Source organism: Lissotriton vulgaris, chromosome 2_1, assembly GCF_964263255.1.
Source record: "Lissotriton vulgaris chromosome 2_1, aLisVul1.2, whole genome shotgun sequence".
Classification (NCBI taxonomy): Eukaryota; Metazoa; Chordata; class Amphibia; order Caudata; family Salamandridae; genus Lissotriton; species Lissotriton vulgaris.
Window position 1 is genome coordinate 826249053 of NC_141687.1, and position 72089 is coordinate 826321141.

A 72089-nucleotide genomic window follows, 5' to 3' on the forward strand; every position below is an offset into this window, starting at 1 on the left:
GAAAATGACCTTACCACCTCTCTTAACCAATCATAAGTTTGGACCTTGTCACTTGCAACATTTGTGGGTGGTCTAGGGGTCCCAAAACAGTATAACTAGTCTAGTTTAGCTTAGAGAATTTGTCCGACTTGTCCGAGTAGCTGACCTGTCACTGACCCTACGAACTCTATAGGTGATTGATACAGAGCGCTGCGGAGCACTCTGTCCGTATTTTCCACAAACTCCAAGGGGTGGAAATAGTCTTAAGTGCTGGCGAAGCACTTTGCTGGGAGATTCGAAAAACCCAATCGGGGTTACTGGCGGATTCCGTGCAGAGAGGGGGTAACGCAGGCGTTGCATCCGAAGCTGCAGGTGTTGGTCGTGCCCTTTGATGAGCCCAGTCTTGACCCAAAACCTGAGGGGTATCCTGTCCTGACTGTCCTGAGCTGTACCTGCTCGCCTACTGGCATTTCCGAATCCTTGAAGGTCCTTGTCCTCGCCTATTCCCAAACTGACCCGTGGCCAGGGTTAGTCCTCATTCTGTCCTAGGTAAATATAAAAGTGGGTGTCTGTCAAACTATACTCTTACTTTTCCTTTTCTTAATAAAGCACTCTTGCCTGTGATATTCTCCTATTACCCTTTCGAAAGTAACTTTATGCAAATTGTTTATTAGTAATGTTCCATTTTTCCCCCTACCTATAGGATTATTAAATTGATTGCATATTTAGCTTGTTCCACTTTCCCTTCCCTTTAGTATGGTTGCTGTGATTTTAGTAAGAATAGCATAAGGTTTAGGACTTAGTTTTAGAATAAGTACACATATTAGGTCTGTCTCACGCCCCCTGCCTTAGATTAAATTCGTACTGAATAGCATGTTCCCAAATACACACCCATTAGTATTCCCTCAGTAATCTATGGTGCTTGCCTTAATCCATAGCTACATTTTTGTTATGATCTTTATTATTGATGTTCTAATTTGTATCTGCCTGTTACTTATGGCATACGCATTCTGAAACTATCTTTATATAAACCTTTAAAACTCCATCAGGTGTCTGTGGTCATTACATATTACCCAGTGTCATTAAATATACTGTTTGTATAAGATATTTTACTCCTTTTAGGAATCTTGCTACCTGTCCACTGCTAGCTCCTGATCCATCAGGAGTAATGTGCCTGGGGTAAGTCAGGTACATGAATAGTAAGTGGTGAGAGTGTCACCCCCCCCCCCCCGAATTACTCATAGTAGCGTGTGGGAAAAATCACCCGGTTCACGCAAAACACTGTCATTCGTATGCACGCCAGGGCCCAGTGCGTGAAAAAGGTGACCCGGGTGAACTGCGCGCTCTATCAGTAATTTTCTGGTAGCAGAGTTATGGTTAGGACTAGTTAAGATAGGTAGACAAGATAGTTAAAATAAATAAACCGTGAAAATAAAAATGTGCTGCTAAAGAATTTTATATTGATTGCATTGCTTTGAATATTGCGCAAATGTTTTAAGGATTTTATTTATATATGTGAATGATTTTGCATTGCTGCTATAAGTATTATATGTAATATTAACAACATTGTCTGCGAACGTTTAGTGTAGTCCGAATCCCCGGGGAAGTCTATAGCTAACGGTGAGCAGAATCCGGTTAGCTGATGAGGTCGCTTGTTGTGAGTTATTAGTGCATGGTTAGGAAGAACTGGAAGCGCTAATTAGGGTTCTTTTTCTGGACATTGAATAAATGATAGTGACGAGACTGCTAATAGAAACTTTAGTCTGATATCACCTAGAAAGGGTCACACTAAAGGAGTAATAGGGTCTCAGAAGCTTAAATGGTAAGCAAGGTAGTCCGCTGGTGAAAGCCTGACTTAGTATATATCCCGGAAAGAAGTGGATAAGTCAGGGAAGTAGCAGGTTCTATATTGCGTGTGTGGGAGGTTAGACAGAGAAGTCTACCCGAAGTGAATGAAAAGTAGACAGAAGTGGTTTACTTGTAGCGAAAGAAAAACTTTCTCTCTTTTTAGAACACTCAGACACAGCGGCGAACGTTACGTGTTGTTGATTAAATTTAACACTTGCACTTTAAGAAAAATTCAAAGTTACCGTTACCTTGTGAAGGAGGGAGTCAGTCGGAAGGCTGCTCTGACGTCACTCCGTGCCGCGCTGGTATTGGTCAAAACAGCGGGCGTGTAGTGAAGCTGAAATTGTAAGGGAGGGGTGAGTGCCGGAGCGTGAGACCGCGTCTCGCGAAAGGCCGCGCACCCATTGGACAAGGGCTTTTGTAATCACTGTGTTGATTGGTTGTCGCGAAATAAAAGTCGCGCTAGCATTGGAAGCACAAAGGTAAACAAAATTAATCAAGCCGAGTTAGAAGCGAGTCTGGAAAGGTGTATGTGGTATCCTGAATTCTTGCCTAATCCTCAGAATCTAGGTTTTTATAAGGAGCAGATGCTAAGAGGTAGACCTTACAATATGTACGGAGGAAAGAGAAAATTGTCATTTGCCGAAAAGATTAAAAACTATTTCAAGAAAGACAAGCCCATACGAACTAGGGAGGGTGTGATCATTCCCCCGCCAAATACCCCTGCCTCCTTCATGATGTTTGATAAAGGGTACCATACCTGTGTATGGTTGGAGAACTGGGTAAGGTACACAGAAGACGATGGAGTCTTAGCATTTCCCCTTAATGGTACCTTTAATGGTAGGATCCTGTTTAACTTAAGAACCCGAATGAATGAATTGCATCCCCGACCTAGATTAACTCAATATGAAGCCTTAGAGGAGTGGGAAATTGAAGCTCTAGAACGAGACAGACCCCGAATGGATAAGGGAGTAAGTAAGTGGTATCCAAAGGTCCAAAAAGAAACTAAAGAGAAAAAGATGCAACAGTGGAGGCAGAACATGATGGTTGAGGGACTGTTTCCCATGTTTGGGGTACCCGAAGAGGGGAAAGGAAAGTGTACGGAAAAAAGCCGACACCTCATGGCTATGGGGGACTCAGAAGATGAGCACCTAGAGGATTTATTGATGAAAAACCCACCTCCCTATGTTGCGGAATCCGAATCTTTAAATTCACAAAACCCGTTTTCTAAATATCCAAGATGTAGGAGGGCCAGTGAGACAGATGTAACGGGTACGGAAAGTAAAGCCAGTGATAGTGATGGGTTTTGCAGACCTAGTTCCGCAGTCCCGAATTACCGACCTTTTGGGGAAGACCGACCAAGTTTGGTCCTTCCGACTGCCCCAAATATTTACCCTACATTGGTACCCCAAGTAATGCATGACAATTCTTCAGAACGGGTTTTGCATGAGCGAGAAAAGGAAGCCCTGAACCGACAGCGGATTGAGTTAATTCAGACCATAGCTCAAATAAATCCCAGTCCAGATTCATTGACTATCCCGGTAACTATTGGTCCTGCTATACCTCTTTATGGGGATAGACTGACTAGTCCAAGAACTCCTATTATAACTCCAATTGTACCCACTCCTATCATTCCGCCCCCAAGAAAAGAGCCGCTCATAGTCGATGATCAAGAAAGTGAATGTGAATCTGTGATCTCCTTAATGGATCTGCCTATAAGGGAACTTGGAACCAGTGTACCAAGGGCAAGACATCAGGCTAGGACAAAAGAGGTCCTGATTGAAACCACTTCAGGGGTCAGGAGTGCCACTGTGGTAACTCCAGAAGAGTTGGATAGGTGGACCAAAGAGTTAGAAAAGGACACTCCCCAACCGAAACCCTTAGAAATCTATAAACTAAGGATAGAATAGAGGAATTAATGGCCGGTAATGTAGGGTTAGACAGGTTAAACTCCTTTAGTGAAGACGAGTTACTGTTTATCAGCAAAAACCTTACCAGGAACACTAGATTGCTCCATGAGAGATTAATGGACACTGCCGCTGACATGGGAATTGATGTTAGTCGCTCCAAAGTTCTCCAGAAACCTTACAGAGCAGACTTTTCTGACAGGGACTTAGAGAACATGAATGTGTCAGGAAAACAAACCCAAATAAAGGAATTACTGAAAATCCTACAGAAATGGGGAGACGTGGAGAAATGGAAAACCCGGTGGGCAAAGAAAAGGGAGGATAATAAGGCTAAAACCCCGACCTCAGAATATGTACTAAAAGAAGTAGGTCCAGCAGAAAAATTGTGTCCCATGAGAGAGGTACCTGGGGGGAAATATGTCCACGTCCCTTGGTCCCGACAAGACATTGTGTCATTCACAAATGACTTTCCAAAACTGCGGGAGAAACCAGTCGACTGGTACAGACAGGTTGAGTGTTTCATAAAGGTTCAGAAATGTCTTCTGAAAGACCTGGATGGGTTTTTCGACATTGTGGTGCCTGTAGATTTGTGGACCGAATGCAAAATTGAAATCAATTGGCCCAATGATGAATATGAGAGAGACCCCAAAACCGGAGCTCCCTCACCCGAGGTAATGAGAAAGTATGATCAAGTCATACAATACCTAAAGAAAAAGGTGCCCGCAAAAGAAACTGACTGGACCCGGATAGACAGAACTACCCAAGAGCGCGATGAAACCGTCCACTCCTTTTATGAGAGGTTACTACAGGTGTTCAAAACTTACAGTGGAATCGATAACGTAGACATGAAGGATATGACCCATTTCAGTTATCGATTTGTGCTAGGATTGAGACCCGAAATATCCCAGTGGATACGAGATAATAAGATCAGTTGGCAAGGGAAACCCATAGATGATGTCCTAAAATATGCCAAGTATTGCAAAGATGAAATAGAGAACAAAAAGAAAGCCCTTAAAGAAAAGGTCATGTGGGCACAAGTGAAATTGGCAGAACAGCAAGAAAAACAGTTAAGTAAATGGAATAGTAATAATGCGCAAAGTCCCACTGCTGGGGGAGGAGGAAAACCCCGGGTAAAAATGAGTCGGGAAGAGGCTATGAAGAAGTTCCCCTGTCACGGGTGCGGTCAGATAGGGCATTGGAGAGACGAATGTCCAAATTTGCTGGCTGGTAATGCCCCCGTAAATGGTTTAAATCCACAGGTGCAGAAAGAGGGGACACGGAAGAACCAACCACAGGTAAAGCAGCCTCCGTTGCCTCGCGCTCCTAGACAGAATTATAAAAATCAGGCTCAGCAGAATGAAAGGGCCGAGGTGTGGGAAGGAGAGAATGAAAGGAGTGCAGCAGCTTCACAGTTTTTGTTAAACGATTCCTTCCTTTGTAATGATCAATATTGACGGGGCCTGAGGGGGGAGGACAAGGAGTGCGTACTTGGCGCCTCCTTACCGGTAGACCAGACAGGACCATACATTGAAGGAAAGGTTGAAGGTAAAGACGTCACCTTTCTGTTGGACACTGGTGCTACCCGTTCCACTGTTAGAACAGTGGATGTTCCTAACCTACCCCTCTCGGGAGAAGCCATCCAAGTAGTGGGCGTTTCAAATCAAATAATCAGTACTCCCGTAACCGAACCCATGGAGATTTCCATTGGAAATTTCAAGGAAATGCACAGATTTGTGGTCTGTGACTCCAGTCCTGTGAACCTGCTAGGACGAGATTTGTTGTGCAAAATGAACTGCACCATCTTTTGCACACCAAATGGCGTCGAAATTCAGACCCCAGATGAAGATAGCCTGTACAAATTGATGTTACTAAAACCAGACACAGAAGTTAACCTCCTGTCCATTAAAGACTTACCTGAAGAACTACAGCTAAAAGTGGTTCCTGAAGTGTGGGATTTCACTGGGAAAGATGTAGGCTTAATGGCAAATGTAGACCCAGTTAAAATAGCAATAAAAACAAATGCTGTTTACCCCAGAACTAGACAGTACAAAATGAGTGCAGACGTAAAAGCTGGAGTTGCGATTGAAATAAACAGGCTGCTTGAAGCAAACATCATACAGGAAGTAATGAGCAGTCCCTGTAATTCGCCCATAATTGGAATCAAAAAGCCTAGCGGAAAGTACCGGGTAGTGCAGGGCCTGCGCAAGGTAAACCAAATTGTTGTACCTTGCCGTCCCATTGTGCCCAACCCCGCAGTGATACTGTATCAGATTCCTTGGGATGCGGAATGGTTCACTGTCATTGACCTGTGCCATGCATTCTTTTCCATCCCATTGCATCCCGAAAGCAAGTTCCTTTTTAGTTTTGAATTTGACAGCCATATCTATGTCTGGAATCGTGTCCCCCAGGGGTACACTGAAAGTCCTTCGATTTTCAACCAGATCCTAAAGAAATGCCTTGAATCTCTAGTACTGCCAAAGGAGTCTGTTTTGGTACAGTACATAGATGACCTTCTGGTAGCATCCAAAAGCCAAACCGACTGTGTCATTGATACCATTGCCCTATTGAATCACCTAGGCAAGGGAGGACATAAAGTGTCACCAGACAAATTGCAGTTCTGTAAAAATTCCGTGAAATATCTGGGGCACCAGATAGAAAAATGGATCCGGAAAGTTACTACAGAGAGGATCAAAATAATTCGAGCAATGGATCTACCCAGAACCCAGAAAGAAGTAAGAATGTTCCTAGGAGTTGTAGGGTACTGCAGGCAATGGATTGTGGGATTCGCAGCTCTAGCCAAGCCCTTGATAAAAATGGCCAAGAAGGGGGTGGAAGATCCAGTTAGCTGGGATGATGAAAGCATGAACGCCTGGGTAAAATTGCGAAATTGCCTGTGCTCCGCCCCTGCCTTGGGAATGCCTGACTATTCCAAAAACTTCGAACTGTTCTGTGATACAAGAGACAATTGTGCACTCTCAGTCCTAACACAGGAACATGGACTGAATAGGCGTCCAGTGGCCTACTTTTCGGCCACTCTGGATCCAGTGGCTGCTGGATTACCCGGATGCCTAAAAGCAGTAGCTGCTACTTGTGCCAGTCTAGAACAGAGTGAGAACATTGTTATGGGACATCCGGTCACTGTATATGTTCCACATTCTGTTGTAATCTTACTGACCCGAACCAAGACCCAGTATCTCACCCCTAGTCGGCTGACTAAGTACGAGAGAATTCTTATAGGTGCTGAGAATGTGATCATCTCCAGGTGTAATATATTGAACCCCGCAACTCTGTTGCCGCTTCCCATAGATATTGAAGAAGATGAGGTTGAGCATAATTGCATGGACCTAACTGAATTCAGCACCAAGCCTCGTCCTGATATCAAAGAAATAGCCTCACTTGAGGAAGATCTAATGGTGTTTGTAGATGGCTCATGTTTAAGACATGAGGATGGGGGTCTGAGTGCTGCCTATGCTGTAGTTACGTTGGAGACAATCTTGGAAGCATCTTACCTATGCAATGTAAAGTCTGCCCAAGTAGCCGAATTGATCGCATTAACAAGAGCTTGTAAACTAGGAAAAGGCAAAAGGATAACTGTTTATACTGGCAGTCAGTACTGTTATGGGGTTGTTCATGACTTCGGCCAACTATGGTTACAAAGAAAATTCATGACTTCCGCAGGTACCCCTATCAGAAATGGAAAGGTGGTACAGAACTTACTGGAAGCGATCCAATTACCCCAAGAATTGGCTGTGGTCAAGTGTGCGGCTCACAGGTCTGGAAATGATGATGTGACAGCCGGAAACCGATATGCTGACCAAATTGCCCAATACTGTTCCCGATACAAAATGTCCCTAAAAATTAAATTGTGGGGAGGTGGAAACAGCTGCCAACTTATGATGTTTGAAGGTGTGTCTACCTGGGAGGAATTGAGAGACATGCAACAGGCAACAGACCAAAAGGAAAAAGACAGGTGGGAGAAGGATGAATGTACCCCGAGAGATGAGGATGGTGTCATTATTTACAAAACAGGGGTGCCTGTATTACCAGACAGTTTGGTAGCCCCAATGGCTAGGATCATACATGAGGACACACACATTGGGAGAGATGCAACGTGCCGTATGTTTGACAAGGTATTCCGTAACACAAAGTTCAGGGGCACTGCGGAAAAGCTTTGCCAGAGGTGCTTAGTGTGTCAGCAGTTCAACGCAGGAAAGAGGACAGTAGTGGAGCAAAGTACGATTGGGAAGGCAGAAGGTCCCTTTATCAGGATGCAGGCGGACTTTATCCAATTGCCCATGTGCAAAGGGTACAGATACGTCCTGGTCATAGTTTGCCTATTTTTTAGATGGGTGGAGGCCTACCCAGCAAAGAAAAATGATGCCATAACTGTAGCCAAGCTACTACTCAGAGAATTGATACCTAGATTTGGAATTCCAGAGACCATCGAAACAGACCAAGGTGGGCATTTTTCTAACGATATCCTCAAAGAACTCTGTACAGCGTTTAAAATGAAGCAAAGGTTGCACTGTGCATGCCATCCAGAGGCTTCTGGAATAGTTGAACAAGTGAATGGCACCATCAAGTCCAGACTGGCGAAAGTGTGTGACTCCACCAAAATGAACTGGATAGAAGCTTTGCCCCTTGTGCTGATGAGTTTGAGAAGTATTCCAAACCGAAAAACAGGCCTAAGTCCCCATGAGGTGCTAATGGGAAGAGTAATGCGACAGGCATGGGTACCTGGACACAAACTGCTAAGTATTTCTGATGATTTAGTGCTAGAATACTGCAGGCAGCTGGGTGACCAAGTGCGTTCTATCTCTCACCAGATTGGAGAGACTGCTGTCGAATGGCCTACATCTCCAGCACATAACTTGAAACCTGGTGATTGGGTGGTGTTAAAGAAACACACCCGGAAGAGTTGCCTTGGACCAAAGTGGGGAAAGCCGAGGCAGGTGATCCTTGTAACCACAACTGCTGTGAAGTGTGCGGGTGTGCCGAAGTGGATCCATGCCAGCCATACGAAGCCAGTGACAGGAGAAAACGCGACTGAAGCTGAAGGTAGCGCGGCTGAGGAGACTCCAGAAGAGAGTCCAGATCTCGCTGACATCGAACTACCGAGCTCAAGTCAAGACGTTGAGTGGTTCTCTGCCGACGACCAAGTTCTTGACCCAATAAGAACCCAAAAATATTCTTACCTAGATAGTGAGTGGGATAGTGAAGGTGAGACAGAATTAGAGGACGAAGGTCAGGTCATCGAAACTCACAACAAACCTGATCAGGAAATAGGCCAAGGAGGGATAGACCAAGTTATCAACACACCTCCTGAAATTTCAGAAACTGGAAAGGGACAGATAGTGGTTAAAGCTGAAGTTCATGCGGAAGAAAATCAAGAGATCGAAGTGCATGAACAGGAACAGATAGAAATAGACGAACGTGTTCAGGAAGCAGAGTCCAGATCACCTGAAAATAAAGATCAAATACAAAGTAGACCTGAACAAGGCCAGTTTAGAGACCAGGCAGAAGAAGCTTATGAAAGACCTGGGACTAGTCAGACAGGAAGGGAAATAGACACTGCCAAAACGAGAGTGCCACAACGAAGCGAAAACAAGAGAGTTCACGAGGAAGGACAAGTTTCCTCGACCACTAAAAGGCTCAAGAAAAAGAATGAACCCCGATACATAAAAAGACTGAGACTGAGAATCAAAACAGTTGAAGAAAAACTAGAAGACCGAAAAAGGGCTGCCAGTGAAAGAAAAGAAGCCCGAGTCCAGTCTAACCGACGAAGCTCACGAGTAAAGAAACAAAACAAACTGTATCGGAGCCCTGAATGAACTTACTTGGTATTGGAAGAAATTGATGAGCCAAACCACAGTGGCAACAGTGACGAAGAGTCCATTACTGATCGGAGTTCTGACGAAGACCCTCCTTGAGAAAACCTAAGAGAGCCTTTGGTAAAGAGAAACAAAGAGGGGTTGGAAAACCACCTGTAAGCAAATATGTCTGATTCGAGTGTAAATGGAAGATCCAAATTTAGCTGTTGTAAAACCTGCTGTAAAATCTGTTTTTGTAGTATAGCCGTACTGATAATAATATGGATAGGACTAACAGTTTTTATACCTTTTATGATAAGTAAAGACCCTAACTTGTATCCCACTAACCCGGAGACTCTAGACTAAGCATGGGCGAATTTTGCGAATCTCGCGTTCGCGAATTTTGCGGATTTGCGAACTCGCAATCCGCAAAATCCGCGAATTCTCGCGAATTTGCGGATTTTTTTTGTGTTTGCGCCAGTTCGCGAGGGTTTTGTACACTTTCGCAAATTGCGAACTTACCTGTCGGGTCGCAAGTTTCGCGAACTTGTTGTTTCTACGTGTCCAGCCTGTTTGGGACACTCTTCTTCATCACTGCCACTCTCTGTCACCACTGCCACTCTCTGACTACTCATGCCACCCTCTGGCCCACCCATGCCACCCTCTGTTTCATCACAGCACCCGCTGGTTGTCCAGTCAGTGTACATTATTGTGGCAATGCAAGCACACCTTCCCTGCCTCAAGTGACCTGAATTAATTTGGGGCTGATTAATGTGTCACAGAATATTTTTTTAGCTGGCACCTGCTTCCTTAGTGCTTCCTGATTAGTGATCTTTCGCACTTGCTAAGTGCTTTCATTGTTGCAAAATTAGTTACAATACCTGCCCTGCCCCAACTGACAATAATGAATTAGGGGCTGATTAATGGATTTTAACTTCCAGCCTGGCTCCTGCTTGTCTCCCTTAGCTGTAATTCAGGACCTTTGTGGCATATGTGTAACTATTCTGAGGTTCAGAGCAGGGTCACATAATAGTTGCAACTGGCAACTGAACTCTGGAGGGGCCCCTCAGGAAGCACTACAGGAAATGGCTACTAATGATGAGCCTGAACTTTTGAACCTGGTAAGTAGTTTCAGTTTTGCTAAGATCGTATTTCTGCAATTTTGCACTTATTCGCGGGGCGCGAAGTTGTACTGGGAAGCCGCGAACTCACGCGAACAGTGCGAGCAGTGCGAGCAAAATCCGCTGCTCGCGGATTTGCGGATTTTGCGGGAGATTCGCGAATCTCGCGGATTGCGAATTTACCGAAAATCCGCAAAATCCGCGAGCGAAACGGATTTTCCGCCCATGCTTACTCTAGACACAGAAACTGTACAGACTGAAGAAACACCACGAAGTGTAGAAAGACGTGACAACACTGCTGTACTGACACAAAAACGAACCGACTTAGATGCATCAGATGAGGGTGGACTACATTTTCACAAAATGAAAAACAGAACTCAGTTAAATGTCTTCGCAAATCTTTTAGTGCACTATGTAGAAGCTATGGAAATAGAAGATTGCTATGTCTGCATGAAGCTACCCACTTCAGTAGCTGAAAGCGTGACATATCACCATTTACCCCTGACCTATGGAATTTCCTGTAGTATATTAGCAAGCTTATTCTATAGAAGCACTTTACAGTGCTACTACTCAAACACTGACGTAATCTTTTCAGAACTTCCTGTTCGAGGAAATCTAAACATTGTACATATTAGAAGCGAGGTAACCAGTTATATGGGAGAATATTTCCTGACCATAGGTGACATAGACTTAAATGAAGCTAGAGAAAATAATCTGACCTGTTCCCTACAGGAGCAGGAAAAGATGTTTTTGAAAATGGCAGAAAGGAGGAGAGAAAAGTTTCAGAAAAAGGCCACTGACGAGAAGGATAGAATCCCTAGATGGGCAGAGAATATGGAGAGCACCTCAGACGGCGAAGCTAGTCCTGCATTGTTGCTGGATTTTGAACGGAAGGGGAAACTCTGTCTTCATAGAGAAAAGACTAGTTATTATAACAATGTATTCCTCGGTTCCAGCGAGTGTGAACATAATTACAAGGTAATTGGAGGTTGGGGTTTCAAAAATGGGTCAGAACCTGTGTTTCCCGGAATTTATTATATATGTGGAAACAAGGCTTATTTCAAATTGCCGGATCACTGGTATGGAAGCTGCTATTTTGGCATTGTTTTCCCGAAAATATACCATGTGAACAACGCTGCTGGAAGCAATGAAGATACTAATGGCTTAGTGCGTAGTAAACGTGAAAGTGTAGGAGAAATTATAGGTGATATATTTAGTGCACTGATACCTGGAATGGGGGTAGTTCTGAATACTCACCGTATCTGCAAATTGTCTACAGTAGTGGATCGGTTATCAACTGACACTGCTGCTGGATTCCTGCTGGTCAATACTGAAATGGTTGCGATCAGATCAATGGTTTTACAGAATCGCCTTGCTCTTGACACCCTATTGGCAAAAGAGGGCGGAGTCTGCAGGATGCTGAAGGCGCAACATTGTTGCACTTACATTCCTGATAAAAGCATTGAAATAAAGAAATATGTAAGAAACATAACTAGTTTGGAAAAAGAACTCAAACCATTGGAGGTTGATAGTGCCTGGACGAGACTGACTGATGGTCTCTCCTCTGTAGGTAGTTGGTTTTCTAACTTGGGTAAGAATCTTTTATGGAAAATACTGATGCCAATAGCTGGAATAGGTGTGGTCGTACTGATTATATTTATCTGCTGCAAATGTCAAAAGTGCAGAAAACGATATTCTGTGAACAAGAGAGGAGTGAAGAGAAATGTTGATGAGCTAGAATTAGAAGAATTGAAGAACGAAATTTATAAGAGAGCTAAAAACTCTCACCCTAATAAGGATGCAGGGAGAAAGCTCAACAACAAGTTTGTGGAGATAGAAATGAATGATATGCAAGAATGAGGTTGGCATCTGTTTCCAGTTATAGTGATGATAGTAAATATCATCAAAGAGGGGATTGATGGAGCAAGGATTCGCACGTAAAGCGACTTGCTCACATTCATGAACCTCGTCTAACCTTTAATAAACATTAACCAATCCTGTCCGTCTTAATTTTCACCTTTTCCAGTACACGCGGGTGCCCGAGAGAAGCTTGCATCTATGTTTATTAATTGTAATGATGCTTGCACTACTGAATGGCCGCTTCGCAGAAATCCAGTCTGCGCATGCGTCGGTCATACCCACGTGATGTGACGCACTCGCAATTTGGAGGGATATTGTTGCTCATGCGCATTGTTGCTAAAAATGGCCGCTTGTCTTTAACCATGCTCTCTGCTAGCTCATGCTGCTTCTGCATATCTGTCTTTCCGCATTAACCCTAAATGCTATAGATATTACACAGTAAGGGGTGCAGTGAAGCTTATTCATGGTAGACAGTGTATTCATTATTTCTGTGTTTCTAATTTGTTTTCGCTTACTTTTCATGTACCGCGTATTTGGGGCCTGGGAGTGGGGAGCGACGCCATATTTGAATCCTCCCACAACCCTGTCACGTGATGAGGGAAAAGCCGAACCGCGCAGAAGCAAACCCAAGCCAGCTGGCTCCTGAAGCTGAGATGCGCCTGAGAACATCTTCCATGCTCTGGGAAGAGAATTCGGCTGTACTTGAATCGATACAAATGTATAAGTCCTATGTGTGTTCTATTGTCTTACACCTTTCTCATACCCTGGGAACTGGAATGCAAGGGGTGGGTACTGAAAAATGAATATTAATTATGGGAACATAGAATTTGGGAGGTGAAAATGACCTAACCACCTCTCTTGACCAATCATAAGTTTGGACCTTGTCGCTTGCAACATTTGTGGGTGGTCTAGGGGTCCCAAAACAGTATAACTAGTCTAGTTTAGCTTAGAGAATTTGTCCGACTTGTCCGAGTAGCTGACCTGTCACTGACCCTACGAACTCTATAGGTGATTGATACAGAGCGCTGCGGAGCACTCTGTCCGTATTTTCCACAAACTCCAAGGGGTGGAAATAGTCTTAAGTGCTGGCGAAGCACTTTGCTGGGAGATTCGAAAAACCCAATCGGGGTTACTGGCGGATTCCGTGCAGAGAGGGGGTAACGCAGGCGTTGCATCCGAAGCTGCAGGTGTTGGTCGTGCCCTTTGATGAGCCCAGTCCTGACCCAAAACCTGAGGGGTATCCTGTCCTGACTGTCCTGAGCTGTACCTGCTCGCCTACTGGCATTTCCGAATCCTTGAGGGTCCTTGTCCCCGCCTATTCACAAACTGACCCGTGGCCAGGGTTAGTCCTCATTCTGTCCTAGGTAAATATAAAAGTGGGTGTTTGTCAAACTATACTCTTACTTTTCCTTTTCTTAATAAAGCACTCTTGCCTGTGATATTCTCCTATCACCCTTTCGAAAGTAACTTTATGCAAATTGTTTATTAGTAATGTTCCATTTTTCCCCCTACCTATAGGATTATTAAATTGATTGCATATTTAGCTTGTTCCACTTTCCCTTCCCTTTAGTATGGTTGCTGTGATTTTAGTAAGAATAGCATAAGGTTTAGGACTTAGTTTTAGAATAAGTATACATATTAGGTCTGTCTCACGCCCCCTGCCTTAGTTTAAATTCGTACTGAATAGCATGTTCCCAAATACACACCCATTAGTATTCCCTCAGGAATCTATGGTGCTTGCCTTAATCCATAGCTACATTTTTGTTATGATCTTTATTATTGATGTTCTAATTTGTATCTGCCTGTTACTTATGGCATACGCATTCTGAAACTATCTTTATATAAACCTTTAAAACTCCATCAGGTGTCTGTGGTCATTACATATTACCCAGTGTCATTAAATATACTGTATGTATAAGATATTTTACTCCTTTTAGGAATCTTGCTACCTGTCCACTGCTAGCTCCTGATCCATCAGGAGTAATGTGCCTGGGGTAAGTCAGGTACATGAATAGTAAGTGGTGAGAGTGTCACCCCCCCCCCCCGAATTACTCATAGTAGCGTGTGGAAAAAATCACCCGGTTCACGCAAAACACTGTCATTCGTATGCACGCCAGGGCCCAGTGCGTGAAAAAGGTGACCCGGGTGAACTGCGCGCTCTATCACTGGAACTGTGGATAGGCATTGATGGCAAACGTGGCGGCCATGATGGAAAAGGTCGTTGGTACTGACAGAGGTCGAATATACAGTCTGATGGGGGTTGTAGTGACGCTGGGTAGCTGCACAAGCTGGATATTATGCAGGTGTAGGATCTTAATAAGGGTAACCTATAGTACGGCAAGGTCACGCGCCTGCTCGGGGAAGGGGGGGGGGTTTGTTTGTTTGACCAGTAGTCAGATCACGGGGATATACCACACTCCCTGATGGACACTGGGATATTATGCTCGTGGTAGAGATAAAGGGGGACAGTCAGGTACTTAAAGGGACAAAAAAAATGGTTGTTTGTTGTTTGTTGCCTGAGATCAATACGTAATACCTATGCATATGATACTGAAAATGTTTCAGTTCTAAAAAGATGAGACTGTAAAATATCTACAACGAGTCTCTTCAAAGTGACACCCTTTTATCTGTCTGTTACATCCTTTAATTTACTACTTTATTTATGTATGTATGGTTTTGTATAACACCTACTTGGATTTGAACAGTATGCAATTGGGATTGAGTAGGTCCTCCACCCCTTAGTCGGAAGGCCTAGTATTAAAGAATGTTTGTGGTGTGATACCAGCTTGTGTGATAGGAGTAGCCAATAGGTGTCGTTTTTGGGACCTTACAAGTATTTAGTTATGCAGCACAATATCCTTGGTGCAACAACATCAACTGTTGCATGGCTAAACACTTATAAGTTCCCAAAGTCGAGACCCATTGGCTATGCCAATGCTTGTTTACATTACTACTGGCAACCCTACACCAAGGTGATCACTGGTGGTAATGCCGCATATGGTGACCACTAATATAATATTTTCTGATGGGGTCCCTACTAAAACACTAATAACATAAGTATCTCGGGATGATTTACTTTGAACATAAGGAGCTTTTATGGTAGAAAAGTTTGGAGACCCTTGCTTTATGATATGTGTGCTATATGTCGTGTGCATTGTTCCAAGTATGTGTGCGAGTGCTGTGTAGTGTATGTTTTTGCTCTGCCCAGTATGCTCTATGCTGTGAGTGCAGTGTATTATGTGCACTGAATTGCGTGCTGTCTGTGTGCAGGGTGTTATGCGAGGTCTATGTGAGCAGTACTTTTTGTGCAGTCAGTGTGCTCTCTGCTGTGCACAGTTGTGTGGTAACTATGTGCATAGTGCATTAGGCTCCGTACTTCATGTTCTGCATGCTAAATGTGCAACGTGTACAGTGTGGGCTGTGTGCAATGGTTGGATTGTGTGCAGGGCTTGGATTGTGTGCAGAGCTTGAATTGTGTGCAGAACTTGGATTGTGTGCAGGGCTTAGATTTTGTGCAGTGCTTTTGATTGTGTGCAGGGCTTGGATTGTGGGCAGATTTTGGATTGTGTGCAGCCAGGGCTTGAATTGTGTGCAGAGCTTAAATTGTGTGTAGAACTTGGATTTTGTGCAGGGTTTAGATTTTGTGCAGGGCTTAGATTTTGTGCAGGGCAGTTGATTGCTTGCAGGGCTTGGATTGTGGGCAGATTTTGGATTGTGTGCAGGGTTTAGATTTTTTGCAGGGCTTTTGATTGTGTGCAGGGCTTGGGTTGTGTGCAGGACTTGGATTGTGTGCAGGGCCTGGATTGTGTGCAGTTGGATTGTCTGCAGGGGCTTCTCGCACTGAAGTTTAATCCTTCCTCTCTTTGTGAAGACTGTCTGCTGCAACCTGGAGTCCACATGTGGCCACATCTGGAGAATTTCCTGGGAAGTATTAAATAGGGAAATTAAAATTACGTCAGCCAAATAATTCCCTGCAGAATCTCAGTTTTCTGTAGAAAAAACACAAACCTTCAAATAATAACCTAAAGCGAAAGAAAAGGGGTGTTTTTCTTAATAACTATTTCTTTGGAGACAGAGACTCGAGAGATAACATAAAGCAAATGTGTAGAAGATGCAATTTACTTTTTATTCTGCTCAATAAAACGAATGGAATGAAGAACTGCTGATCACATTCACCAAAAGAACAGCTACGGGACAGCGGCACATGTCCTCCGATGCATAGGCTGCAGCAGAGACAACTTCCCTCACAGAGAAGAGGGAGTACCGGCGGAAGCAGGCCAAGGTTTCCTTCCTTACACACGGGGTGAGGGAAGCATGGACAGCAGAAGTGGAAGCTTCCTGTCACACTTAACAAGAACCGCGGTCCTCTACAGTGCAAGCCTGCCTCTCACACAACACAACAGGCGCTGCGTTGGAAGAAGCGCGGTAGGTTTCCCCTACAAACAGATGCAGCATGGAGAGCAACCCTCTCGGATTCTAACTAATAAATACCCACTCACTCAACAGAGACACAGGAAGTAGCAATGTAAACACTGACCCACGCATAAACGAGAGCAGAAGGAGCAGCAGCCTAAAGTTCTCTCTCTCTCACACACACACACACACACACGGTCACACACATACACTCTCACACACATCTTTTCTCAGTCTCTCTCACACACACGCTCCATCACATACACACATAGACTCTCTCACACACCTTTTATTGCTCTCACACACCTTTTATTGCTCTCTTACACACGCTCTCTCACCCACACACTCTCTCACACACACATACACACACACACATACACTCTCACACACATATGTTCTCACTCTCTCACACACACACGCTCTCTCACATACACCCATAGACTCTCTCACACACCTATTATTGCTCTCTCACCCACACAATCTCTCACACACACACTTTTCTCGCCCTCTTTCACACACACTCTCTCACACACCTTTTATTGCTCTCTTTCACACACGCTCTCACCCACACACACTATCCCACACACCTGTTCTCGCTCTCTCTCACACGCACTCTCTCACACGCTCTCCCTCTCACACACGCACACACACTTTCTCTCTCTTTAGTAAGGCAGCATGGATGTAAGCTTCCCTCTCTCAGAGGACAGGTAAATCACATGCGCTCTTCCATCCATGCACCGACCATGCCGTCGTGTGGTTGCCCAGCTCGTCTGCAGGCCAGCCCCCCTCCTGTCCTCTTCCACCTTTGGTTGCCCCCAGCATCACCAGGCCCTGCTGATCACTTTCCACATCTGCTGCTGGTTTGCTCCAGCCTCTCCCCATTCCACACTACCTTTGAAATCTGCGGCATATGATTTAGCCCAGACGGGGATTATTTGTCAGGCCCGAGTCGACGTCTGAAGGGCCAAAGATGAAGGAAGCGCAGACACACAGAACAAAGCCCCCAGAGACAGCAACGTGTGCGCAGCTGATGTGTTGCTTCGGCACACGTGCAAGTTTGAGGTGAAAGAGCACAAGGTGTGCACAAGGTGTGCTGCGCGGTAGAAAGTGTGCCATGGCCCCGAGTGCATGGAAGGATATGGGCCCCGAGACTCTGTTTGAACTGTGAAATACAGCAATAATCAGTGTTCAGGGGGCCTCTCGGGCCACTGGCCCCTGGTGCCACTGCCTCAGCTGCACCAATGGAAGCGAAATCTCTGAAGATGTGCAGCCAATGTTCACAACCGAGGAGAAAGAGCACAGGGTGTGCAGGATTGAGGCGTCGAAGCAGCACACAAGTACAAGATTGAGTTGAAAGAGTGCAGGCAGAATGAGGTGTCGAAGAAGCATAGGTGTGCGAGTTTGGGTGAAAAGGAGCACAAGTGTAAGATTGAGGTGGGAAATCGAGCACTGGGGGCCTCATTTAAAGTCTTACAGGATGCCCATAGGCTGGATGCAAATATGTGCAAGACTGAGGAGGGAGAGCACAGGGTGTCCAGGATTGAGCTACTGAAGTGCCCTGGGGTGCAGGATTGACATCAAACTGTACAAACTGTGCAGACTGAGCCGCAGACGTGAAAGCTGGAGGTGGGAAATAGATTAGGGAACTCATTTAAAGTCTGTTAAACTGCCCATGGCCTGCAAATGTGTGTGAGATTGAGGCAGAAGGGAAGAGGGTGTTCAGCTTTGAGGTTATAGCCTCCGCTCCCCTGGTGAAGGACCACCCACCATAGTTAGAGATGCCACCGGACTAGCATGGATCGTTGTGCCTTCAGTGGCTCCAATGCTGTGGCTCGCTTGAGGATTATAGACAAGTGGGTTACCCAACTATGGTCACTGGGACCTGGGTTGAATAGTTACTAGGAGGAAAGGGTCCCAGTGTGAACACAAAATAATCTGAACCTTTAATGAATGAATCAAAAAATAATTGTTATATCCACAGAGTTTTATTCACTCAGGGATCAAATGTAATGAATACATATTACGAACAATCAACTGCATTAATGGTCATAAAGTGCCCCGGGAGGGAGGAGGGAAGTGATAGTGATAAGGATAAGGGAGTGGTAGGGTTTAAGTGACAGTAAAATCAGACATTTGAAAAAACCTTTTTAGCTATAATTTAGATAGCAGCGTTGCCAATAAAAAATGACAACAGTAATTTGAAAGAGGCATACAACACCATGTACAATATATCTACATAATATTGGCGTGAGGTTGCCACATAAGGAACAACAGTAGACGTTTGCCCACGTACAGAGCTCCCTGGTTCCTAATTGACTTACAGACGGACTGTGGATCCATTCCCTATGATGCAGATAATTTGTTTAGCACCATGTCAGTGCCTAACGTAACGACGGGTGCTGTCTCCTCGCTCATGCCATTTTCATAATAATATTGATTATTTGGAGGACTCGCAACCCTTGTGTTATATTTATTACGCTGAGATGTCTCTTGATTGTCCATTTACCCTGAAGGAACAGTAATTGTGACTTTGACGCCACCGTGTTCGAATCTATTAATTACAAGGGAGGACTTCAACCTTCATGGTGCGGTTCTCTCCACACACGAGGCCTCTACTCAATAGCGACTGTCTGGAGCACTTCCAGGCTCTTCAATCAACTTTGTTGCCTGACTCGTAGGCAATGTTTGTACCAATTCAGGTCCACCTGCCCCTTACCCCTGGTCCTGATGAAGACCCCGCTGCAAGGATCACATTACCTGCATTGTTAAGAGGGTCGAAACGTCGACTGTTGTTCCTTATGTGGCAACCTCACGCCAATATTATGTAGATATATTGTACATGGTGTTGTATGCCTCTTTCAAATTACTGTTGTCATTTTTTATTGGCAACGCTGCTATCTAAATTATAGCTAAAAAGGTTTTTTCAAATGTCTGATTTTACTGTCACTTAAACCCTACCACTCCCTTATCCTTATCACTATCACTTCCCTCCTCCCTCCCGGGGCACTTTATGACCATTAATGCAGTTGATTGTTCGTAATATGTATTCATTACATTTGATCCCTGAGTGAATAAAATTCATTCATTAAAGGTTCAGATTATTTTGTGTTCACACTGGGACCCTTTCCTCCTAGTGGCTCGCTTGAGGGCATTGATTATATGCAGAGCTGGTGCCATGCCTAAAGCACCCCCTCAACAAAGCAGCTAGTTCTCCTAAGAGGGAGATTGTTCTTGCAAAATAACAATGGTCCTGGTGGGCAGGGAGCTTCCTTTCTGTGTGTGACGGCCAGTGTGATCTCCTTACGCATGACAAACATATCTTGCATGTTAATCATGAGATAGGAAAACGAGCAGTGGCGGCTTCTCTGCAATGGCAGGGGAGTGTTGCCCCACTGGCTCAGAGCAAGCAACTGAAAAATAAAATTCTGCTGTTGACTGAGGCAGTGTGTGTAGGGCGTGGTGTGGTCGAGCAATGGGAGGGAGGAGTAATGAAGTGGCATGTGCACTTCTAAATGTGCATGTCTGTTTAGCTGCCCATCTTAGACCAGCCAAACAGACATGCTCGGTTAGGTTTATCCAACCCAACTTTATTGCACAGCCGGGTTGGAGAAACAGCACAGACTCCCTGTGCCTGAGTGAGCATTAAACCAGCCCGTTCAGACCAATCGCTGCGCTGCTCTCATGCTTGTTAATATGATGAGAGTAGTGCAAGGATTGTACAGGGAGTCTTTGACGCTGTCCCATTGTCTACTGGGACCAGGATGCAGAGGAACACTGAGGAGCGAGGTGCCCTGCAGCTTCAGGTAAATCTTTTTTTTTTTTAATAAGTAAACCCTGTGCTGCCATCCCTTGCTCCCCCTCACCCAAAATCAACCAGCCCCACCACTTTTTGTTTGTGTTACCACCACTGAAAACGAGTGATTATCCATCCACCCTGAAAAATAGACCACCAATATCACTTACCAGTCTTTAGTGGATGTACCACTGGGTCAAGAGTTGCTGACACCAAAGCCAGCTAAGGCTTCCCAGCAGAAACCCAGAGATTCTCCCCCATTTAAGTGGGGCACAGAAATCACGAGGTAGTAGAACAATGATTCTGTCATTTTACATTGCTCTGCAAAACTTTAAATGACCTTTTGGGTGAGTTGATAAGAAAGTATGAGGAGTGTTAGCCTGGGGTGGGAAGGACAGGATATGTGTAGTTAAAGGAACAAAGGGTGTGTAAGACTAAGATGGGATCAAGAACAAAGGGGCATATTATCAACAACTAGCGATATTTATCGCTAAATGAGATTAGCAATATTTTTTTTATCGCCGCGCATCGCCGGATTTTTTCGCAGAGATAACGTGCTATTAGCAACGTTTATCTCAAATGCGATAAAATATCCGGCGATAGAGGCTCAATGTGTGAATATCGCTGGAAATCCAGTGATATTCAGGCATTAATGCCAATAGGGTCTTAACCTGAATATCCAACTCCCATTGGATATACAGGTTAAGAAGTGGTCTGAGCAGGTGTTCGTTTTTGGCGATATTCGCACTTACCGCAAATTTTTTCATCGCTGTGCCTGCATTGATAATAGGCGATAGCGATGTTAGTGACTGCTTTCAGTCGCTAACAGGTTGGGTACACACACTTTGCATGTCATTAGCGATACATATCGCTGACATGCAAAGCGGGCCCCAAACCGCTCGCTATTGCCTACAAACTGTCGCTAACTGCTATTAGCTATAGCTTGCTAATAGGGCGATGAAATTATCGCTGCTTTAGCGGGAAAAACTCCAGCTAAAGCGGCGATAAGGCCCTTGATAATATGCCCCAAAGTGTGTAGACTCGAATGGCAAGTGAGAACCAGCTGTGCTGGATTCATTTCATATACAAGCAAAATACATGGTGCATATAAGTCTTTATCCATCAGTTGGCTTCCTTCATCTATTTCTGTATACATATTGAAAGCGCTTACAGCATGGAACACAGGTATTCAGATTATCTTTCCTATTGACATAGCTTAATTACTTGTTATGAAAATAATATTTTAGGGTAACAATATTTTAAAAATGTTTGACAATTGCTAATGCCTCTATTTGTTTGTTTAATAGGGAAAATGACAAAAGTCAATTAAGTAACATTTAAAAAACACACATATTTATCATCGCACCAGACTGGGAGAAATAGAGGTTCAAGGGTATGAAATACATAAATTTAGTCAGTAGCATACTTTATGAATGAAAATATAGCTGTCGATGAATGCAAAATAAACTATGAATTCAATGCTGCACTTGTTACTCAGTTCTGTCGGAACTATTAATAAAAAAGAGAATATTAATCCATTTGTAATGGAAGAGAATTCAATCAAGGAAACTGGATTGTTTATCCATGACAATATTGCCTCATTTAAGCAGAAGAAGGTAGGGTAGGGATTTCGACCCGACTGTGGAGGTAAAGATACGACTCGTAAATGACCTCTGTGAAAGACCTCTATGAATATCAAAAGTCGTAAAGTTAGACTTTTATCTCAGATTGCCTTTGTGAATTGGGCCCTTAGAATTCAACTACTACCACAAATTTTAATAGACAGTACACTAAAAGACTAAATTACAGAAATCCATTTTAACTATCCCAAAAAAGTAAAACACGAGGTATCAAAAGTAAAGAGTGCTACCAAAATCTTTTAAAAACAAACATTCATTGTAAGTATTATTATTAACAATTGTAAAAGAAATTGTTACATTAATAAAAAAATTAATCAGAAAAAAGTTACCAATTTTTTAACTATGCAATTAGATCACATACATTTAAAAACAGCCAATGTACAAAAATTCAAATTATAAAAACATATTTATTTAAAATCAATAAGTCAATTAGCATTATTTAAATAAATCATTTTAATTAAGAATAACTAAAGGACATTTCAATTATCAAGGGGCAAAACCAATTTCAAATTGATGTACAAAAAATGAAATTTGAAAGATAACAATAATGAAACATTTTTTATAAAAAATGTAAAAAAATTATACATAAAAGAATTAATTTTTCATAGTTAAAAAACAAAACATTTACATTATTGTTGCAAAAAATAATGTATTATAAAAGAGATTGGGTGATCACACCAGTGAAGGCCACTGACTGCCTTGAACCTGTGGTGTTGGCTAGAAAGTCTAACAGTTAAATATGTCTATGTATTGCTCTTTGGGTGCTCAATAAGAAGGTTGATGTTAATACGTTTCCTTTGCCAAACATCACAGAGATGCTTACACTGCTGGCTGGGTTCAAGATCTTCACGGCTCTAGATCAGACCATGGTCAAGTTACTAAAGGACTCACAGTAGTCTTGGAGGGTTATTTATTTCCCTTGATGACATTTGAGCTGCTAACAGTGGCTTTGTTCTTCAAAATGGTCATATCATACTTGCTGGGAAAAGCATTGGAGTGGACATTTGGAAGGGTAGAATACTATGCATGATTTCTTTAGAGTTTGGCTTTGAGAAGACGGGTTTGTGTGCTTTATTAAGGAATAATGTAGGTTCAGAACTATGTTTCAGAATATAAGTGCTTTGTTTGAGCCGGGGGTTTCCGGTGCTCAGAACCGGCACTTAGACGTCAACACAAACACTTGTGACAGTTTGCCACATAGTGACGCTGTCAGTCTAATTTAGAGAAGAGCAGAACTACAGTTTTTTATTCATATAATATACAAAATGAATTACTAATACCTGCCGCCCAAGCTATTCTAATTGCTTTGGGGGCCGGGAATAGTCTAAATAGTCAAACTTGTAGGAATGTGATGGTTATTAGTTCTGTTTTTACTGTCATTCTCAGTGCTGGCAGGAGCACTAGGTAGAGCAAGCAGCAGAAGCCTCCTGATGAAGGCTCTGGAGACTGGCACTTTCTTTTATGCAAATTAAGCACTGCAGTATACTAATATGGTGTTTAAGTATCCCACTATACTAATGGGCTGACCATCATATCTACTGGGCTTCACATCCATATCTCTTTAAACATTAGTAAAATGCCTTTTTATGGTTAATCGTGAGCTGTAATACAAAAAACCTTCTGAACATAACCTGATCAATTTCCACCACGCCTTTAGGATTACTGTCACTTTGTGCTCTTGCTTGTAAGATAACCTCCTCACATAAAGGTTACTTCCCTCACACTCTGTTGCTTGATCTGCAGCCACATGTGTGCCATGGCAGTATTTGACAACATAACTGTTCTTTGAGGAATGATTACACGTTTCTTCGAATATGGGACACTCCTGGTTGTTTGTCATATGCGCCACCCAACCACCCCAATGAAATTGTCCTATGAACCTGATATTACTTTCATAACCCTTGTACCCTTCACCATTCTAACAGCAACTCCTACGTCAATCCTGTGCCCTCCCTCACCCCAGCCCCCACCTCCAGAGGTAGGGAAAAGGACAATAGTAATAGTAAGAGACCCGAAATGAGAAAAATTGAATAACAAGTAAAATGTCCTTAAAGTACAATGTCAGCGTATGTTAAAATTTTTTACAAAAAACAAAACTTTTTTAATTTAAAACAAAAAAAATTTAGTAGCGGGATGTTGGGTTTATAGGGGATAAGGGTGGGGAGTGTTTTAAAATATTATAATTTTGAAGCTATATTTGTTAAATATTGAAAGAAATTTAAAAATAAAAATAATGAAATTAAAAAATATATATATTTTTTGTAGCGGGATGTTGAGTTTATAGGGGATAAGGGTGGGGAGTGTTTTAAAAAAGTATAAATTTGAAGTAATATTTGCTTAAGAACTTTAATAAAATGTAAAAAAAAAAATCAAATAAAAAAAAAATTTGTAGCGGGATGTTGGGTTTATAGGGGATAACGGTGGGGAGTGTTTTAAAAAATTATCAATTTGAAGCAATATTTGTTAACATTTTTTTTTAAATTAAAAAATTTGAAATTAAATAAAAAAAATATATGTTTAAAAAATTTTATTTTAAATTTTTTTACATTTTATTCACAATTCATAATTTTGTAATTAATTTAAAAAAAATGAAAATTTAATTTAAAAGTGTAAAATAACATTTATGTTTAGAAAACACATATTATAGTACTATAATATTTAATTTGTTTGTATAAATTTATTATTGATGTATTATACATATTTTATTGGTTTACAGCTACTACTCAAATTTAATGTAGACTGGAGTGGGAATAGTAAATTATATTTAATTAGTGTTCAGCACCTACCCAAATTTAATGTAGACTGGAGTGGGAATTGTAAATTATAATTAATTTGTGTCCAGCACTTACCCCAATGTTATGTAGACTGGAGTGGGAATAGTAAATTATATTTCAATAGTGTCCAGCACCTACCCCAATTTTATGTAGACTGGAGTGGGAATAGTACATTTTATTTAATTAGTGTCCAGCACCTACCCCGATTTAATGTAGACTGGAGTGGGAATAGTAAATAATTTTAAATTAGTGTCTAGCACCTACCCAATTTAATGTAGACACTGGAGTGGGAATAGTAAATTATATTTAATTAGTGTCCAGCACCTACCCCAATTTAATGTAGAATGGAGTGGGAATAGTAAATTATATTTAATTAGTGTCCAGCAGCTACCCCAATTTAATGTAGAATGGAGTGGGAATAGTAATTTTCATTTAATTAGTGTCCAGCACCTACCACAATTTAATGTAGACTGGAGTGCGAATAGTAAATTATATTTAATTAGTGTCCAGCACCTACCCCAATTTAATGTAGACTGGAGTGGGAATAGTACATTATAATTATTAGTGTCCAGCACTTACCCCAATTTTATGTAGTGTGGAGTGGGAATAGTAAATTATAATTAATTAGTGTCCAGCACTTACCTTAATTTTATGTAGACTGGAGTGCGAATAGTAAATTATAATTAATTAGTGTCCAGCACTTACCCCAATTTTATGTAGACTGGAGTGGGAATAGTAAATTAAATTTAATTAGTGTCCAGCACCTACCCCAATTTAATGTAGACTGGAGTGGGAATAGTAAATAATTTTAACTTATTGTCCAGCACCTACCCCAATTTAATGTAGACTGGAGTGGGAATAGTAAATTATATTTAATTAGTGTCCAGCACCTACCCCAATTTAATGTAGAATGGAGTGGGAATAGTAATTTTTATTTAATTAGTGTCCAGCACCTACCACAATTTAATATAGACTGGAGTGGGAATAGTAAATTATAATTAATTAGTGTCCAGCACCTACCCCAATTTAATGTAGACTGGAGTGGGAATAGTAAATCGTATTTAATTAGTGTTCAGCACCTACCTCAATTTAATGTAGACTAGAGTGGGGATAGTAAATTATAACGAATTAGTGTCCAGCACTTACCCCAATTCTATGTAGAGTGGAGTGGGAATAGTAAATTATAATTAATTAGTGTCCAGCACTTTCCCCAATTTAATGTAGACTTGAGTGGGAATAGTAAATTATATTTAATTAGTGTCCAGCACCTACCCCAATTTAATGTAGACTGGAGTGGGAATAGTAAATAATTTCAAATTAGTGTCCAGCACCTACCCCAATTTAATGTAGACTGGAGTGGGAATAGTACATTTTATTTAATTAGTGTCCAGCACCTACCTCAATTTAATGTAGATTGAAGTGGGAATAGTGAAATATATTTTATCAGTGTTCAGCATGTACCACAAAATAATGTAAATTGGAGTGGGAATAGTAATTTATTTATGACTATAAATAAATGTATACAATTTGTGTGTAGTTGGAGTCTTTTATTTTTTAATAACATGACAAAAAAAACAAGAAACATTAGTATTACATTTTTATTTCATACTAATTTATTTGGTTACATATATTTGACAACGTTTTTTATGGTGAATCTACATTTTTATATTTGTTTGAAATTGTACATTTTATTAAAAAAATATTTAATATAGATGTAAGTATGGTTTAAAATGATAACAAAAAAGTACAATTTTTCACATATTATATAACATTTTTATATTGTTATACATGTTGGTTGTACATACTGTTTTTATATTAATATTAATATTAAAAGTATTATTATTATTTTTTTAACCCCTTCCCTGCTCATGACGAGCTCAGCTCGTCATGCAGTACACTGGTCGTGTGCTTATGACGAGCTGAGCTCGTCATGAAGAATGGGAATCTAGGATCTCCAGCACAGGAGGGGAATTCAGCAAGCAGCGATGTGGTTAAACAATATATTTAAATGAAAAAAACATTTTAACACAGGTTTATTTATATACAAATTGAACATTTATTTCACAGAATTTTGTACAATTTTTCCAGGTTTTAATAATTATAATAATAAATATTATGTATTTTATAATATTTATCTTTATAATTTTACAAAATATATACATTTTGTTACGTATTTTAATACAAACAAAAAACATTTTTTTGACATAGTATTTATTTTTAAATCTGTAAAGGAATATTTAAAAAAATTAAATAATATGTTTGTAAGGTTAATCTATTGTATTAGTTTTGGGTCTTTTATTTTGTAACCGCTTTAGGTCGCTTTGTGTCATTTGGATGAAGACCAGCTCGCGGTTGGGAGACACTTCACTTCGCTAAAGGTAAGGTTTGTTTTATATGTTTTAAGTGTGTTTTAAAGTACTTTTGATAGTAGTGTGGTACTATTTAGTGTTGTCAGAAGTAAATTAGTTATATTAAACTGTTTGATATGTTGTAATTACGTATGGTGGATGTACGTATTTTTAGCTCGTTTTAGGCTTGTTTGTAGAGTCAGTATTTCAATGTTTAAAGTATATTTAGGTGAAATATAATGTTACTAGTGATGTTAGTAGGTGTTTATGTGTTGTTTTATGTGGGTGGGAATGTATGTTTTATATATTTTTGTTGCAGGTGTTCGTGATATCTGAAGCAGTCTTTTTTTTTTTTAAAGAATTGTTTGTTAGTTTTATTAACTAATGGATTTTGAACACTTCTTTAAATTTATCGGGTTTCCTGAAACGTTTGTTCTATATTTTTATAAATTTTTTGTTTTTTTATGGTTATTCAAAGGATATTCGTTGAATGGATCATTTAATTTTGGGACAGTTGCATTTTTTCATTTTATTTTGGGCAAACTTTTTCCTAACTGGATTGTTTTGGTGAAGATGGATTCTATAGCACTTGGAATACGCTTGGTAAGTTTTTTACATTTTTTTTATTATGGGTGGGTAATGTTATTATCATTATTGTTATGTTTTATTTATTTCAAATTTAATTAATGTGTGTATATATATTTAATAAAATATTACATATATTGAACACATTATTTTTTTTAGATAAAAATATATTATTTTTATTTATATTGTATTGGTTTTATTTTTTAGGACTGGTTTGTTGTTCACAGTAATTTAGAGAAGTGTTTTGGCTATTATGTTGAGGTATTCAATGCCTTTTGTGCTAGAGTACAACTTTACTTGTTGTTCTAGGTATTTGTGCATTTGCTTAGTTCAGTAATTGTTTGTTCCATTCTGAACTCTTGATAGCTTTTTTCTTTTTGTAGGCATTTAATACATTTTTCTAAACTTGGTTTAGTTCGGCCAATTGATTGTAGGAAGGCATTGTGCCAGCCTTCAACAGCGTTGTATGTTTTTGATTCACCATTTAAGGTGCTTCGGTGAACGTTCCACCAGGGTATTAGGAATTTAGGATTTCTTCTGTTGCCAGATCTGTGGAGTCTGCCTACCCAGGTATCTTTAAAGTAGTCTAAAAGTTGACTTAATTTAGCTTCATTTTGTTTATAAAAGGTGCTATCAATTAAAAGGTTGTAGTGTTCTACTACGTCTGTTTCTGGAACGTAAGCCAGTGCTGTGAGTTTTTTTATTTGATATGCAAAAGATGAGTTTGTTGCATATTCTATGCTTAAAGTTGTCTTTTGTAAATGTCTCCATAGACACTGGTTAAAGTGATAATAGCAGCCTTGAATACAGGTATAGGGGTGTATTTTTAAAATACTTGAAAGCATTGCTTGTTCAAAATCAAGTATTATTTTTTCAGGGGAATAGTCATTAATTTTTTGTTTGATTGTGTTTAATAATTCCATATATGTGGAATTCGTTTCATTTGGTAGCAGTGCATAAAGTAGAGGTATGTTGCAGTTTTGATATAGGCCATATATTGTGTATAATTGGAAAAAAGGTTTGGGACAGATGTTAAAAGTCCCATGAGTCTTTTATCATTGCTTTCATTGTCGTAAATGACAAATGGTCGTATGTTTAAAGTTATAGTTTGGTTAGGATTTAAATTTATATCGCTATATGTTCTAGGAGGTGGAGTGGTAGTAGTAGTTGTGTAGTAGTTGTTCTTTTTGTCCGTGCTATTGTTCTTTTTAGGGAAACAAGATTTGGCATCTGAGTAGTCGCTGTTTTAGGTATTTTGGGAATTTGTTCTTTTAAGATGACGTTTGTTGCTTTTTGGGAACCTGTGCTTGCCTCTTTTATGTTTTCCAGTGCTGTTCTAACTTCTATTTCTGTTACGTTTGGTGGGTGGTTGTGTTCCTTAGTGTAAAGTACTGTTGCTTCTCTAGTTGTTGCCCTTCCATAACATTTGTTGGAGTAATATTTGCAACATTTCCAATTAACTTTCATCCCAAATTGTTTCTCTTGGGTGTAAGTGTAACCCATGTAGCAGAGTAATAGTTTTCCTTTCTGGCTGGTATCAAATTCAGCTCCTTCACTCATTTTGTTGTTTGTTATTCTACAAGAAATATATTTTGCAGTTATTTAAAAAATAATGTATGTATTTTAAGTTCATTTAAAAAACAGTTCTATAGTATATACTTACATTTTTAGAAATTCTGTCTTTGATTTTGATGTACTTGACTTTTTAGTTGTGGCCTTTATTTTCTGTGTTTTGTAGATCTGTTAGGAAAAATTGCATTTATTCGTGTTAATTGTTCAGAGATATTTTTTAGGTTGCAATAACAGTTTTTGCTATAAATTTAGCTTAAACTTATTTTATGTTTTTAAGAATATGTTTGAACATACTTACTTTGTTAGTTGTATCTTGGTTTTCTGAATTTTGTTCTCTGTTCTTTGTCAGTAGAGTATTCTGTAGTGGTAGGAGAAAATAAAAAGTAGATATGCATTAGTAATTTGAACATGTTTGTTATTTTTAACATTTTAACAGTTAGTTTAATGTTTGAACATACTTATTTTGTTAGTTGAACCTTGGTTTTCTCAATTCTGTTCTCTGTTCTTTGTTTGTAGAGTATTCTGTAGTGGTAGGAAAAAATAAAAAGTAGATATGCATTATTAATTTGATCATGTTTGTAATGTTTCACATTTTAGCTGTTTATTTTAGTTACTTACTTTTAATCCATTGAATTTTAGGTTCAATCTTGATGTTCTTGTACGTGTAGTCGAATTTATCCAATGTATTTTCTCCTCTTGTTTTTTTCTTCATGTGGTTTGTGTTTAGTGTGTAATTGTTTAATAGTGGTTTGGAGTTAGTAATTAGTTTGCTATTGGTTAATTTATATTTTCAGTGTTTTCATTGGTCAGTTTGTATTTTTGAATATATGTTAGGGTTTTTGTTTCTATATAAGGCAAACTTAAAATAATAATTGTGGGTGTTAATTTTTATAATTTAATTAAAATCTTTTATTTAAATTTTTTAAATTATTATATGTTTTATAAATCTGAAATGTAATTATATTTATAGTTTGTTATGAGAGATGTGTATTTTGGTGTTAATTAAATTTTTATATGTTGGAAAGTATTGTTATATATATAAATCATTTCGTTATATATAAATTAACAATAATATTGTTGACGATAAATGTGTTCTCGGTATTTTTAACTTAGTGTATATATTTTAATGTAGTCGATATTTAAATCTTTCGATATGTATGTTGTCGATTTTAGTGAGATCGATGTTTATATAGGTCGATATTGTGTATCCAATATTTTTGTATGTTTTTAGTTATGTATAGGATGTCGATATTATTGTGTTCGATAATTTAGTGCCAATATTTTTGTAGCACGATATTGTGTCTTTCGATAATATGTCAGTGATTCCAAGTCAGCATAATGTGTCAGAGCAAACCCCCAAGGTTGGCCTAACTGAACCAGGAGTGGAAATAACTCAAAATAATATTTGGGGGGGCGGGGGGGCAGGAATGAACAAAATCAGTGCAACTAACCTGAAAGAGAGAAAGGAAGTAAGGCAGGAACTGGAACAGGGTAAGTGCAAAGTCTAACTACCTGAGACATAGCCCTTCTCGGGCTGTGCCTTTTTTTTTAGCTTTTACGTGATTGGGAATTTGTTTTAGGTATGCTAGGTGCATGCGAGAGTGGGTGGGATCCCACCAGAGTGAGCTGCACTACAAAAGCAGAGCCTGCTTTCCAGCTGTTCCAGCTCCTGGCATAGCATTATCCTGTACACCACTGCTTTGTGGGATGCTTCCCCATTCAATGGCCATAGCTTCCATTGACCTTTTCCATGTTGCTATAATCTCCAGATGCCACCTTTTCTATAACAAGGCCTTGTGGGTGAGTGTTTATATGGGCCTCCAATTATAGGTAGGGACAAAGACTGGACGGGCACTATGGCTCTCAGTGTTACCTGCCATCACCTAACCTCACACATTGGGTGAAAAGGGTCAGGCAGGTGGCTGTTAAAAGTCTTTGATCCTTTTCTCTAGAGGTGCTGTGGCAATAAAAGCATTCTGGCCTAAAGGTCAAAATGGAGGACATTATTAGATAAGTAAACAGATGAAGAGAGAAGGATTTTAAGAACATTTATTCCAAACCGGCAGCACATGCCTCAGTGGAAATTGTCAAACACAACAGGTGATGGACCGAATGTGGATCAATGTCACACACTCATCCCAGTCCAAAGATCTGGGCCCAAATCCATCGTTTTTTTGCACTCCACACCACCCTGGGTTAGACAATGGCGATATGCAAATCAGCTCTGACCCTGTGCCCCATGGGAACAGTCCAGTCTGAACTACAAAAGCCATGTCCTTCCCAGAACGGAATCAAGCATCCAAGGACCGGACCGGTTTCGAGGTAACACCTCTCATTAGCCCGGCTAGCTTGACTCCAGTGGTGTGGAGTGCCTGGGACCCACGTCTGGGCATCCCCAGCGCACTTAGGGCGGAATATGCAAACACAACAGGTGATGGACCGAATGTGGTTCAATGTCACACACTCATCCCAGTCCAAAGATCTGGGCCCAAATCCATCGTTTTTTTGCACTCCACACCACCCTGGGTTAGACAATGGCGATATGCAAATCAGCTCTGACCCTGTGCCCCATGGGAACAGTCCAGTCCGAACTACAAAAGCCATGTCCTTCCCAGAACGGAATCAAGCATCCGAGGACCGGACCGGTTTCGAGGTAACACCTCTCATCAGCCCGGCTAGCTTGACTCCAGTGGTGTGGAGTGCCTGGGACCCCAGTCTGGGCATCCCCAGCGCACTTAGGGCGGAATATGCAAACACAACAGGTGATGGACCGAATGTGGATCAATGTCACACACTCATCCCAGTCCAAAGATCTGGGCCCAAATCCATCGTTTTTTTGCACTCCACACCACCCTGGGTTAGACAATGGCAATATGCAAATCAGCTCTGACCCTGTGCCCCATGGGAACAGTCCAGTCCGAACTACAAAAGCCATGTCCTTCCCAGAACGGAATCAAGCATCCGAGGACCGGACCGGTTTTGAGGTAACACCTCTCATCAGCCCGGCTAGCTTGACTCCAGTGGTGTGGAGTGCCTGGGACCCACGTCTGGGCATCCCCAGCGCACTTAGGGCGGAATATGCAAACACAACAGGTGATGGACCGAATGTGGATCAATGTCACACACTCATCCCAGTCCAAAGATCTGGGCCCAAATCCATCGTTTTTTTGCACTCCACACCACCCTGGGTTAGACAATGGCGATATGCAAATCAGCTCTGACCCTGTGCCCCATGGGAACAGTCCAGTCCGAACTACAAAAGCCATGTCCTTCCCAGAACGGAATCAAGCATCCGAGGACCGGACCGGTTTCGAGGTAACACTCCACACCAGGCACTCCACACCACTGGAGTCAAGCTAGCCGGGCTGATGAGAGGTGTTACCTCGAAACCGGTCCGGTCCTCGGATGCTTGATTCCGTTCTGGGAAGGACATGGCTTTTGTAGTTCGGACTGGACTGTTCCCATGGGGCACAGGGTCAGAGCTGATTTGCATATCGCCATTGTCTAACCCAGGGTGGTGTGGAGTGCAAAAAAACGATGGATTTGGGCCCAGATCTTTGGACTGGGGTGAGTGTGTGACATTGATCCACATTCGGTCCATCACCTGTTGTTTTTGCATATTCCGCCCTAAGTGCGCTGGGGACGCCCAGACGTGGGTCCCAGGCACTCCACACCACTGGACTCAAGCTAGCCGGGCTGATGAGAGGTGTTACCTCGAAACCGGTCCGGTCCTCGGATGCTTGATTCCGTTCTGGGAAGGACATGGCTTTTGTAGTTCGGACTGGACTGTTCCCATGGGGCACAGGGTCAGAGCTGATTTGCATATCGCCATTGTCTAACCCAGGGTGGTGTGGAGTGCAAAAAAATGATGGATTTGGGCCCAGATCTTTGGACTGGGGTGAGTGTGTGACATTGATCCACATTCGGTCCATCACCTGTTGTTTTTGCATATTCCGCCCTAAGTGCGCTGGGGATGCCCAGACGTGGGTCCCAGGCACTCCACACCACTGGAGTCAAGCTAGCCGGGCTGATGAGAGGTGTTACCTCAAAACCGGTCCGGTCCTCGGATGCTTGATTCCGTTCTGGGAAGGACATGGCTTTTGTAGTTCGGACTGGACTGTTCCCATGGGGCACAGGGTCAGAGCTGATTTGCATATCGCCATTGTCTAACCCAGGGTGGTGTGGAGTGCAAAAAAACGATGGATTTGGGCCCAGATCTTTGGACTGGGGTGAGTGTGTGACATTGATCCACATTCGGTCCATCACCTGTTGTTTTTGCATATTCCGCCCTAAGTGCGCTGGGGATGCCAAGACGTGGGTCCCAGGCACTCCACACCACTGGAGTCAAGCTAGCCGGGCTGATGAGAGGTGTTACCTCAAAACCGGTCCGGTCCTCGGATGCTTGATTCCGTTCTGGGAAGGACATGGCTTTTGTAGTTCGGACTGGACTGTTCCCATGGGGCACAGGGTCAGAGCTGATTTGCATATCGCCATTGTCTAACCCAGGGTGGTGTGGAGTGCAAAAAAACGATGGATTTGTGCCCAGATCTTTGGACTGGGGTGAGTGTGTGACATTGATCCACATTCGGTCCATCACCTGTTGTTTTTGCATATTCCACCCTAAGTGCGCTGGGGATGCCCAGACGTGGGTCCCAGGCACTCCACACCACTGGAGTCAAGCTAGCCGGGCTGATGAGAGGTGTTACCTCGAAACCGGTCCGGTCCTCGGATGCTTGATTCCGTTCTGGGAAGGACATGGCTTTTGTAGTTCGGACTGGACTGTTCCCATGGGGCACAGGGTCAGAGCTGATTTGCATATCGCCATTGTCTAACCCAGGGTGGTGTGGAGTGCAAAAAAACGATGGATTTGGGCCCAGATCTTTGGACTGGGGTGAGTGTGTGACATTGATCCACATTCGGTCCATCACCTGTTGTTTTTGCATATTCCGCCCTAAGTGCGCTGGGGATGCCCAGACGTGGGTCCCAGGCACTCCACACCACTGGAGTCAAGCTAGCCGGGCTGATGAGAGGTGTTACCTCGAAACCGGTCCGGTCCTCGGATGCTTGATTCCGTTTTGGGAAGGACATGGCTTTTGTAGTTCGGACTGGACTGTTCCCATGGGGCACAGGGTCAGAGCTGATTTGCATATCGCCATTGTCTAACCCAGGGTGGTGTGGAGTGCAAAAAAACGATGGATTTGGGCCCAGATCTTTGGACTGGGGTGAGTGTGTGACATTGATCCACATTCGGTCCATCACCTGTTGTTTTTGCATATTCCGCCCTTAGTGCGCTGGGGATGCCCAGACGTGGGTCCCAGGCACTCCACACCACTGGAGTCAAGCTAGCCGGGCTGATGAGAGGTGTTACCTCGAAACCGGTCCGGTCCTCGGATGCTTGATTCCGTTCTGGGAAGAACATGGCTTTTGTAGTTCGGACTGGACTGTTCCCATGGGGCACAGGGTCAGAGCTGATTTGCATATCGCCATTGTCTAACCCAGGGTGGTGTGGAGTGCAAAAAAACGATGGATTGGGCCCAGATCTTTGGACTGGGGTGAGTGTGTGACATTGATCCACATTCGGTCCATCACCTGTTGTTTTTGCATATTCCGCCCTAAGTGCGCTGGGGATGCCCAGACGTGTGTCCCATGCACTCCACACCACTGGAGTCAAGCTAGCCGGGCTGATGAGAGGTGTTACCTCGAAACCGGTCCGGTCCTCGGATGCTTGATTCCATTCTGGGAAGGACATGGCTTTTGTAGTTCGGACTGGACTGTTCCCATGGGGCACAGGGTCAGAGCTGATTTGCATATCGCCATTGTCTAACCCAGGGTGGTGTGGAGTGCAAAAAAACGATGGATTTGGGCCCAGATCTTTGGACTGGGGTGAGTGTGTGACATTGATCCACATTCGGTCCATCACCTGTTGTTTTTGCATAATCAGTGGAAATTGTCAGCATCCTTCAAACAAGCATGATAGGAGCTTACATTCCTATAAAACAAAATCTAGACTCTCTGAACTGAATAAAGGAAAGCCCTGATTTTAGAAAAGACAGAGACAAGTGTTACTGTTATTATCTCTATTCAACATTACTGTGAACCAAAACCCTCCTTTTCCTGCTCTGCCTTTTTAAGTACTATATCTACAGTAACTTGCCAACACTAAAAAGATAGCAGCTTTGGTTGCATGTGGAGATGCATCACTATATGACCTGACCCACTGATGTAATTGTCTCTCCTTTTTAGGTCTCGCTGTAGCCAATGCGCATGCGCATTGCTTCTGCGAGAAATTATGTAGGGGCTCCAGGAAAGCCTAACAAGAGGGCTTTGGAATGCAGATTATGGCCAGTGCATGTGAGGCATTCAAGTGCGAAGCTGGCATCTGGACTGCTTTCGCCAGCGCGCGCTCGGCCTCACTTCCTGCTCCCCGTCTTACTTTCGTTATCGCTCACACCCCATATGCTGGTTCCCTCCCACCCTTCCTTTGATGCCAGAGGGCTTTGGAATGCGGATTATGGCCGGTGCATGTGCCTCACCATTTGCTCCCCTGCCCCCCCATCAGACTTTAAAGGCTGCCGCTCCCCCGCCCTCCCATCAGACTTGAAAGGAATGCACTCCCTGCTATCTTGTTGTTTTAGCCCTACACTCGCCATGCATTAGCTAAAGCTCACCAGTGGGCTTTTTGCCCCTCACTAAAAGCTCCTCTCCTTACGTCTCTTTCTCGCTCCCGCACCCACGCTCTTTCTGTTACTCCTTGCTCTCTTTATCTCCATTCCTCCCCTGTAGTTCTCTCTCATTCTCGCGCTCTCCCTCACTCTCCCCGTAACATCCCTCTTGCTAACCTACTTTCCTTTCAATGCTGAATATTGAAAAATATAAGCAGTCGCCAGGTGTTTTAACTCAATTGGAAATAGGGAGGGAGCACACTCCTGACCTCTCAGCCGGGTCGCCCCTTCGCATTCTGGTACATGCAGTTCATACGATTCAGGACCAAGTTCGTAAGTATTGCACCAAGGTTGGTGCAAGCAGGTGCTTGGTACCAGGTATCTCTAGACACGAGTCATGGCTCGTGTTTCAGGATAGTATCCTTCATCAGTAGAGATCAGTTTGGGGTGCCTAAGAGGCTGCCAAACAATCCAGGCTTCGTTGCCACTCGGGCACGGAGGGGCTTCGCCTATAGCTCGTCAGCTTTGGAGGCTCACGGGAGCCCCAAAAACAGGAAACAGGGAGGGAGCACACTCCTGACCTCTCAGCCGGGTCGCCCCTTCGCATTCTGGTACATGCAGTTCGTATGATTCAGGACAAAGTTCATACGTATTTCACCAAGTTTGGTGCAAGTCAGTACTTGGTATAAGGTATCTCTAGACACGAGACATGGCTCGTGTTTCTGGATAGTATCCTTCATCAGTAGAGACCAGTTTGGGGTGGCTAAGAGGCTGCCAAACAATCCAGGCTTCGTTGCCTCTCGGGCGCGGAGTTGCTTCACCTATAGCTCGTCAGCTACGGAGGCTCACAGGAGCCCTAAACAGGAAACAGGGAGGGAGCACACTCCTGACCACTCCAACTCCACTCTCCAACTCCACCCTCCAACTCCACACTCCAACTCCACCCTCCAACTCAACCCTCCAACTCCACCCTCCAACTCCACCCTCCAACTCCAACTCTACCCTCCAACTCCACCCTCCAAATCCACCTTCCACCCTCCAACTCCACCCTCCAACTCCACCCTCCAACTTCAGCCTCAAACTCCACCTCCACCCTCCAACTCCAAATCCACCCTCCAACTCAAACTCCACCCTCCAACTCCAACTCCAACCTCCAACTCCACCCTCCAACTCCACCCTCCAAATCCACCCTCCAACTCCACCTCCACCCTCCAACTCCACCCTCCAACTCCACCCTCAAACTCCAACTCCACCCTCCAAATCCACCCTCCACCCTCCAACTCCACCCTCCAACTCCACCCTCCAACTTCAGCCTCAAACTCCACCTCCACCCTCCAACTCCAAATCCACCCTCCAACTCAAACTCCACCCTCCAACTCTAACTCCAACCTCCAACTCCACCCTCCAACTCCACCCTCCAAATCCACCCTCCAACTCCACCTCCACCCTCCAACTCCACCCTCCAACTCCACCCTCAAACTCCAACTCCACCCTCCAAATCCACCCTCCACCCTCCAACTCCACCCTCCAACTCCAACTCCACCCTCCAACTCCAACTCCACCCTCCAACTCCACCCTTCAACTTCAACTAATAATAATAATAATAATAATATTACATCTTAAAAAGCGCCTGGTTACGCCATCTCGGCGTGTCCCCGCGCTGGGTGAGCCACAGCAGCAGACAACAGACTAGAGAACTATGCCACAAACAGGTAGGTCTGCAATATCTTGCGGAATTTGGTTTTGGAACACTCCAACCTCAGAGAGATAGGTAGTGTGTTCCAATTGCGAGCAGCCAGACAGCGAAAAGAACGGCCATCCATTTTCGCCCTCTTTATTTTCGGAATGACCAGATGCCCCATCCCGCTAGATCCGAGGCATCTACTGGGCGAGTATTTGGTGACTTTCAGCCTGATTCATGAAAAACGAAATCTGCGAATTCTAAATTGCGATTAATACCGAATCGCAATTTAGAATTCGCAGAATGGGATTCATCAAAAACTGCGAAAAAATAAAGCGAATCGCAACCGGCCGCAAAAGGCGATAGCAATTGTCCAAAATCGCAGAAAAATCGCTAAATCCATCCAATTCCGTGTAGGAATAGCGATCTCGCAATTTGCGAGATCGCAAATTGCGATCTCGCTAATAGCGACATTGCAAAAACGGGAAGTCGCATTTCGAGCACAGTGATGACATCACAACCAGGAAGCAGGCAGTTCCCTCCCCCATTGAGAACACTGAGGCAGAGATCGAAGCAGCACCAGTCAGAGCTCCTCTCAGAACACCTCCAGACTTGGAAACTTTTGGATATTGGAGACTGCAGCAATGGCAGAGGATGCAGCAGCAGGGCCCAGTGACACCGGGCGCAAGCGCAAGCTAAAATTCTCGGAGCAGGAACTGGAGCATCTAATAGATGGAGTCTGCCAAGACCACACCAAACTTTTCGGCAAGGACTCCAGGAGGGTGCCTGAGGCCGAGACACGGCGACTGTGGCTGCGGATCCGCGCCAGAGTCTAAGCAGTGGGAGTGACACAGAGGTCCATAGACGACCTCAAAAAGAGGTGGTACGACCTCCGAGGTCGGGCCAAGGAGAGGGTGGAAGAGAGGCTGGGTGAGAGCCTAGCAACTGGAGGTGGAGATCCAACAGTCCCTCTCAACACCCCCCTGGAGGATCGTGTGGAGGACACACTGCAGCGTGAGGCATGTGTTGGGGTCATCCATCTGGATTCATCCCGACCCACTCAAGACAGCCAAGGTAAGTGGCATGCGACTGCGACCCTGTCCCCTAACAATGGCCATGACCCTATAGCCTCCCATAATCAACCCCAGTCATGCAACCCATGCACATCAGGACATGCCCAATTGCATTGTGGGACAGGTAGTCTGCCCACAATATACTAAAACTCCAATGCAGCCAGACATGTCCCAATATACGCTATGCAACCGGCAGTCAGGGAATGTTAGCCAGCATGCATGTAGCAACTGCACATGTGATAGATACATGCAATTAATCTACGTCCACTTTCCATCACAGGTGGCGCAGACAACAACAGCAGTGACAGCGAGAGGCTGCAGATAGATGAAGCATCAGAGGAGCCTAAGGGTGAAGAGGAGCAAACAACCATACAACTAGCTCCATTAGGCACAGCTCCATTGCCAGCTGCAAGACCACCACCAGCAGCGCCAGCTCCATCAGGCACAGCACCATTGCCAGCTGCAAGACCACCACCAGCGGCACCATCAACATCCGGTGCTGCTAGACCTGCGACACAGCGCACACCCACTGTGGCCAGCCAGCACAGCAAGCATGTCAGGGAGCCGCAGCAGAGCACAGTACGCACCGGCAGGAGGGCGACGGCTGTGCGTGTGCCAGGGCTCAGTATTGAGCGCCGCATGCTGCGTGTGCACCATTTGCAGGCACGACGCCAAGGTGCTATTCAACTTCAGCTGCACAACATAGGCAGAAATGTTGCCAATGTGTCCGATTGAATTGACTGGATGACAACTGCCATGGAGGCAAACACAGCGGCCATCATCAGCCAGCGCAACATCGCCCGCCGCCGTCACCGCCAGCTACTCACGCGCCTCTCTGCCTACACGCGTTCCAACTACGTGATAGGAAATGCCACCTCCCAGCTGTCACGTAGGTCTATGGCAATGCAGCTGCAGATGGTGCAATGCTGCAAGGACGTGGCGCGTGTCCTTGAGCAGGTGACCAGTGCTGTACTGGCACTACAACCAACTGGCCCAGCCAATGGTGGTGGGGATGACACAAGCGAGGGGACCTCGAGTGTCAGCAGCCTGTCTGCCACACAGGTCGGTGTCCTACGCCGCAGCAGCAGGCCCAGTGCGGGTTCACGTGCCCTGCCTGAGGAGGAGCCTGAGAGGCGACTGGGTGCCGCGCGCCGGAGGCGCACATGACTTTTCAATCCATGGGCAGGGACATGCTGATGACAGAAGCATGTCGTGTTAATAACATTGAGCAGTATGGCGCAATACTACTCATATGTAAATCATTACATTTATTCCTTATTATTGTGCATTCAACAATAATATTTATTGAAGCATTGAACATCGGCCTCCTGTCATTATTTCCATTGTCATGCATTTGGGAATTGTTGGGTGAGGGGAGTGGGTGCACTAGAAACAGTTCATTGTGATGTGGTTGCGCCGTCTGTGTCCTTCAGCAGGATGTTCCCCGCGAGCATGACGCACATGTGCAGGTGGCCGGTCGTCCCCTTCCGACTCACTGCCAGAGATCTCTACAGGAATCCGGCGCTTGGTAGCAATGTTGTGTAGTATTGCACACACAGCCACAATGCGGCAGCAGACATCAGGACTGTAGTACATGGCCCCACCAGTCTTGTGCAGTATGCGGAATCTGCTCTTCAGTAGCCCAAATGTCCTCTCAATGCAATTCCTTGTGCGTATGTGTGCTACGTTGTAACGCCGTTGCTGTGGTGTAGCAGGGTTGAGGTATGGGGTGAGGAGGTATTCACGGAGAGCGTAGCCACTGTCACCTGAATGAGAGGAGCAGAGGGTGAGTGCCTGTGCAGCGCAGCTACTTCATCACAGTGTAACATTGTGGGGCGAGTGTACTTACTAAGTAGGTGTCCTTCACCAAAGTCTCCCCTGGCCAGTCGTGTGTGGAGGCCGCAGTGCCGGAATATGAAGGAGTCATGTGTGCTCCCCGGGAACTGTGCCACTATGTCCATGATGTAATTCTTTGCGTTGCACACCATCTGGATGTTGAGGGAGTGGTAGGACTTGCGGTTGCGGTACATGTATTCCGTTTCTGCTGGTGGGCAGATGTGGATGTGGGTACAGTCAATGCATCCTATCACATGTGGAAATTGGGCAACATTGTAGAATTGATGCTTGGTCTCCTCCAAGTCCTGTTGGCTGGTGGGAAATTTTATGTGGTGGTGTAGCTGGGTCAGCATTGCATCTAGGAAACTCCTTAGGAAGCGGGACATGGTGGGCTGGGATATCCCCCCAGCAGCGGCAACTATCCCCTGGAAGCTTCCGGAGGCCAGAAGGTGCAGGCTGCACAATACCTGGACATGTGTGGGCACGGCATAGGTCCGCCTTGTTGGGTGCTGCATCAGGGGGTCAAGGTCCTGAATTAGCTTGATGATCATTGGCCCATTCAGGCGGTACTTAGCGTATATTTACTCTCTGGTTTGGCCCAGCAGGGTGACCCGCTGGAAGAATATCCTCTCCTGGATCCTACGTCTGTTCCGTGCAGCTCGCTTCAGCCTTTGCCGCCTGACCACCATGTATAGTCCTGGCATTGTGAGACTCCTTATGCTGCAGCTGCATCTCCCTAAGTGTGTTTGGTCAGGCCAGCACCTGTTACTGATTGGGAAACGGTTTTTCAAATTTTTTTTTCTTTTACTTTGATGGTTACCCCCTACTTTGGGTTGTCCTTAAATTGCGCCTCGCAAATAGCGATTTTCGGGTTTTTCGCTATTTTTCTTGAATAGCAATTGCGATTGTATTGCGATTTCGCATATTTATTCGCAGAATCCGTGGTTTCTCGCAATGTCAGATTCGCTATTGGGCTACTATCGGGATTCTGTGAATTCTAATGCGATTTCGCAATTCTGTCTTAGTGAATTCGCTAATTTATTTATTGAATACCGTTTTGCAAAATTGCGATCGCAATAGCTTTTTTCGCAGCTATTGCGGTCGCAATTTAGCTTCATGAATCTGGCTGTAAATCTGTTAAATATACCGGGCCCTTGCCATACACTATCCGTTGGCATATCACCAAAGTTTTAAACAGTACTCTTTTCTTGACCGGAGCCAATGCAACATGTCAAGTGCTTTCTTTGAAGACGCTCTCCTTGGCTGCATGAGAGTCAACCTAGCTGCGGCATTCTGTAGAATTTGCAGTCTACTGAGGCCCTTAGCCGAGACCTCCAAATAAAGCACATTTGCGTAGTCCAGGTGAGACGTAATTAGAGCGTGTACCAATGTCCTCCTAGCCTCTAATGGGAGAAGATCCAGCGTCTTACGAAGTTTAGTTAAGACACCAAACCCTTTTCCCACCACTCTCCGGATGTGACCCTCATATGAGAGAGTGGGATCCACCCACACCCAAAGATTTTTTGCCTCCATACATGGGGTGGGAGTAGGACCCAAACTCGGAGGCCACCATTCCGAGGTCCAGCTAGAGTTGTTACCTCCTACCACAAGCACCTCCGTCTTGCTTCCATTCAATTTCAGGCAGTTATGATCCATCCAGGAGGAAAGCTCCTGCATACAGGCTCTGAAATTTGAAGCCTCCCCTCCAGGTGCCTGTGATAGGGAAATCAATAGCTGGGTATCATCAGCGTAGGAAACTGCATCTACTCCAAAACCCTGGACAATCTCCGCCAATGGGGACATGTAAAGATTGAACAGGGAGGGGCTGAGGGCCGAGCCCTGCGGGACTCCCTTCTCCAAACGCATGTCCTCGGAGTGGTGCGCTCCCTGCCTAACCTGGAAACTCCGCCCAATTAAAAAAGATTTTAACCATTTCAGGGCGGCCCGGAGGCCCCACCCTTGTTCAGACACTGTAGCAAGGTGTAATGTGCCCTAGTGTCGAACACGGCACTGAGATCAAGTATGATCAGTGCCATGGTGTGTCCCTCGTCGGCCCCCTGCCTAAGGGTTTCCGTGGCCCGCAGCAACGCCGTCTCTGTAGAGTGGCCTGCCCGGAAACCTGACTGTGATGGATGAAGGAGACAAGCAGCTTCTAAATGAGCCACCAATTGTCGATTAACCGCCTTCCCCGCCACCTTGGCTAAATACGGTAGAAGGGAAATCGGCCGCAGATTTTCTAATATCTCCAAACTCACGCCTGGTTTTTTCCTTATGGGGAGAACCACTGCTTGCTTCCAGCTGTCCGGGAGTGTATGCTGGGTAAATGAGATGTTTAGTACATGCCTTATGTATGGGTCCAAAGCGTCAAGGCTGGCCCCCATCACTTTAGGTGGCGCCGGGACTCTAGGGGACCTGGATTTCACGCTCAGACAGATACTCTTTAAAGTCTCAGGTGGGGGGACCACAAAGGTATTTAGTCTCAGCCCCGAACTACTATCCTGGCTCCCTTCCACAAAATCAGCCCCTCTCGCTGAGCTGTTGGAGAAGGATGAGTAGATTTTTTTCCACCTTCTCTGAAAAATACTCAGCTATGCGATTGCACTCGCCTATAGATGAACTCCTCATCCCAGAGGCCAAAGTCGATATTTCTTTAAAAATTATATAGAGCTCTTTAGTAGAGTTCTCGGCCACTCCAATCCTCTCATTATAGTGAGCGGCCTTAGCCCGTCTCAACCTCACTTGATAGCTCCTCTGCTCGAGCCTATATAGCTGTCTGTCCTGGGTTTTAAAACCTTTCCTCCACTGTCTCTCCAGGTTCTTGCACACTGCTTTAGCCTCCTGTAGGGCGGGCGTAAACCAGGGTGCGGTTTTGCGCCCTCTGCCCCCGCTCTATTTGGAAGCAGCAGCGCCACCTTATTAAGAGCCCGGCTGATACACCTCTCCAAATTGCCACATGCTGTGTTAATATCCGACCCTCCCGGCGGGCCCCCCCAATCAATTCTTTTGTAAAAATCTCCTGTTTAAAATGTTTCCACCTCCTACACTGGTTACCACTACGGTTCACTTCCCGTTCAACCTTCACGGGTAGTGATATCCTAAAAGGAACAAAAAAGTGGTAGACCATGGGATAGGGAGAGGAGTCGCCACCCTTACTTCCTGCCAGCTAGCAAATACTGGATCAAGTAAATGACCCAGCTGATGAATGGGATCACCGGACTTTAACTCCATTTGTAGTGCCTGTAGGTCATGTCGCAGGTCAACTGCCTCCTTATTTAGCGGGTTCTCTAAATGGATATTCAAGTCCCCTAACACTAAAAATATGGTATGTCTAATGACAAAATGGGCAATGTTCTCAAACAAACTAGGCCTGAAGCGAGTGGAATACCCCGGCGGCATGTATAATATAATCCCCGCCACTGTACAGTTGGACGTGATCTTTAAAGTAAAAAGACCCGCCTCGCTGTCCAGGACCGAGATTGGCTCCATACTACACTCCAGGGGTGATCTAGTAATTATTGCAATCCCCCCTCCCCTGCCTGTCTCTCTATCAATTCTGGTGATGGCATACCCCGGCGGGAGTGCCTCTATTATATCCGCTCGGAATCATCCCCCAACCATGTTTCTGTAAGAAACAACAGGTCAAGATTAGCCTCCACTAATAGTTCGAAAATCTCAGTCTTGTGTTTCCCCTTGGATCTACAATTGAGTAGCCCACTCAGAAAGGATCCTCTTTCCTCCTGTCGAGAGCATCCTATATTCCAGAAAAAAGAGCATTGGGGAAACTTGCTCGCTTGCATCACAGACATGCCATGACTGCAGGCCGGGTGAAATAGCCGACGCAGGTTCATTATTTCCTCCCTCCCATAATGAATCTTCCCATTAAAATGGCCAGGGGTAGTGGCCCCGGCCCTCGAACGTCCGCAGACGGGCGCAGACGGGCTAACCTTTGGCTTACCTTTGGCGCAACCTTGGCGCGCCCACAGCGCCCGTCCGCTGCGCGTCCGTTCAAGCATTCCCCTTTAATCACTGCTGCCTGCTGAGGGTCGATCGACTGGAGAGCTAACCGTCGCCCAGCCAGAAGTGCCTGTCTCTAGACCTTCTGCACCCTCCGCGCAACGGTGCTTTCACCGCGTCGGACCAGGGTGGGAAGGAGAAGAATAGAGACCAGGCAGCCAAGTCCCCCACAGTAGCGGGCCCCCAATCAGGTACGTGCCTTAAGCAGTCCCACTTAAAAAGACACACAAGGTACCCCGGTACCAAAGTGCATTTAAAAGTACGTGCCCCGATTAAAAAAAAAGTTTTACAAGGAACTGTGCCGAGTTTTACAGCAGCGCCACAATTTATACAGCAGAGAAGCGTAGAGCTCAGTAGTAAGCGGCCCTGCCACTGCCAACTCACCACATCGCAGCCATCCTGTCTTCCTCTTTTATCACTGCTGCATGCTGAGGGTCGATCGACTGGAGCGCTAACCGTCCCCCAGCCGGAAGTGCCTGTCTCTAGACCTTCCGCACCCTCCGCGCAACGGTGCTCTCACCGCGTCGGACCAGGTCGGGAAGGAGAAGAATAGAGACCAGGCAGCCAAGTCCCCTACAGTAGCGGGCCCCCAATCAGGTACGTGCCTTAAGCAGTCCCACTTAAAAAGACACACAACGTGCCCCGGTACCAAAGTGCATTTAAAAATACGTGCCCCGATTAAAAAAAAGGTTTTAAAAGGAACTGTGCTGAGTTTTGCAGCATCGCCACAATTTATACAACAGAGAAGCGTAGAGATCAGTAGTAAGCAACCCTGCCACTGCCAACTCACCCTCTAACTCCACCCTCCAACTCCACCCTCCAAATCCAACTCCACCTTCCAACTCCAACTCCACCCTCCAACTCCAACTCCACCCTCCAACTCCACCCTCCAACTCAAACTCCACCCTCCAACTCCACCCTCCACGTCCATCCTCCAACTCGACCCTCCAACTCCACCCTCCAACTCCACCTTCCAACTCCACCCTCCAACTCCACCCTCCAACTCCAACTCCACCATCCAACTCCAACTCCACCCTCCAACTCCAACTCCACCCTCCACCCTACAACTCCATGCTCCAACTCCACCCTCCAACTCCAACTCCAACCTCCAAATCCAACTCCACCCTCCAACTCTAACTCCACCCCCCAACTCCACCCTCCAACTCCAACTCAACCCTCCAACTCCACCCTCCAACTCCGCCCTCCAAATCCACCCTCCAACTCCAACTCCACCCTCCAACTCCAACTGCACCCTCTGACTCCACCCTCCAACTCCACCCTCCAACTCCAACTCCACCCTCTAACTCCACCTCCACCCTCCAACTCCAACCTCCAACTCCACGCTCCAACTCCACCCTCCAACTCCACCCTCCAACTCCACCCTCTAACTCCACCCTCCATCACTCAGGAACACCACCACATCACTCAGGGGCACCACCACATCACTCAGGGGCACCACCACATCACTCGGGGACGCCACTTCACTCGGGGACACCACCACATCACTCGGGAACACCACCACATCACTCGGGGACACCACCACATTACTCGGGGACACCACCAAGTCACTCAGGAATACCACCACATCACTCGGGAACAACACCACATGACTCGGGGACACCACCACATCACTCCGGGACACCACCACATCACTCGGGGACACCACCACATCACTCGGGGACACCACCACATCACTCTGGGACACCACCACATCCCTTGGGGACATCACCAAATCACTCAGGGACACCACCACATCACTCTGGGACACCACCACATCCCTTGGGGACATCACCACATCACTCGGGGACACCACCACATCACTCAGGAATACCACCACGTCACTCGGGAACACCACCACATGACTCGGGGACACCACCACATCACTCCGGGACACCACCACATCACTCGGGGACACCACCACATGACTCGGGGACACCACCACATGACTCGGGGACACCACCACATCACTCGGGGACACCACCACATCACTCTGGGACACCACCACATCCCTTGGGGACATCACCACGTCACTCGGGGACACCACCACGTCACTCTGGGACACCACCACATCCCTTGGGGACATCACCACATCACTCGGGGACACCACCACATCACTCTGGGACACCACCACATCACTCTGGGATACCACCACATCACTCTGGGACACCACCACATCACTCTAATACACCACCACATCACTCTAATACACCAACACATCACTCTAATACACCACCACATCACTCAGCCCAACCACATCATCACTCAGCACCACAACAGCACTGTCCTTGCTTGCTACCAACAAGCATTGCTATAGCCAATTGGCTTTGTGGATAACGATGCTATTAATTAATATATTTTCAAAGCCAACACATATTAAAAAAATGTGTAATTTACAATACCAATAGCTCACACCTTCCTAATGCGAGACCTATTGCTTTGCAAATGCTTGTTTTTCTTTTTCACGGTACTGTGAAGTCTTTCCTCAACAAGAGAAAAAACTTGCTGACCCCATTAAGGACTTTTAACCGGATTGCTACTCTATAATGTGAGGCGTACACTGATTACTTTCTTGGCGCTTTTGTTTCTCCTAAGGTTCTTGTGAAAGACATTTTATGTTATTTTTAACTAGCTCTTGGAATAAAACAGCAAGATAAAAAAAGCACAATACATGTCTCTGCGTTTTAATTAAATCAAGATTTCCGCTTTATTTAAGAAAATCCAGATGTGAGTTTGTGTAAATACGTATTTCCCCTTCTCAGAAATATCCCCTTTTTTAGGCTCAGGGTGCTATTTTCTACGTGCACAGTTTCCCTCCAGTGATGCAATACTTATTTGAATCAGACTTACTTATAAACATCTCGCGCCTTTCAGTTATAGAGGCATGGTAATTTGAACCTTGCATGCTCTCTGATACCGGTGAGAAGGTTTGCTTTTTATTCTTTGACATGTTTCTCCCACAAGACCCAGTAGCTACAACGTGCCCAGCCAAAACATACATGTTGGCTGCCAGACTTTTTGCCTTACGTCAGAGAAAGTCAGAGGCAACATCCATGTAGGAAAACAAGAGGCACCATCCAACCTAAACATGAGACCCCAGGACATCTTATGTGGCCAGGGCTCTCCTCCTCACAGCACACTGAACAGTACCTACTGACTATTCCTTTACCAACTAACTGCTGACAATTCTTTGGGTAAAAAAAGAAATAAGAATTGTTCTCAGGGTTTATTCTATTAAGATGAGGGAGTATTAGCATGCTTAACTGTCATTAAGTTATGTTTTATCTTATCATTGTTTATTTATTGATTTACATTTTGAAAATATTTCAAAATTGTTTAAAACAAATTGATCATAGACTCTTCAGACTCATCCGGGCAATCTGGGTTGTCAAACTGCGTCCACCTACCTTTGCACTAGGACTGATCAGCTAAATGCCCCTGATTCACCAACCAATCAAAATCGACAAAAATAGTTATTTGATTTAACATATAGTACCAAAATTAGTGCAAAAACTAAAGACGCATCTGATTTCCGTCTACATAAGATGTTTGAAATGAAAATAAACGTGCAATACTCTCATGACACACTGGGTTACCGAAGCATCCTGGAACCCATACTTAATTGCAGAGGCAAAATGATTTGTACATGCGATCCTGAATGGTCCTGTAATGGTTTTATGCAACTCAGCAGAGGGACCACTGCCTTTCTTTGCATGAGCTAGGTATGCAGAAGGGGGAAGAATGTCACCTGTAGAGAGAGCATGGCTACACAAGGTAGGCGTGGAGGTGTACGGCAGAAAGGAGTATACGACTGCGATGGCCTTCATCGAACTGTACAGAAAGGCCACAGCACCCTTAGATTTAACAATATATCCAGCTCTTGAAATAGTCAAAGCATGGAGAATGCAGTGTCCAGATTTAGAGAGCACTGTCCACTTTTAGGCACCCGAGCATACCAGTACTGGATTAACAAGCTTTTGTGCAAAGAATTGCAAAAATGGTCAGAACTCGATGTGCTGAAAAGAAAGACAACGCGACCACCATTTATTCAGGTTTTAGACAATAACATCACAAAATGTAGTAAGCTATCTTACATTTGTTGTCAGGTGCCATAAAAATAGCATGATTCGGTCACTAGTTGTTTGATTGTTCAACAACCACAAAGGAAAGTCGCAGAACATGTGAAACCAATATACACACAGATACAAAACAAACAAAAAGCAGGAAACCATTATGCACGTCTCAGGCATCACGAAGGCAAGGGATTCAGTTATGAAGGTTACATACACTTCACATGGAGGTTGGCCATCGCGCCATACAGGTGCGGGGAATGAGATTTTGATACCCTTTTTGATCGCCTAGATACTAATCTCATTCATCAATTTGGATCGGTTATTTTCTGTCATTGAGTAAAAGACAAACCCCGCATAGGTTAGATAAACCCCATAAACTGACGCAACTCTGAAGAACCACTTACGACTGATGAAGGTTTAAAAGTTTTATATAAAATCAGAATTAAGTGCATATACAATCCTCTCAGGTTAAGTTTCAATAAGTATACAAAAGAATACAATTAAAATCAATTCCAAATCTCCAGATTAAAGCATAGATACAATGTGGTCCTGTTGCGTCATCTACAAAAGAATAGACAAGTTAATTCTGTCCCTACTCTGTACTAAGTGACATCCCTACTTCGCAAGTTCCTTACCTAAAAAGGTGTCAGCAGTTTGACTTCCAAAGAAGTTCAAACTCTCTTAACCCCTAATGGTAATTTCTATCGAGAAGCAGTACCCTCTCTGCCTACCCATCCGCTCTCTAAGGGTCCTCGGCCTACTGCTCTCTTGCGCTCTGATCTCTCTCAGCGCTCGCTCCTAACTCTTCGCTTGCTTCTCCTCCCCAGGGTGCTGTCCCTAAAATACACAATCACAGTATGGGTGGAACGCCCCTTCGACGCCCACCACGTACTTTCCCCATGATGTAATTCTTTGCTCTTTCCATGGCTTCATCTCTTCTCGTCGTCCATTAAGTTGACCCTTCTCCTTAGACGCCATCTTCGTCTTCTTGCTGGTGACTTCATTTGACATTTCATTTGACACTTTCGGAGCAAAAGTCTATCACCTCAGCAGAACTCTACTCTTTACGACTGTATTCGTAACCTTAGTTGGTCCTGTGAACGGTCGTTTCTAAACAACACTCAAATTCCAAGCGTCTCTTATCACGTTTAGGCCATAAACTTCGTCCGGCATTGTCACCTTAAATCTAGCAAGACGTTTGACTCTTGTCTCGCACATTCAGATCAAGGCTATTCACGACTCCTGTGAGCCCACTAAATTACATACAGCGGACTACACTCCTGCGAACTCTTGGTCAGTTAGGTTAAAATCACATATGACCTAAACCTTCTAACATTCTTACAAAAACTCTTCTACACAGTATAACCTTTAACACACATTTATATATAATCGTATTTAGCAAATCGTTTGCTTATAAGTGAATACATTCTACATATAACGCAACATTTATATTCTTTTGCTTACATCGTGCTATACATTCTCTGCACATTTCGTCACTTTATGTTTCGCCGTTTTCTCTGTTTCATGTTACACACGTCTATTCAGTTTTACACGTTCTACTATTCTTAAGCAGTGATATACATTTCTATATTAGCCCACTATGTATACGGGCCTTTCTAATTCTAATACACTTTATAGAATAGATACAAATACATTGGTTACATCGGCTAACTTTACACTACAAGTGTTAACTTCACGTTATAGATTCTACGTTTATGCGATATGCTTGTGAATATGGTTCATACATATTTTTTTTATTCAAATTGCGCTCTCTCAGTTCCCCCCTTTGATGACCTCTAGGAGTCATCACTAAATGCAATTTGAATAACACCTTTACACAGAACTAGTTACAATATTCCCTCTTTTTATCGTTTCGAGAGCTCTTAAGCTTTTGTACTGTTGATCTTGCAAAGCAGCTAATCTCCTTTCCTGCTCTCTCATGGACCTTTACCATTTATACAATTTCACTAAACCTAACAATGTGATTATGCAAATCAATACTATTAAAACAGGTTTTAATATGTACCACACAATGCTTTTACCAAGGTTGGCAAACCAACTTCCAACCTTTCCTACTCCATGACCTACTTTTTCCCAAACATTTTCTTTTGATAAATCTTCGATTTCTTTATGTATCTGTGTAATGTTCTGTATGACTTTCTCAAGTGGTTTTGAATTATCTGGAATGTAAGTACAACATTCTTGAACCTTCAAAGCCTTGCAGACTCCGCCCTCTTTTGCTAGCAGTACATCTAAAGCAAGTCGGTTCTGAAGAACCATTGCTCTAATCGACTGCATCTCTCCTTCTACTAGCATTAATGACCTTGCAGTACTTGCAGATAATCTATCTACAACTGTAGCTAGTCTCCTGATCTTAACATCGTTAAGTATTAAACCTAACATAGGAAACATTGCTCCAAAAATGTCTCCAACTACTTCTGCATCTCCTATTTCCCTTTTCGTTCTTGTCGAAGCCTTTCCTTCTATGATCGCTAAATCCTTTGCATGATATATTTGGGGAAGACAATTGCCAAGTAACACGAACCATACCAATTGTCAGGCAGTTTTACATAGGCATTTCTTCCACATACAAAATATACATTAGGAATCGCTTGCATCCCTTTCATAAAATGTTTCGTATAGTACTCTAACCTAAAAGCATGTTCGCAATTTACTTCACCTACAAATACACTCTCATAATACGTCTTGCTTCGAGTTAAACATAACTTTCCTTTCTGCGTTCTATCCAAAGCTATTGGACCATTGCTACCTTTCCTCTTGTGTGCTTTTTCTTCTTCGGTCCAAACTGTTTTCCACTGTCCTGACATTTTCAGAATCTTCTGCCTTCTGTATCTGTCATCTACCTGTCCTATGAACTTTTTCTCTACCTCTGACACTTTGCAAGTCAGATTATTTCTGCGTGCATATGAAGTATCTAGTGTATCCCAAGGAAGAAAGAACTTTGTCAATCTGTCTTCCTTTTTGTAATAGTCCCACTTATTCATTTGTTTATATTTCGGGACTTCAGGCAGTACCGAATCATAATTTGAAAAGTAGTACTCAAATCCTTCTCTACCATAAAATATACTAAGCAATAAACTACATGTTATCCCATAAGTCAGTGGGAGATGATGATATCTGATGCCTTCATCCACGGAAGCCGGCAATTGCATACATACATAACATTCTTTGGCCTCCATGGCATCAATATACTCATACAATAGCTTGGCATATGCATTTGACCTAAAATTTCCCTGTGACTCGTCTACATGTAACCTACGAGCTTCATCTGCCAGTAACGCCTTTTCACGGATGGCATTGCTCTCCTCCTTCTTCCCACCAAGAGCAGGTTTCAAAGTCGTTACAGGCTTTACATCTGTTGTCTCTTTTTCAATTGCATGTCCTACCATGTACGATGTGGTAACTACTATAATAATAAGAAAAATTACTACCGCTATAAGTGTACCTATTATGCATTTAGCTTTTCGGTTTGGGTTGCCATTCTCCATGTTATCAAACAGCGTCACTCCTTCCTTAGCGAGGAAAGTTTTCTTCTTCAGGTCTTTGTTTGCTGTTTGCTCTTTATCAACAAAAGTCTCTTTTTCGCAACAATGTCTTTTATCCTTTCAGCAATAGACAACCCTAACCCTTCTCCGTCCTCTAAATGTAATCCCTAATTTTATTCTTCTTTCCACTCGGCTCTAGGTTATCTTCTTCTTTATAGCTTAAACACAAAAGTCTTTATGCATCTACAATTATTCTCGTACCTGCAGCTTTAATAACATTTCCCAATATTTCTAAACGGATGACTTTTTCTTCTTGTTCTGGTATTTGATGACCAAAAGTCGGAAACTGTAATCGATTTAGCACTAGTTCTTTGATCCGACTTAAGTAAGGGGGTATGGGAAGTGTGAAAGTCAGTAACCCCTCAGTCTCGAGTCCAGGCGTCAACATCCATATCTCCACTGCCACAAATGGATCGAGATCGATTACCTTCACTTCTCTCACTCTCCCAGATTTCTGTCCCCAAGACATCTGCTAGATAAGTCCACTCTGGGGTGGCGTACCTTCGGCAGGGCACATGTACCCTTCTTGATCTTCTCGGACTCTCAGAACCTGAATCTGTAGTTTCTTCTTCTTGATCCGACTCTTCAGAGATCGGGACAAGGGTTCTTTCTTGATTTGCTTTCGAGCTTGGCCTTCTCCTTCTCTCCGGCCAACTAGCTTCGTCGCTCCTTGTCCTCCCGCTCCTTGTTCTCGGACTTGTCTCTTGGTCACTCACAGCTTGTTCGGTATCTGACTCGAACTCCCATGTACTCTCTCCTTCTGAGACGACTTCGGTCCCACTGGTGTCCTGACCATCGTCAATAGCCTGCTCCGACACAGGCTCAGCCTCTTCGATCACCTCTACAGCTTGGCTTTCCCCCTCTATGGCTTCTCCACCTTCTGCTGGATTCACATCCGAGAGAGGAGCTGTTTCTTCCAGAGGTGTTGGCACTCTTCGGGTGTGTGAGGCGTGTATCCAGTTGGGCAAGCCTCCACACTTTACTGCAGTGTTCGTAACTAGTATGACTTGGAACGGTCCTCGCCAGCGCACGTCTAGATAGTTCTTCCTGACGTGCTTCTTCACCAGGACCCAGTCCCCTGGACACAAGTCATGGCACAAGTCTTGTGCTGATGGAACCTCTGCAGCCTGGACCTGGAGGGACACAGAATTAATGGCATCAGATAGTCCCTTGCAGTAGTCCAAGATCAAATCGTCTGTGATGTTCAACAACGCTGCAGTCGGAACCGATGGCAATCTCATAGCTCTTCCCATCAACACCTCGTGTGGAGAGACCTGTTTTCCTATCTGGTGTGCTACGTATGCTCATCAGAACCAATGGAAGTGCATCAGGCCAATTCAGGGACGTCGATGAACAAACTTTGGCAAGTCTGGATTTTATCGTACTGTTGATTTGCTCTACGATCCCTGAAGCTTCTGGTCGATAACTGCAATGGAGCTTCTGATCAATACTCAAAGCTGAACATAGCATCTTCACTACTTCGCTATTGAAATGAGTTCCTCTGTCCGATTCCAAAGAGGATGGCACCCCAAACCTCGGTATCAACTCTCTAAGTAACAATTTCGCTACTGTAAGTGTATCGCACCTACGTGTCGGGTAAGCTTCGACCCATCTAGAAAATATACAGACAATCACTAAAACGTATCTGAGTCTATTGCATTGAGGCATTTCGATGAAATCCAGCTGTATTCTATTGAAAGGCCCCCCAGACCTCCCAATGTGACTCAGTGTGACTGGTGTTCTCTTTCCTACGTTTAGTTGCTGACAGATCGCACATCGCTGACATACTGCTTCTGCCGCTACTCTAAACTTCGGATTAAACCACGTTTGTCTGAATACTCTCACCATAGCATCTCTACCTATGTGTGCTGATCCATGCAATTTCCTTGCCATTGGACTAACAAGTTCGTTTGGTAAAACTGCTCTCCCATCTGCAGAAATCCAAAAGTTCATTTCACTTTTTGTACATCCAGCTGTCTCCCAGCCCTTTTTCTCATCATCTGGTGCATTTTCCTGAACACATTTCAACTCATCCCATGTATCTACAGTGTCTAACAACATTGTCAATTCAGTTCTTTCTTGCATTCCCCCCACTTCTACATTGGTGTGAGAATAACCTTGTTCTGCGCAATAACGTGCTACTTCATCAGCATAACGGTTGCCTTGCGACACAAAGTCTACATTCTTCGTGTGCGCGGCACATTTGACGACCGCTATGGCTGTCGGACCTTGTAATGCCTCTAACAATAATCTCACGAATTCTCCATTCCTAATTGGAGAACCCGAGGAGGTCATGTAACCTCTTTGAGACCATAACTGCCCGTAATCGTGAACTACCCCGAAACCATACTGGCTATCGGTGTATATGGTGACTCGAATTTTGTTACCTGCTAAACAGGCACGCGTCAAAGCAATGATTTCAGCTACCTGAGCGGAATGTACTCCTTCCAGGCAGGCGGCTTCCACAACTCTGGTAATTGTACAAACTGCATATGCTGCTCTCAGCTGACCAATATCGTCTCTTACGCATGAACCATCAACAAAGAATATTTCATCGGGGTCAGTCAATGGCTCATCTACGATATCAGGTCTCGGTTTGGTGCATAGTTCAGTCACATCAAGGCAGTCATGATCTGTACAAATTTCATCATCAATCTCATTTGGAAGTGGCATCAAAGTTGCAGGATTCAAGACGGAGCATCTTTTTAGGGTCACATTCTCGGCAGCCAATATGACTTGCTTGTAGCGTGTGAGCCTACTATTTGTCAAATGCTGAGTCTTAGTCCTGGTCATTAACAATTCCACAGAATGCGGTACGTACACCACTAACTGATGTCCCATTACCACACTTTCACTCCTTTCAATGCTGACACCCGTTGCAGCTACGGATTTGAGACATCCGGGCAACGCTGCGGCTACTGGGTCTAATGTAGCCGAAAAATAAGCAACTGGCCTACGCGCATTGCCGTGTATCTGGGCCAAAACTGCTAAAGCGCAACCTTCTCTTTCGCAGCAGTAAAGCAAAAATGGTTTTGTGTAATCAGGCATTCCTAAAGCCGGGGCACGACACAAGTCCTCCCTCAGCTGCAAAAACGCCATCAAACAATCTTTGTCCCATGGTACCGGATCACTTACTGCTTTGTGCGTCAGTTGTAGTAACGGTTTTGCCTTCAGTGAAAAGTTGGCTATCCACTGCCGACAATAACCGACCATGCCTAGAAACATCCTGACTTCTCTTTGTGTTTTAGGCGCGTTCATTTTCATGATCGCCTCTATTCTGTCTGGAGACACCTTCCGTTTCCCCTTTTCAATCCTGTGGCCCAAGTATTGCACTTCGGTCAGACAATACTGCAATTTACTTGGAGACACCTTGTGTCCGTTCTCGGCCAAGTGATTTAACAAGGTGATGGTGTCTACCTTGCAAGCTTCCTCAGTTTCTGACGCAACTAGGAGGTCGTCTATGTACTGGACTAGAACCGAGTTCTTGGGCAGTACTAGACTTTCAAGATTTTTCTTCAGCAGCTGGTTAAAAATCGATGGGCTTTCTGTATACCCCTGAGGGATACGACACCATGTTAAAACGCGATCTTCCAGCTTAAAAGCGAACAAATACTGGCTCTCCTCATCTAAAGGAATCGAAAAGAAAGCCTGGCATAAGTCTATCGCGGTGAACCATTCAGCTTGGAACGGTATCTGAAACAATATTACTGATGGATTCGGTACCACTGGACAACATGAAACAACGATATTATTAATCTTTCGAAGGTCCTGTACTATTCTGTATTTTCCACTAGGCTTCTGCAAACCCATAATCGGGGAGTTACATGGACTTCCCACGATCTCCTTCAGTATTCCCTGTTTAATCATGGATTCGATCACAGGCTTTATTCCTGCAATTGTCTCCGGTGTCAACTTATATTGTGGTATTCTTGGATACTCGGCATTGGGTCTTACCATGATCTTTACTGGTTCTACCCCTTTAATCAGTCCTATTTCTTCTCCAGTAAAATCCCACACCTCAGCTGACACTGTCTCCTTCAAGTCCTGTGGAAGCTCCTCCACCGTCAAGGTAGGATATAGTTCCACGCATTCCTGCGAGTTTACAACTTTAAAATCGGCATCCTCATCGTTGGTCTGCACTTCTACTCCTTCAGGTGTGCAATGTATCGTGCAATTTAGTTTACACAACAAATCTCTTCCTAACAGACACACAGGGCTAGAATCACAAATCACAAACTGATGTTCATCACTGTAGTTCCCTATCTTTACTGACACTGGTTCAGTTAGAGGATTTGTCATTCTCCTGTTTGCGACTCTTACCACCTGAATCGTCTCTCCCGACATTGGCAAACCTGGGACTACCGCTGATCTCAAAGTGGATCGGGTTGCCCCCGTGTCTACCAAAAAGGTCGTAGGACATCCAGCCACTTCAGCCTCTACGTATGGTCCTCTCTGGTCTACTTCCAGGGCTGCTCCTAGAGTACAGTCTTCCTCCCTATTCACTCGTTGCCCTGTAAGAGGATCAACGTAGTAGCATTCTTCTCCTCCTACGAACAATGGCATTTGTCTATAGGTTTTTCCTCCATTTGTAATGCGAGGCGGTTGAGGGAACGGCGCTCGAGGAGTCTGATTCCCCCCTTTGATAAACTTTCCCTTCGGGACTGCTGTTCCCTTGACCATGCAGGTTTGAACCTCATCCTCCTCCTGTTCTAATTCCCCCGTCTCGACATTATAGGGACCCTCGCGTCTCCAATGTCCCACCTCGTTACACTGATGGCACCTCGTTGTCTTTTTCAGTGTTGCGATATCTACCCTCGGTCTCGGTCTTTCTTCCTCATCTCTGCTTTGATTATTCTGTTTCTTTACTGGGGTTCCTGTTCCCTGTTGCCGCTGTCCACCCTTTCCAGCTGATTGCATCTGCACCAACATCAGCTTTTCCTTAAGTTTCTTTGCTTTTGAATCTATCTCATCGCTACAGTACCTCGCATACCTCAGAATCTCATCTAAAGGTTTGTTCTGCCAACAAATCAAATGCTGTTGAATCATTAGGCTTATGTCTGGCCTCAATCCTAGGACAAACTTCGACACAAACTGTCCTATGTCTTTAGGATCCATGACATCCAACCCGCTATACTGTTTGAATGCTTTCAGCAATCTCTCGTAAAACTCGTGAACTGTCTCTTTAGGTTCCTGAGTTGTTCGATCTATCTTAACCCAGTCTATGTCTTGCACTGGCACTTTCTCCTTTAGCCATGCAATTACTCTCTCGTACTTTTCCATTACTCTCTCTGATGGACCATTCGTCCTGACATCTCTCGGAGGCTCACAAGCAGGCCATTCGACACTAAGCTTGCATGCCGTCCACAAATCTCCGGGTACTACGATATCAAACAAGGTGTTCAAATCGATCCACAGTACCTTAGAGATCTTTACGAACCTCTCTACCTGCTTGTACCACTCCACAGGGTTCTCTCTTAACTTGGGGAAAGAATTAGTAAATGCCGCTAAATCCCCCCTACTCCAGGGCACATGGACATAGTTTCCGTTCGCGATTTCTCGCAAAGGGAAAGCTTCCATTCGCATTAGCTCTCCATCTTGGGACTTCGCAAGTGTACTCCTTCTGACGGAGCCCCTCTTGGACCATCTTTCCTCCCATCTATCCAGATCTCTCCATATTCTGATACACATGATTAGTTCCCTTATGTGTACTCTTAGCCCAATCGTCCTACGCTCATCTAGATCCTGATCCGTGCAATTTAGCCTGTGGTTAGCCTGTAAAGCTTTAGTCCGTGACATGTCTATCATATACCTGTCTGCCAATTCAGATAATTTTTCATGAGCTGCCCTTGCTTTCCGAGTAACATCCTTAGATAAAAACAGTATTTCATCCGGTTCGTACAGCTCTAACCTTTCTATTGCCACTGTGCCGTCGATTATCTCATCCAAGTCTGATTTTAAACTCATTACATCAAGCCGTCTTGCTTTTAATTCCGCTCTCAGTATGTCAGTCCTAGGTTGTTCACTCACACCCCTCTCATCTCCACTATGCGCCCTTCGTCTAAGCACAGGTGAGTTATGAGGAGTTCTTCTTGTTTCTCTTTGTTCCCACCTCTCTAGATCCCAAGCTTTTCCATCTTCCCTTGGGGTATGGTGGAACATTGATCTATTCCCCATTACTACATTCTGTCTTTTCGGCTTGGTTTCTCTAGATACAATATAGGATCCTCCGTGCTGTTCTATATCACTGCAACTCCCTTGCTGTCTGGTGTCGCTCAATAAAATGAAGGGTCCTCCATGTTCCCGCGATCTCGTTCGTGATCACCGGATGCATGGCGAGACGTTTCGCGACTCTCCATATTCCCCTGACTTTGTCCGTGATCACCGGATGCATGGCGAGACGCTTCGCGACTCTCCATGTTCCCGTGATTCCAATGTCGCACATTATTGTCCGGGGCATGGTGAGTGCACTTGAAACTACTTCGGTACTCCTGCGTCCTTCGTTCTCCCTCACTAAGGATGACGCGAGGCACTCCCCCACACCCTGCATTCCTGTCATCGCACATTTGCCTATTGCCGCTGGTAGTATGGCAAGTATCTCCTCTGCTTCCTTGACTCCCTCCCTCCCACTCAGGGCTGCTTTCGCCAGCTCCGCAGTGAGAGAGGATCCTGTTATCCTGATCACTCCATTCTGCTCCTGTTTCTAATCTTTTATTCTGAGTCTCTTCGGCAACATCCCATTCTCTCAAATATTCCCTTAATTCCTTATAGGATTTCGGTTTTGGTCCCCTCAAATCCATCTGTCCTCTTTGACCCCCTTGTTCTATCCAGGGACCCGTTGCTGAATCTAGTGGGGTACTCTGACTCATTGGTCCTAGCAACTGCCTCTGGGAATTGATCGTATTATTTCTTCCCTCTATCTCTGCCCTTTCTCTGTCCCATCGTGCCTGTTCATCCTGCTGGACCCCCTCTGGGTTGTAGATTGATACTATAGGGCCTATGGTAACAGGTACTTGTAAGGCGTCGGGCATTTGATACGACCTTGCATGCTGTGTTTCTGGCACCTTCTGGACCACGAATCTTCCCACTACTCTCTGTTCGGGACTAGATTGAGGTACTTCCTCACCTTTCTTGGCATCCCACTCTGTTACTGGGAGCGATTTATATTCCCCCCATCTAGTTCCGTCCCTTTGCTGTAATGCAGGACTTTCGGCTTCTCTGTTGTACGGAGGTGGTCTATCTGTTAATAGTCTCTCTATCAGATCCTCATCTGGCTCGCTATCCTCATCTTCTTCTAGGGGTTTCTTTTCTCCCGTAGCTTCTAGCATTGTGAACAGTTTGTCTGCTTCTATCTTTTGCACCCTCCACTTTTTAGCTTCATCATCCCATTTAGCATCTTGCACTGCTTTTACCGATCGTCTCACTCTTTCTTGGCGCCTCTTTAAGCTTTTTTCGTGTGCTGCTCTAAACCATGCACTAAGGGTTTCGAATTGTGTTGGCCTCGGTAGAGGTCTCGTTGCAAGCATTACCGCTTTCAGTTGGTTCAATACTTCCAACTTAAACGTCCCGTATCTCGGAAACGTCAGTTCCTTATTCCCTTCCGTTAGCTTATTCCACTCAGAGATCCATAGTATCGAGTGTAAGCCTACATTCACTGCCATATGATAAGCTGGTGTGCCTTCTGGTGGAGCTTCTTCTCCGGCATACAAATTTCTTCTATCTCTCCTAAAGATTGCCCTTAAACGTTTAAAACACTTCATTTTCGATAATCTACGATTTTCTTTTTAATTCCCTTCCTTGTTTACGTCCCGATGACAAACGAACCAATCCCTGTGCGATTCTCGCTGATCCGCCTATCCCAGCGCGGTTCTACTCTGACCGACCAATCTCAGCGCGGCTCTACGCTGACGTCACTCGTCCCCTCTGCAGCAGTTCCCCTCCTTTCTCAACTCGTCTCACGATCTTGCATGCGTTTTCATTCATACGCTGAAAAATGACTACTTCCGTCCAAGCGATCACTTTTCTCTGACTGTACGGCCACAGTCTAACTGTAATTGTCACCTTAACTGACGAAACGTCTTTCCTCACACGGTCAGACGATCGCCTTAACTGATAGGTTACTTACACACAGTAAACGTACGACCAGCGTCCGTTACTCATACACTCACTCTTACGCTCCCCCTATCATCGGTCTGTCGGGCGATCAATGGTACCTCATGACCCCCTTTACAATGGTGAACAATTACTCTGGGTGTTCGATACACCCGAACCACTTAAGCTCTCCTTGAACTTAAGATTTTATCCGGTTGCGCGCGCTCACAACCTTCCCTCAATCACACTACAGGCATTCAACTCCGCTTGACATTACAACACAGGTCCAACATAAAATACCGCAATCTTACAACGCATGACCCTTATACTCACTCTCGACCGATTCTGCTGCTTTTCTCTTGACGCACCGTCAGCACCTTCTTCGGCAGGGATTCTTCTTCTGGTCGTCGATGACTAGGGACCTTGGGGTAATCTAGACCTGACCTAGGTTGTCTTCCTCAAGAAGAAAACCATCCTCCGCTACCAACTGCGGGGAATGAGATTTTGATACCCTTTTTGATCGCCTAGATACTAATCTCATTCATCAATTTGGATCGGTTATTTTCTGTCATTGAGTAAAAGACAAACCCTGCATAGGTTAGATAAACCCCATAAACTGACGCAACTCTGAAGAACCACTTACGACTGATGAAGGTTTAAAAGTTTTATATAAAATCAGAATTAAGTGCATATACAATCCTCTCAGGATAAGTTTCAATAAGTATACAAAAGAATACAATTAAAATCAATTCCAAATCTCCAGATTAAAGCATAGATACAATGTGGTCCTGTTGCGTCATCTACAAAAGAATAGACAAGTTAATTCTGTCCCTACTCTGTACTAAGTGACATCCCTACTTCGCAAGTTCCTTACCTAAAAAGGTGTCAGCAGTTTGACTTCCAAAGAAGTTCAAACTCTCTTAACCCCTAATGGTAATTTCTATCGAGAAGCAGTACCCTCTCTGCCTACCCATCCGCTCTCTAAGGGTCCTCGGCCTACTGCTCTCTTGCGCTCTGATCTCTCTCAGCGCTCGCTCCTAACTCTTCGCTTGCTTCTCCTCCCCAGGGTGCTGTCCCTAAAATACACAATCACAGTATGGGCGGAACGCCCCTTCGACGCCCACCACGTACTTTCCCCATGATGTAATTCTTTGCTCTTTCCATGGCTTCATCTCTTCTCGTCGTCCATTAAGTTGACCCTTCTCCTTAGACGCCATCTTCGTCTTCTTGCTGGTGACTTCATTTGACATTTCATTTGACACTTTCAGAGCAAAAGTCTATCACCTCAGCAGAACTCTACTCTTTACGACTGTATTCGTAACCTTAGTTGGTCCTGTGAACGGTCGTTTCTAAACAACACTCAAATTCCAAGCGTCTCTTATCACGTTTAGGCCATAAACTTCGTCCGGCATTGTCACCTTAAATCTAGCAAGACCTTTGACTCTTGTCTCGCACATTCAGATCAAGGCTATTCACGACTCCTGTGGGCCCACTAAATTACATACAGCGGACTACACTCCTGCGAACTCTTGGTCAGTTAGGTTAAAATCACATATGACCTAAACCTTCTAACATTCTTACAAAAACTCTTCTACACAGTATAACCTTTAACACACATTTATATATAATCGTATTTAGCAAATCGTTTGCTTATAAGTGAATACATTCTACATATAACGCAACATTTATATTCTTTTGCTTACATCGTGCTATACATTCTCTGCACATTTCGTCACTTTACGTTTCGCCGTTTTCTCTGTTTCATGTTACACACGTCTATTCAGTTTTACACGTTCTACTATTCTTAAGCAGTAATATACATTTCTATATTAGCCCACTATGTATACGGGCCTTTCTAATTCTAATACACTTTATAGAATAGATACAAATACATTGGTTACATCGGCTAACTTTACACTACAAGTGTTAACTTCACGTTATAGATTCTACGTTTATGCGATATGCTTGTGAATATGGTTCATACATATTTTTTTTATTCAAATTGCGCTCTCTCACAGGCCTTATTATCTCAGCTTTTATATTACCATGTCACCACTGTAAGCCTCGCAAAGGCCAAGTCGCAACGGCAGTAAACACTCTCACAGGGCGGGGAGCATTTTGGGTGACCCTTGACATTTTGGCCCTTTCCTGATGTATCACAAGAATGAACGGGACCCCTTTCAGTGGACTAGCATGCATGTCAACTTCATAGGGGGTGAGTGGGTGGAAATCACAGGGCTGGCCAAGAAAACGTACAGGGGTAGATTATTCCGGCATCAATAAAACATGCAGAAAACTTAGGCTTCAATCATTTTATGAAAATAAAATTAGGAGAAGGAGAGATCCCCAGAAGGATTCCTTATTGACACAACCAGACTTAAAAAGAAGGCATGCTCTGATGACATCGAGAAGGCTTCAGATTTCAGAAAGATGATTTTGTTTGATAAGGGTAACCTGAGGCAGAAAGCTGGGACCCCGTACTACTGCTTGATTTTTTAAATAATTTGTGTCTTTGGGAATCAGATTACGTGATTCGCCGCTTTTGCTTTAAAAAAAATTGTATTGTGCCCCAGCTTGCCACGAATTTAAAACTTTACCCACCTGCATTACTATTGTGCCCCTGATAGCCCCCATCCTCCCGTTTCTCCGTCTCTGCCGATTCTAGCGCTGGATGAGACTGGGAAGGACCGGGCAAGAGGGAGACGCCATTTTAGGGAGGGTGCAGGGTCGGCGCACTAGTTGCTCGGGACCCCACCAGACGCCCCCATATAAGGATGACAACAGACCGGACGCCGGCGGCGCGCCAAAGGCAAGCCCGTCTGCGCCCATCCACGCCAGACCGAGACGGGAGGCGGGTGATGCTGCCCAGACACCCTTACCCATGCTGAGTGTTTTAAAATCTCACTCGTACTCAGGAGAAACTCTTCAAACTATTATGCGAAATATGCCAAAAAGTTCAACTAAGGGGGAGAAAAGCTGTTGTACCTTCCCTGTCCTGCTGGAGGAGCCACTGTCGTGCAACTCATGTCACTTCCAAAGCATGCAAGGGGAACCCCCAAGTAGGATGTTTCCCCGAGCGGACCCCGCGGACTGCCAGCTGATCCTCACCCACATTCTGTGCAGTGTCCGATCTCTCGCGAAGCACGCAATAGAGATATGGGATTTGATTAATACCCTCTCACCGGACTTATGTTTTCTTACAGAAACATGGCTCAATCCCACTAACATACCAGCGGTTAACATAGCTATTCCCACAGATTATAATTTTATTCAACTTGGTAGAAAGAAAAAAGTGGGAGGGGCATAGGTATTACTTTCAAAAAGAAACTTAAAGTCCAATGGACATCGTCCATAAACAATGATACAATCGAACTAGGTATGTTCAGGGTACAAGTGTCCCCGACAGTCTCATGTGATGGGGCCCTGCTCTATCAACCACCAGGCCCCAAATCGAAACCCAACTTTACCACGGCCCTGATAGAAATTATTGCCATGCAGGCTATTACTTCCAATAACTTCATATTATTGGCCGACTTTAACTTTCATGGTGAAGTCAAAGATAACCCAGAAGAAAACACGCTATTCTCAAATCTGAACGATATGGGACTCAGACAGATGGTACTAGGTCCCACACATTCGGCAGGCCACACCTTAGACCTCATATTCACTAATTCACAACTGATGGAAGTACAGCAGCCGCAGCCGCTTATTTGGTCAGACCATTATCTAGTCCAATTTACCCACCAATTTCAAGTAGGGCCAAAAAACAAGGTCAATCCCTAATACCTACAGGGACATTATAAAAGACCATGGCACAAACTGAAGATAGATTGCTTTACCAAACCTTATATCGACCAAGCCATAAAAATGGAACTTTTGGATAAAGATCCCTCAGCCATGCTAGATAGTTTTAATTCAGCCCTAACTACAACTTTGACCTAGTGATCCCACAAAAAAAGCCACAATACCTCCAAGGGGACCCTCGGCCCCATGGTATACAGATGAACTTAGGTCCCTAAGAACAACATGTAGAGCACTAGAAAGGAAGTGGAGGAAGGGAAAATTATCAGGAGACAGGACCATATACAAGGGTGCATTAGCCCATTATCATCTTGAAATAAAAAAGGCTCGATGCTTCCATATCCAAGATCAAATAGAAAACTCTAAGAATTCGTCCAAAGCTCTTTTTAACATTGTTAGAGACTTTTCCTCACCCTTAGTATGTAAACAAATACCAGTAGAATCACAGGACCTATGTGATTCCATTGCACACTTTTTTCATGAAAAAATTGAAAAAATCTATTCAAATTTTTTGGATCAAGATACAAATGTGATACAGGAAAAAAAGACAGGCATCTCCTTCGCACCCAACGGAGACACGCTTAACCATGTTAAGCTTATCTCACTTGTGGAGATGACAAAACTGCTATCAGCAGCTAAATCAGGATCTCCACAGGACATCTGCCCGCCCAGTACAATGTCTCTTGTATCCTTGGTCTGTGCCCCAGCCGTCCAACGAATTTTCAATGTATCAATTGAAACAGGCCTCATTCCTGGGGCCTGGAAAGAGGCGTCCGTCCGGCTTATTCGGAAGAAGCCTACCGCAGACCCATTGCAGTTGAGTAACTACCGGCCAATATCCCTGCTACCCCTACTGGGGAAATTGCTGGAATCTAATATAAATACCCAGCTTAGTCAATATCTGGAAGCAAATGATCTGCTGGACCCTTCCCAGTCGGGCTTCCGCCCAGGGTTTAGTACCGAAACTGCAGCGTTGGCTGTTACCGAATCCTTAAGATGTACCCTCGATTCCGGGGGCTCAGCAGTCCTGGTTCTCCTAGATCTCTCCGCGGCCTTCGATACGATATCTCATCGAAGGCTAGCGGAGAGACTAGGTGAATGTGGCATTGGAGGCACCGCCCTACGGTGGTTGAAAAACTTCCTAAGGGACAGATGGCAAACCACCACGCTTGGACCATTTACGTCTAACAGTAAATTCTTGCTAGATAAAGGGGTGCCTCAGGGATCGTGCCTCAGTCCCACCTTGTTTAATGTTTATCTGTCCCCCTTGGCTAAACTCATCCAATCCTTCGGCTTTGAAATTATTTCCTATGCCGACGACACGCAGCTGCTGTTTCCAATTGGTAACAACTTCCCGGATGAGAAACAGCGTTTCACGACGGTATGCTAGCGGTCGCGGATTGGATGAGGGAACAGTGCCTACAACTTAACCCGGGAATAACAGAGCTAATGCTCTTAGGGAAATCAGCACACCTTTGGACTGCCGAATGGTGGCCTTCCAAACTGGGTGAAGCACCATAACCATCCACCTCTGTAAAAAGTCTGGGAATCCAATTAAACACCAAGCTAGACATGAAGGACAACATAAAGAACACTACAGGCTCATGGTATTATAACCTACGGCTACTGCGTAGAATTATTCCCTACTTACCCCTGGAACACCGGAGAACTGTAGTGCAGGCGATGATAGGAAGTAGGCTAGATTATGGAAACACAGCCCTTTCCAAATTACAAGTAATACAGAATACGGCCGCCAGAATGGTCTTGAACTGCCCTCCCGGCACTCCATCTCTTCCTCTTCTTAAACAGCTACATTGGCTACCAATCCAAATGCGCTCAGTATTTAAGATCTGCTGTCTGACCTTCAAAGCTCTCAGAGGTGAGGGCCCAGCCTACCTTAGAAATAAACTCACAAAGCACTCAAATGAACGCAACCTTAGATCCAATTCCCTAGCCCTCCTGAATGTCCCCAGGATTTTACTCACCCGCACAGGGGGCAGAGCATTTTCATTCGTAGCTCCAAAATACCGGAACTCGCTTCCATTGACGCTGCGGGAATCCACAAACTACATGTCCTTCAGGAAACAACTAAAGACTTGGTTGTTCTAACACTCCTTACACCGCCGGTCTTTTCTTCCCCTTTGAGGTTCCTCCTTCAGGTAAAGCGCTGAGATGCCCCTGGGTGATTCACACGCGATACAAGAATCACTAACATAACATAACAAAGTTCTTATTCAACGAACACACAGAATCTTTTCATTCTTAGGAAGAAAGTTTCTGACTTCAGAACGTCGATGCAGTGTTTTAGGTTTGAGACAGGCCACATTCATTTCAGAAAAGATGAGAACAATCAATGCATTGGCGAGTCTAAACCCAGTGGAAAAAGAGAAAGTTTCAGGATTAGGGACTCTGTTGAAAAAGGAAGAATAAAAATGTTCCAGACTTTAGTGACCACATGCTCAGGGAGGAGGAGAAAGGTTTCTGACCCCAGATTCTAGACTCGGGACATGGGAGCATTCACATTCACTGTTCTGAAGAGCAGAGAGGAAATGGCTGTTATGGAACACATCTGGCCTCATCTCTGAGGGCTGAGTCATCTTAATTGGCTCACATCTGTAATCTCTTGCGGTGACTTTTTTATATCTTATATATTTCTGAAAGAATAAAAGGGGTGAGGGGAAGAAAACAGAGCAGATCTACAGAATTCTGCACACACGAAGCAGAACATTTAAATGGAACCAGCATGGCCCCTTCACACAGGGACGCATCATTCATGACCCATTCAAACAGGAGGCGTCTTAGGCTCATTTAGAGAAGCAACCTTTCACCCATTAAGATACAGGAACACTCACACAAAGAAGGAACATTCTTTTGTATTCATGCAGGGAATCATGGCCCCTGTGGATGGGAGGTATCACATGTGCACAAGTGGATCACCTTGATCCATTCAGAAAGGAAACGTCTTATCCAGTCATTAAGAACATAACCCATTCCAAGGATGACATCTCATCCATTCAGATGGGAAAAACGTGTCCTTTCAGATGAGAAACAGAATGACCCATTAAGAGAGGGAAACTTCATCCACTGGACACGAAGCAAGAGCATTCCATCCATTCATAAGATATGCATATATATATTTAAAGGAGAGTCAAGTGTTTCCTATGGAATGCCAATCTGCAAAATGGAGGTCAAGTGACAACTCCAAATACTTTACAAGGGAAAGGATGAGGTGGCTAAAAATTGCATGAATCATAAACAGAAAGAATGATAACATAGTGAAAAAGATGCTAACCTGAACCCAAAACCCAGGAGCTTGCAGGGTCACTGGTAAATCACCAGACAGTTGCAGAGCTCTAGGTAAATAGACTCTATGATTGGTGGCTAGCTACGGTAAGATGGCAGCTGCAATCTAGAATCACTCTGGCTAGAGACCCACAATTCGGCATCCCCTGCCACAATCCGAACCGCAGCTGCCCTGGCAGTGGAGGCCCATGACAAGGAAGATGAGCGGCAACTGTTGAACTGCTTCTGGGGAAATGCAGTTACAGGGACGCTGTTACGGAGCCCCATGTCCGCACACAAGCGTGCGGCATGCCTTCGGGCCATTCGGCAGCACGGGGTCAGGCCTGTGCGACCTGTGCAGGCCACGGGGACCTTTGCGCAATCAGCACAGCACTATGACTGCTCTTCTGGCCCCAGGTGACGGCACATCGGACTGCACCTAACACACAACCCATGATCTGGCCAGTGTGCGCAATAAGTAGGCCCTGCAATGCACAGGTGCTTTTAATATTGACTTGTGCCATCTGACGACTCATTCATCAAATGCTCTCTGTAATATGCAACTGTAAAATGCAAAAAGTCTGATTAATTGTACAACCCATGAACAAGTGAAAACCAAATAAAAACAGATTAAAGCAAAAACAATAATGGCCTTAGCCATGTGGTTGCCTCAACTCTCATTCAGGTGTCTGACTGTCTTCCTGCAACAGTAGTACGAAATTGACCACTCGATCCTTTACGCACCTGACTGATGCCTGTACAGTTTGTAACCCGCAGCTGTACTGAGCGGGACCCTTTTAGATTTGCTTAATTCCTAACTTTAGCCGAGATTAAATGGGTTGAACACCATACCCCTGTGCCCTACTTCCTAGTCCATGGGTGCAGCTCATTATAACTGTGCTACATCCAACTGTAGCACACTGACCATCCCACTGCACTCTCCTTGGAAGACGTTCGGTATGCTAATAGACAACCCGGACAACCCCACATATGGGACTGTTTTTTTAAGTTCAGAAAAAGTTTATTGAACAATAAGAGGTGACAATACAATATACATAGGTAATATAGAAAAGAAACAAAAACATTCTAGAAAAGCATTGCATGAAAAACAAGAGGTAGACTCGCTGTAAAGGAATAAATGAGGTTATACAATAAAAGAATGAAAAGGCAACAGTAATAAAATCTGTTAAAAGGTAAAGTATGTAGGAACAACAAGGTCAATCAGGGAGGTTTTGAGACTTCTTGCTGAATGGGTGATAAATGAAATGATTTTTTAGCACAAGCATCAAAGTGTAATGTTATAGGAAGCCATAAATTGGTGCGCTTCGTTGCCATATGAAGAGGAAAAACAAAGGCAGTATCTAGCCTATGGTTATGACAAACATTATACCACCACGCTTTGAAAGAGATATTTGTAAAATTCTTCCAATTAACAGTAATTTGTTGGAATGCAACCGCTATCAATAAATCAATATTTCGCACATCAAAAGTAGCGTGATCCCAACAAGGAGAAAGACTGCCTAAAAAATGTGGGTATAAGAAAAAGGGACTTGAGTATGGAAGATAACATTAATTTGGGACCAAATTTGTCTCCAGAAATCATGAATGACATTGCAAGAAAAGGGCATATGAAATAGAGTTGCATTGGGTGAAGAACAGGACCAACAGAGGTCAGGGACAGAAGAGAATGTGTTACTCAGCAACTGTGGTGTAAAAAGAAGTCTATTGTAGATGAAAAATAGTGTCTGTGTTAAAGTGGCAGATCTAGAGGATTTGCGAATCTTGGTCCATAACTTGTCCCACAAAGGGATGGGCCAAGAGGTGGCAAAGTCGCATTCCCATTGTTGCTCAACCTTAGACTTTGGACGAGGAGAAGGTATGGCACGAAGGAATGTGTAAATGAGAGAGGCTTTGGAGGTGGTAGTTAATAAGGAGTGTAGTTGTGAGACAAGCTGAGGAGATGTAGAGCGATTGTGAGAGTGCTGGATCTGGGAATAAGTAGACATAACCGCTTCTTTGCGTGAGAGATAGTTGCATGCAAAAGAAGCGGGGAGATTAAATGGATTGGCGAAGTGTTGAAAAAGGTAAGAAAGTGGAGTGAGAAAAGAGTTGAGAAACCCAAATTAAACCCTTCTGCCTCCAAGATTTTCAATAAAAAAGGTTTGTTATTGATCAGGAGACTCTTATTATGCCAAATGGTAGTGGATAAAAAGTCAGCAATAGAGGAGGGAGAAGCTGGAGAGGAGGCTAAGAGTAGCTTGACAGTAAATTTGTGTATGGGAGTGGATGATAGCTGTGGTTTACGAGAAAAAGATAGAAATTCAGCAAAAGTAAAGGGGGAAAGAGAGAGACGTTCTATCGTAACCCATAAAGGGCAAGGCTCATCAGGGTCTCGCAACCAAAAGGAGGCCTGGCGCAGAAGGAAGGCCTTGTGATAAGTAGGAAAGTCAGGGAAGTTGACCCCTTTTTCTAATTTAGGACGTGTTGATCGAAGTAGAGACATACAGGATTTTTTGCCTAACCAAAGAAAAGAGGAAAGAATTGTGTTAATCTTCTTAAAGAACTTCATGGGAATGGGAACCGGAATTATAGAAATAGTATATAGGACAATAGGGGATAACATCATTTTAATGGTATCGAGGTGCCCCCACCATGAAAGATAGAGTGGGTGCCATCTGGTGGCGAGATCAGAGAGTTTCTGGGTGCACTTGTTGAGACAAAGTGAAACCGTGTCTGCAATGGAGGGAGTGACATGTAAGCCTAGGTATTTGATATGGGAGGGACTCCAGGTGAAATTAGAGGCAGTGAAATCAGGTTTGAAGGTATATTTTGTGAGAGGTAGAATTTCGCATTTATCATTGTTCAGCTTGTAGCCAGAAATCTGCGAGTACTCACGTACTTCAGCAAGGAAAGCGGGAATAGAGTCAGTAGGGTTGGAGATAAAGAGTAAAATGTCATCTGCATAAGCAGCAAGTTTGATGTGAGAATGTGGTGTTTGAAAGCCCTGTATGTTAGGATTTTGTCTAAGTTTGGAAAGAAAGGGTTCCAAAGCTAAATTAAAGAGAAACGGGGACAAAGGACATCCTTGCCGTACACCTCTACCCAAATCAAAAAAAGAGGAAACCAGACCATTTGCACAGACCGCTGCTCTGGGACTGGAATAAAGAAAGGAAATTAAGGATATAAACTTAGGGCCAAAACCAAACCATTTGAGGGCAGAAAAAAGGTAGGTCCATTCTACTGTATCGAACGCTTTCTCTGCGGCTAAGGCAATAGACACCAGAGAATTTTGAAAGCGTGAGGATTTAGATAAAACATTAAAAAGAAGCCTAGTGTTGTCAATAATAAAGCGTCCCTTAACAAATCCAGATTGCTCGGGCCGAGTAATTCAGGCAAAAAGGGGTCTAATCGAGTTGCAAGTGATTTTTAGCATAGATCTTATAATCAATGTTGACAAGGGAGATTGGTCTATAATTTTTACAATAGCGAGTATCTTTCCCTTCCTTAGGGATAATACAAATATGAGCATCAGAAAAGGTACCCAAAGAGCTGGCAAGGGTAACAAATGAATCTATGAGGGAATGTAATTTAGGCATTAGCGATTTGGAAAAATGAAGGTAAAATTCAACAGTGAACCCATCAGGCCCAGGTGCTTTGTCTTTTTTGAGAGATTGGAGAGCGGAAAGTAATTCTTGTTGGGAAATGTCCAATTCCAAAGAGGCTAAGTCAACAGGGAAATGGTCTGGTTGGTGAATAGAAGAGAAAAAATAAGAAAGAGATTGGGGAGTGGGATGAGTCTCAGAGAAATAAAGGGTAGAGTAGAAACGGGAGAATTCATCTAGAATATCATTGTCTTTATGTTTAAGAACAGCATTATCATCAAATACAGATTCAATGTTCAACTTATTGTGTTTGATTTTCAAGTAATTAGCCAGAATTTTCCCCGCTTTATTTTTCTCACCATAAAATTTCGAATTAGATTTCAATAGGTAGAGGGAAGCGTCTTCTGTGGATTTTTTTTTAAATTTCAACTTGGCATTAATAAGTGCTGTCAAGCTTTTTTTCGAGAGAGAGGTATAGTAGGAGTGCTCCAAACCCTCAATTTTTTTGAGAAGATCGCTAGTATGCTTACGAGCGGTCTTCCGTTTCTTAGCCACATAATTGATGATGAAATCCCTAGCTGTGGCCTTAAATGCATCCCAAATAGTGTGGGTAGGAATAGAAGGGGTATAGTTAACGGCAAAATATTCGTTGAAAAAATCAGTGAAGGAGGCGGTAAATTTAGGATCCAAAAGTAAAGAATTGTTAAAACGCCACCTCTTGGGCCCAATGACCTTGGGTAGGATATCAATATTAATAGAGACTG